Here is a 72,089-nt window from a genome sequence, read left to right as displayed (position 1 = left end):
GGGATAGAGTCCAGAATAAAGGGCTTAGAATCATTACCCCTGCGTACAGGACGACGTCATGCACAGCCTGCGAAATAATCGCGAACGTCGTACCCCTCGTTATTATTAGGATTTTCTGTAAAAGTTAAGGTTATTGGTGTTTTTATTTTCAGGTTGAATTTCCGACTTAAGTTCCGTTTCCAGATAAATTTCGTACTTATTACGGTTCCGAATTCATTTAAACTTCAGGTTGCGGTTAAATTTCCGTTTGAGACAATTAACCGTATCCGGATAAGGCTGCGTTTTAGGTTTAATTTCGTACCTGTTAAAATGTTCAACTTCGAACACAATTAATTTTTGATGATATTTCGTTCCCGCCCTTAATTTCGGTTTCAGCCTAAATTTCCGTAACCGGTTATACTAACGAATCCGGTGAAAATAGCGATTTCGATATCGCTTTCAATAACATTTTGTTGTATGTTTAATGTTTAGTTTTGCTTTTCCGACTAAATTACTTGATCCGGTAAAATTGTCGATTTCCGATAAAAATAACTTGTTAATGAAATAATGTTTCTATAAACCTTAGTTTATTGTCGTAAATGCCAACGTTAGAGGTAACTAATAAATATTACTTTAATTTGGCCATATTTACGTCATATTTTAATACGGTTACGGATAATTAAATAGCAGATCACAATCATTGACCAAACCAATCAAGGATATTTTGGAATAAACTTTAAACTACCTAGTTCGAGAAAACAATGAGTAAATACAAAGAGCGGCCATCCTTTTAAAAATATTAGAGTTGTTTCCATTGAAAACGTTTCTATTAGCATAGCTGTTTTGTTGATTTTGTAATAAATTTAGTACTTTAAAAAAAATATAGCTGAAATAAATGACTAATGGATCTAGTCATTTTTAACAGTGTGAACACAAGATCACAAAAATTGTTGCGAGATCGAACACTTAAACACCTATTATGCAGAAATTAAATTCATTCTTGGGCAGTGTTTCTTCTACACTTTTTCTCCGGAGGGGGGGGGGGGGTGGGGGTGGGGGAGGTAGAAGGGGTGGGTAGGGAGGGGGGAAGTAGGGGAGGGAGTAAAATTTCCGGAGGGGACATTAAAAGTATATTATATTTATATAAATTCCATTTCGTTCGGGGGGGGGGGGGGATGAGCGGAAGTTTTTTGTTTTTAAATCGATTTATTTATATATTTTTTGAGCCCGAATCTCATGTGAATAATCTATAAATACGAAATAAATTGCCCCGTTGAGGAGAGTATCCAACAGGCGCTAGATTGATCATGTTTCTTTTCTCTTAACTTACACCAATACCAAAATCACCACTATAACTTCAAATTAAAGCAGAAACGAAAAATGACAGTGAAAACAGTTGTTTCTCCATAATCGGCATTTTAATCGGATGCTTGATCTACACTTATTTTCTGCACATTGATACTAAACACAGCCGTAGTTTTACCCCTTAACCTCGCACTTCATCTCAATCATGATATTTAGAGTTTCTTTCCGGTAATTTTACTTTGGAGAAAGGGGTGGGGGCTCCGTCTCACCACCCACCCTACTCACCCCTTTCATCGAAATAGAACAGATGGATAAAAGAAACTCTGCAAACAAACCAATTTTAAGATTAGACACATGTATTAGGCGGTAATGTCAGTATTTTTATTATAGAGTATCGATAACGTCATTTATTTTCAGGGGAGTGGGTGTGGCTTAGACGTTCTTCCGTAGGGTGGGGCTTCGCCCCTACAGAATACTTGCATGAAAGAAACACTTTAAGCAAACCACTTTTAAAATTTCACATGACATGACATGACATGACATGACATGACATGACATGACATGACATGACATGACATGACATGACATGACATGACATGACATGACATGACATGACATGACATGACATGACATGACATGACATGACATGACGTGACATGACGTGACGTGACATGACATGACATGACATGACATGACATGACATGACATGACATGACATGACATGACATGACATGACATGACATGACATGACATGACATGACGTGACATGACGTGACATGACATGACGTGACATGACATGACATGACATGACATGACATGACATGACATGACGTGACGTGACGTGACGTGACGTGACGTGACGTGACGTGACGTGACGTGATGTGACGTGGCGTGGCGTGACGTGACATTGCAGTGCAGTGCAGCATCTCGACACGACGCTACGTTACCGTATTATGTTACACTACTACTTATACTATAAAACTACGCTGCCAAAAAATGCGATACTTTACAAAACAATAATAAAAAAGACAATCATAGTGCAATTAAAATAAACAAAACAAATTACTTGATTAATGCAGTTTTTATGTTGCATTGTCTAATGTTCTTAATAATTTGATTCTATTTTATTCAGCTGTTGGGCTTCAGTTTTTAAGAAACTGAAAAACACATGACGATAAATCAATGTTTTATTTAGTATTATTATTCTTGATCGCCATTGTATTTAATACAAAAAATCAATCAAATATATTTCAAGTAGTTTGTACTGGCTGGAGATCGGTCTACAGGCAATATATACTACAGCAACGACAGAAAAATCAATGCAGCTAAAGGCAAAAATATTTGCAGTTAACCTTAATCAAAGAGCAAGAGACTAAACCACAGACGCACACTACGCAATCAGTGGCGTTGTTAGGGTAGGGCATTTGGGGTGGTCTCCCCGGGTGCAGAGCTTGAGGGGGCACAAATGTGTTAGAAAATTAATTAAAAAGCTCATTTTAAGCTCAAAAATTTAATTATACATGGTGAAAGTTAAAAAAATATATACGGCTACAAAGCTTTACAAGTTGATTTACATTTTTTCTACGTCAATTGCGTAACACTAACATAAAAACTGTTTAGGGATAATGACTGTTAAAAGCGCAACCAATCTGTTCAACTTTTGGGGTGTATATTTTCGATATGGCATATAATATATGTGCATTAGAGTAGAGCGTAAAATTGATAGTTCGCCCCGGGCACTAGAAATGGTCGCTACCTATGCACGCTATAAAGATAACGTATTTTAAGGCTTATTAAACATGCTTATTTATCGTTCTGGCTAAAATCAGTTGAAATGTAACCATCCTTCATTGCATTTTTCAACTGCCGATACCACTACTACTATTACTATTATAACAACATAGATAATTTTGCAAGTATAATAAATTACCTTTACCTTTATGGGAATTACGTTTGTAACAGTGCCATGAATTATTATATTTTAAAATTTCATTTAGCATTTCAAATTCGTTTTTAAATTTTTTAGCGTACTTTATAACTAACAATATAGAAGCTATGTCTAAAGTTAGTCTAAACACAAAAAATTCACTAACAATATTTCAATCGATATATCCTGTATTTTGCTCTTTGGGTGAAACATGAAGACATCCACCCGAGAACACACGATCGGATTTTAGTGAGATCAACATATTGATTTACATCAGGTGGCAACTATTATCTTCTCACACGCACAACAGAAGATATAATTTGCCAATCTATTTAACGCCGATATGAAAACGAAGATTGATTAAATGAATCTTTTTATTTATTTATTTCAAAGTGCATGTGGGCGTCTACAGTGCTGTTTGTGACTAGATATATTTATTATTATATACGAGCCGACCCGCGGCGTATCATACGCCGCTATTTAGTTGTTTTAATTTCTACTTTTCAGTAATTCATAATTTGTGAATTCAACAGTACCAATGCTGCCACTGAAAATATTTGCTATCAAATACTATGAAATACTATCAGTTGGTCGTTAAGGACGATAACACCCCGCCCACCCTCATTTCCCCCAACCCCTACCATACCCCCCCTCCCCCGTGAAAGCAGCCTCCTCTTAATTACCTCCCCTAAGTTTAAAATAGTTTCAAACTAAATTATCTGCCCCTAATAGGAGTCACTAAACCCGACTCTATGTTTATAAACATTTAGCGTGAACCACAGCTCACCAGACCATGTGGGGGTGGGGGAGGTTGATTTATGCCATGTGAAGAAGAGAGGGGACTGCAAGGCGCGCTTACAGCTTGTTTTCTAGCGTCTCCTAGAAGAGAATTATATATATAGATTAATAAGAGCAGATTAGAAGAATGGCTAGAGCATAATTGAAAGAACGATCGCCCATGTTTAATCTGCTTATCTCCCCTTTACTATTGAATTTAGTAAGCGTTTATTTTAAAAAAAAAGGCTAAGAGTCGGCGTTCGACTGCCTAACCGGAAGTCAATAGTTGGGGTCCCATGCAGGAGACGCAGAACGTCCCAGAGTCTAATTAAACTCTTTCCAGAGTTTAAACTATTTCCAGAGTCTAATTAAATTCTCAAGTAAAATTTATTTTACTTTTATTTACGTATCTAAATTTTAATGACTAATCTCTCGTTGCCATCGGAGACAAATGTATAGGAAAATGTGAATCAAAATTCATTTGAAAGATTTTCCAAAAAACAAACTACAAACAAAGAAATAAACAATAACAAACACATTCAAACATATATTGTAAACGAAATATGTATATAAAAAACTCACAATCCAGGAAATGTCTCTTGGCACAACCGCACCCATTGCTCACCCCTCCCTTGCGCACGTCTCTTGTCTGCAGTAATAAATGTTCATTTTTTGCTGGAGCTAAGTGCGGGTCCTGCATTGTGTCTTGCTCATAAACGGAGGAGTGTAAATCCGGCTGTTGTACGTGGATTGTATTTTTTAAAATGACTATCGGCATAACGTTATCGGCTAGAAAGCATGCGTCGTTTAGTTCGTTTTGAGAATTAAAACAATATATTAGTACTTGTTTTGTGTTCTGATTATATGAATCAAAATTTTAAATTATATCCGTTTGCTTCAAGCCATATTTTTGCTAATGGAGGCGAGCGAGTTGACGAGATTCCTTCCATAATGTTGTTGACATGGAATAAAAACGTGCTTTTTAGATTTAGACTGTAAAAAAAAAATAATAATAAAAACTTAAGCCTAAAATTAATTTAGAAATTTTATATTTTTAGAATAAATGCTATAAAAGTTGCAAATCCAGAGAACTTGAAAATAACTTGTTGAGTTTAAGGCTACATTTCTATTTATTTTCATCAAGCCTAAGTTAAGACCGGATGTTTCACTTTCGTAAGACAAATATTGATTGGCTGTACAGTAACTTAGTGATCGATAACTATTTGTTTACAAAACTTTGCAGATCAAGTTTTTAAAAAACAATGCAAATTTAAAACCCCATGACCTAGTTTTCTATTTTTAGCTTACAATGTGTACAATAAAATCAATGGCGGCCTATCCAATAGCAGGATGCCATTGTTTATGTCGCCATTACACGTGAAAACCAAATTGTTTTTGCTTTTTTTTTTTTTTATTTAGTTACCGAAAATATTAAAAACATCAAATACGTCCAATCTTTAGTAAAGTCCGAAAAAACCAGACAGACAGGATTTTATAACCATATTAATTGTAACTACGCTGTGCATGATTTTTAAATGAATTTATACACCTCTCAAATACCTTTGAGACTTTTCTCGCTGGTGTCCATTGTGAATTTTGCACTTCGGTATTATTATGGTGCGCTATTGGTCAGGTAAATTAAACTCAATAACCAACTTAAAAAAGTCTCAATTGCATTAAATGCTGTCGGAGAGGCATGTTCAGCGAGGGGGGGAGAGGGGGGGGGGGTGTCGTCTCATGTGGATAAGGAGTTTTCAATATTTTTTGTCCATCATAAACATAAACATAATATCTATGTATATATTTATTATTTTATTTTTTTGTTTATTTTTTATTTATTTTTTTATTATAAAAACTTTTTTTTTGTTATTGCTTTTAGATTTTTTATAGGCTCACATTTTAAATATTTCTATAATTCACAGTGAATCAAAACATTTGAAAAAACTATATGTTAAAAAAACTTTCATTTTATAATAGTAGGTAAAAGTATGTTTTTTATATAAATTCCATCTCGTTCGAGGGGCTGGGGGCGGTAGACTTTCTTCGGTTCGCCCCCACCCGACACCCCGAAGAGATACCTGGAAGACATTCTGAGTTGAACATTTATTTTTATTTGCGCCGAGTGGTGCGTCGCCAGCTTTGTATACACCCACTAGACTGTCGTGTTTGTTCGTGTAATTATTGATCTCGCGACGACTATAAGTTCAGGTACATAACAGAACCTTTACTCACATCAGAGCGCTGTATTATGAAGAGCAGCAAACAGGTAGGCCTATACAATCTTTGTAGCTATCAAAAAGTTCAGTCTTTTAAATTAAATTAAGAAATTTGTAATATATAGACTATAATAAATAAAGAAACACATGTCGAAAAGTATCTTATTGGCAGTTTAAAAATATGACGTATTTTAATCGACGATTTAATAACTCCAACGTAAGAAGGCAGTAGACGTTTACACATGCATAAAATAAAAGTTTACTAGAAATCAATTGCTTACAATTCAACAATGATGGAGTTCAAATTATAAATTTAGTAACTATTAACGAAATAAAACATAGCCTATATTTTTAATTCATATGCAGTCTTATTGACAAAAAGTATTCATTATATAATATTTTGATCAATTATGATAGATTATCGATTTTGAAATATAAATTAAGTAGAGTTTACAATGTTCAACTACCTTGGCTTATGAATTAATAAACTTAAAAGAAATCCTCTAACTCATCCGAACGAGTGAGATACTGTTCATTAATTAGCTATTTTATATCTAAATTACCAGCAAATATGAGCCATCATATTTATCTAACAAAATATTATATTATTATTATTATTGCATTTAACTAACTATAATTACTTCTGATATTTTACTAAAATATGTAACTAAAATTTTAATTTTTTTTAAATTTTAGAATTTATTACAAGAACAAAGATCTTCATTTTTATTAACCTTATTTGAATACGTTAACAGTTCGCCATATTTTTTCTTAAATATGTGGATCATTGTCATATTACTGGCAATAGGTTTAGCCGCTCAAGGTTAGTTATATATATATATATATATATATATATATATATATATATATATATATATATATATATATATATATATATATATATATATATATATATATATATATATATATATATATATATATATATATATATATATATAGATATATATATATATATATATATATATATATATATATATATATATATATATATATATATATATATAGATATATATATATATATGTGTGTGTGTGTTTTTGTGTGTGTGTGTTGTGTATGTTTATGTGTAAATATATATATATATATATATATATATATATATATATATATATATATATATATATATATATATATATATATATATATATATATATATATATATATATATATATATATATATATATATATATATATATACTAGCGTAGACGTCCCCCGCGCGTTGCCGCGAGGATGGAAGAAAGTCTGACAAAATATATTAGAAGGATATCACCAATGCATTACCAATCATATGTTCTTAGACGCGTGACCTTGTTTTCTAAAACTGTGTTATTTAAATTTAAACAATGCCTGTGCTTGGATCATAAATATATTGACACGGGTTTACCTACACTACCAACACTAGCGCATGAAAACCTTACGTTAATCACTCACCAAAATAATAAGGTAGAACACACTTCGGTGACCGCCCATGTGTAGAGGGACGCTCTCGGGAGCCGCTGATTACACTAACGCAGAGGCGTCGGGTACGGCCCATGGCTACAATTAACATAGGCGCCATAGTGTTCACAGAATAACCCAGAGTGCCAAATAGCATCCGGAAACAATGATGAAGATTGCGGCGATCGCTTAAGTGACACAAATCAACAGGATTTTAAACACGTAGAAAAAAAAGATAACTTGACGTGTTATAAACATCAGTGTGGGTGATGCAATTTGTTAGCGATACTAATGGTGTATTATTAGAAGCTCGATCTCAATTTATGATTGGATCGTTTTAAAATAAATGCTAATTGCATCATTCGCAAAGTGACGAAACTGTACAGAAGGATTTCCTCGCTTAACAAAGTTACGCCATAATGCTCACAGAATAACCCAGAGCGTCAAATAGCAGATTGTGTCGATCGCTTCATCTTTCCTTTGTGGCCCCTGTGGAGCTAAGGGCTGCAACCACACATTTCCAGCGGATTCGGATTTGGGCTGCTCCCTTAATCTGTGCCCATGTGAGCCCAGCTGTTTTCGACTCTTCTTCAACCGTTCTTCTCCATGTCTTCTTTGGCCCACCCACCCTCTTTTTTCCCTGGGGATTCCAGTCCATAGCATGTTTTGCAATGTTTTCTTTTTCTCTTCTTAATGTGGATCCGATCTATCCCCATTTACGGGCCTTGATATCTGCCTCTATTGGCTGTTGCTTTAGAAATTGCCACAGGTGTTTGTTTGATATTTTGTCTGGCCATCTTATTTTAAGTATATTTCGTAAGCATTTGTTTACGAATGCCTGTAGCCTATCGCTTAAGTGACACAAATCAACAGGATTTTTAACACGTAGAAAAAAAAATTGACGTGTTATAAACATCAGTGTGGGTGATGCAATTTGTTAGCGATACTAATGGTGTATTATTAGAAGCTTGATCTCAATTTATGATTGGATCGTTTAAAAATAGATTTTAAATGCATTATTCGCAAAGTGACGAAACTGTACAGAAGGATTTCCTCGCTTAACAAAGTTATTTTTAGAAGTATGACTTTTATTTTTTATTTGATTTGTCCTTCTAAACGTATCTTTTTACGGAAAGAGTTTTATTATTTTGAGAACTGTAGGCTTTGGAATTGTTTAATTTTTTTACGGACAAAACTAAACAACCTAGTGTTTATAATGTAAACTTGGTTAATTTTCCTGATTATTAAAAAAACCTATTACAGGACCCTCAGCCGCCAGCATAATCCTTTGGGGTCCGAAAGTAATTTTTTTGTTTACAGCCGGATCGCACCCTACCAGGGCGCCGGCTGACACGTCTGATTCAATTTATTGAGCGACTCTAACGGCCCATCTTATTAATTGTCTACCGCACTGTTTAGAACAAACGTAGGTGCAATTGCGCTCACAGGAGAGCCCAGGGCGCCAAATTGATCCCTACAGTGGCGCCAGCGGAAGCGCCTGGTTCGATATAGTCAATGATTATTCTTGCCCATCGTGTCTTTAGCGTATAGCCTTTTTTTAATTAACGTAGGCGCCATAGTGTTCGCAGGGGAGCCCGGGGTGCTTCGGGTCGTGCAATATATGGCGCGCCAAATTTTGTATTGACGAAAATCGCACCCTCGCAGGCGCCACCGATATCATATTTTCATTATTTTGTTCACAGAAAACTTCTTGGGAGTATTCTCATCAACTCCCCAAAGTTTTATGATACTCGGATGATAGCTGTCGAACCAAATCTGACTTTTCTTTAAATATACCGTACATAGAGAAAAATCGCACCCTCCCGTGGCGCCGCCCTTGCGAAATTAAAAATGATTTTATTTACAGAATCCCTTCCCCAGAGTGTTCTAGTGAATTCAAAAGTTTGATGTCGATCGGATGAATGATGTCAAACCAAAATCGACTTTTATTTTTATTTACCGTACATAGAGAAAAATCGCACCCTTTCGTGGCGCCGCCCTTGCGAAATTAAAAATGATTTTTTACAAAACCCTTCCCTAGAGTTTTATAATGCACTTCTCACGGTTTCTTGCCTATCGGATGAACGGTGTCACTGGAATTCACTTTTATTATTTTTATATACCGTACATAGAGAAAAAGCGCAACCTACCGAGGCGCCGCCCTTGTGAAATTAAAAATGATTTTTTATAGAACCATTCCCCAGAGTGTTCTAATGAACGCACCAAAGTTTGATGGCGATCGGGTGAACGCTGTCAAACCAAAATTGACTTTTTTTTATATACCGTATATAGAGAAAAAACAAATTGCGCCCCTGCTGGGGCGCCACCCCTGCGAATTTGAAATTTTTTTTCGAAGAAACCTCCCCAGGAATATTCTCAACAACCTCCCAAAGTTTAATGGCGATGTGATAAGAGGTGTAGTAATGCATAAAAGACACACACAGACACACATACATACATTGCTTTATATATATATATAGATAGATAGATAGATAGATAGAAGATATATATATATATATATATATATATATATATATCTATATATATATATCTATATATATATATATATATTTATATATATATATATATATATATATATATATATATCATATATATATATATATAGATATATATATATATATATATATAATATAAGCGGGCAAGTAGTGTGTCAGTCCTTCTTTCCGTCATCGCTATAGATTTTGGAACTATAAAAGTAAACAGCGCACCATGCTGTGCTTTTCAGTGCACCGCAATGTCTTATTGTAAGTAATATAGTAGGGTTTGTTTATATAACGGCATAAGGTTATTTTATAAATGCCACTGCTTTTTCTCTTTTGCATAACGTCGAGAAAATTTTAAATACACGCACACTGCTAAAACAAATTAGAAAGATTAATGTCAAATATCATTTTCGTTTATATACTTAGAAAAAATGGATACATTTTAATAACATAATAACAGTAGGGTAGAAAAATCTAATTAAACTGTTTAGTAATTCTGCCTAGGGAGGTAATTTAAAAATAAATTGAACTCACGCTAAAAATGCGAATGCAAAATCTGCAAGACGGAATAATTGTTGGAATAATATAATTTGCAAAATGTGAATGCAAATTATGCAGATGTGTAAGAGTACATTATTGTTGGAATATTATTATTAGTATTGATTGATAAAAGGCTATCGTTTATTTATTTCATTCACTGAATTTACTGTTTACTACTTACAATTTTTAATTAACTATTCCGCAATATTATAGGCGCGTCATCACGTTCATTGGGTGGATGGTGCGCAATGGTTTTAGTTATGAAACTCTATTGTAAATTTTAAAAATTTAAAGTACTGGGGAAAAAAATGCGTGAATTGGTAAAGTGATATATGGTAGGTAAAACACGGATATTTTAAATATTGCCTATTATTTATTGTATATTATTTATTATTATTCTATCTTTCGGTTTGCGGACAAGCGGGGGGTTTTATAGGAGAGACGTAGCGAAGGGGGGGGGGCATATGTCCCCGGGTGCCGACCTTAGGGGGCGCCAAAGTCGGTTGGAAAAATTTTTCGAGGGGGGGTGGAAATCGAAAGTTTTAGGGCGGGGGGAATTTCAAAACAATAGTGGTGCAAATCGAAAGTCTGGGGGGGGGGGGGGGGCAAATCGAAAGTTTAAGGGGGTGGGGTGGAAATTGAAATTTTGAAGGGAGGGGGTGCAAATCGTAAGTTTGAGGGGGGGTCAAATCGAAAGTTTGCCCCGGGCGCCGGAAAGGGTCGCTACGCCTCTGTTTTATAGTCATTCACTGTGTCAGACACGTACGCTCGGAAAGGGCGCGATTTGGCGCTACGGGCTAGACTGTGAGCAATATGCCTTTATGATTGCATTTCTTCTTCTTCTTCTTCTTCGTTCTTAATTATTAGTGTTGAAGGGGTATCGAGATTTATCTGCCAGTGGGTTTGAACTCGAGACTTTGTTCGAATTATCAACCATGAGCTTTTTTTTGCCGACTCGACCACGCCTCCAACACAATTAAGCGTTACGTGTCAACTGGTTATGCGCCATTGAGGCCGTTGACTCCGATTTCAGCCTGCTTTTCTTTTTGGATTTGCTTCCATAGCCTTTGTCCAACCAAGAACAAACTACAAGGCAGCAGTTGTTTAATTTTGGAGTTGTTTCTCCTAGAAGAGTGGCTGTCCCCAGCTAACGAGCCTCATCTGCCCGAGGGTTCGAACTCGAGACTTTTCGGTTTAGCAACCATGAGCTTTACCGACTCGACCAGGCCGACCCCTTGATTGCATTTAAATTGTGTTTATGTTATGAGTGTTGTGTTTGTTTTTTCGTTTGTGTTTTTTTTTTTGCGTTCGTTTATTTGTGTTTAGTTTTGTTCTGTTCCCAAGTTGGCACATTTAAAAAAGATTTACTGTGGCGGAGCACGGGATGCAGCTAGTATATATATACACATTATTTTCAGAAATAATTTTTATAAAATTATAATTTCAGCCCAGATTAGGGAAACACAGTATAAGTCTGTTGATGACGAAAACCTGACCCCACTACTACTAAATGTAGAGTTTGACACAGCTAGCCTTTTGTCCTGCGCTCATCATTGTGCGAACTCTAACAAGGCATGCTACAGTTTCATCTACAATAAGATTATAAAACACTGTTCCTTGGGTAAGCTTTTATATCGTCTTTACACAACTACAAAATAATGTGGTACATCTACATACGAGATTATTTAGATACGAGCCGTCAAGTGTGCTAAACTTTGATCAGACATATAAGCAAAATTTGAGAATCGAGTAACAGGACTAGCATCTATAATAATAGTTACGCTATTGGTGTGTCACTCTGCCTTTCTGTCACTCTGTCTGTGTCCTTTAAAAACAATAGAGATAAAACCCAAGCAAAGTAATAACTTCCACACTCAAACGGAAAAGGAAACGTGACGTCACATGGAACATAAAGGAAATATTCTAAAGACGGAAAAGCACACACAATATAACGACGTCACTGATTCTAGAGTAAACATACAATTAAAAAGCCACTGTCCAAAAATACACAATATTAACGATGACATTGATACTTGGTAATAAAAACACTAACATTACCACCTAACTTATTTAAGTGTCTGTGTGCAGGCATCTCTTTTGGTAGCACCACCCCCCCCCCCCCTTTCCTCACCCCTGCCGAAGAACACCTACTGCCCTGCCCCTCCCCCACTCCCACGAACGAAATACAATTTATATAGAAAATGTTTACTTTTATCAGTGTCAGCCCCCATTTACCGCCCGTCCAACCCTTCCCCCCTCCCCTAAATGTAAAGTTCCCTCCCTTTCCACGGAAAAATAAGTCTGAAAGAAACACTATCTGCATGATTGAGATTTAGCGGCTAAAAGTAGGAAACGGGTCTAGATTATAGAAGTAGGGTCTACTTTTAGTATGTATAATCTACAAATGCGACCAGTGTTTAATTCAGACTTTTGCCTTCGCGGTGTGGGAGGTAATTTAAATTTTAGGGGTGGGGCTGACTACATTTTCTGGTCAATAGACCAACACAGGTAAAAGTATGTTTTCTATATAACTTCTATTTCGTTGAAGGGAACGGTAGACGTGAGTCGCCTAAAAGAATCTCTAACAGCTACTTTTGTCATGTTAAGCTAAGTTGCTAGGTTTAAGAGTATGACTACGACTATATGTAGTATCAGTGTGCAGTAACTACGTGGTGATCAAGCTTAAAAATCCGTTTTCAATAACTTTTTTTCTCTCCGGTTAAATTTGAAGTTGAGGTGGTGATTTCGGTTTTGGTTTTGAGAAAACGACAACACTATCAACCTAGCGCCCGTTGCATTTCTCTCTCAAACGGGCATGTATCTCGTATTTAACAGTTAATGGAAAAGAAAAAATTCCGAAAAAGTTTCAACTTATCGTGCATTGATGAAATTAAATGACATTTTCTTAACTAATTTTCGAAACATTCCTTGGACAAGCTCATTTTAACGCCAATGAGAAAAATTGACGTGGAAGGCGTGTCCAAAAATAGCAAAATTAAGCTAAAGTAACAAAACATATGGTAGCTTTTAGGTTAAATTATGTTCAGTGAAGTTTAATTTCCGTTAAATTTAGGGATAAACTGTAGTGTTAAGATTGTAAGGAGTGACTGAGTTAAAAATGATTGAAAGAGGATAGCATTAAATAGTGAGTAAGTGAACAAAGTGAGGCTGATCAGAATATCCTGTTCAAACCTCTATTGGGCCGTCACCACCGCTAGCATCTTCCGTAAGCTCAAAGCAGCTAATTTTTAAAAGTAAATACACTTCAAAAAAGAAATTTATTTCATTTTATTCATGAATTAATACACTATTCTTCATTCAAAATAACGTAACAAAAAAGCTGGGGTGACCTATTGGGAGCAGGAACGGAACACATTAATAGCAATTTCATTAATTTTAATGGAGAAAATAACATAAGGATCGGGGAATGTGACATAGAAGTAATATCACGGAACAAATTAAACTCGTATCTCGATGTACCACTGTACAGTTAGTCGGGTAAGTAGTGAACTTTCGATTAGCGCAAGAAAGATACTGCATGCTCATTCTACCGACCAGCCGGCTTAACGATCGACTGACCAACCGACCGAAGGACCGACCGACCAGACAGAAAATACAATAGTTTAGCACCGCCAGAAGAACTCAATTGATATTTATAGATAAGATAAAGCAAGTTCATTATAAAGGCATTTTTTGAGATCTACTGTCTTTCAAGACTACATGGTGGATACATAAGCAATAGGAAAATTACTCTTAAGAATTTTAGTAAAAGATTAAATATTTCAGATGTTAAATTTTATAGATATTTAATAGGTTCCTGGCTGGTTGGACGGACTCATGGTTCCCAAAGAGTTGAGGGAGAGATTTTCTCCAGAGGCGAAATCTGTAACACAACCAAAAGTATCACTCTGCTGTCAAATGGCTCTCTCTCTCTCTGAATCTGACTTGTTGACTTGTGCAGGTGATGTTAATTTGCATTTATCTGACACGTCGCTTATATCTAAAGCTGGTTATCGTACAATCACTTCTGTGTCAATTTTCTCGTGCATATAACTGTATATATCATCTCTGTTTTTCTTAATGTTAAAATCTAACATATGTTTATATTTATTAATACTGTTTTGCTTAATGCACAACTACAATAGGTAACTCAAACGAAACTGCTGAAGCAATAACAACACAACAATTACAAATGCTAATTGATTGCAATATATACAAAACTACGGACAGAACAAAATACAAAGCATGCATACAGTAAGTAGATTTTGTTTTGCTTCCAATATAAATGGTACCAAACACTACTAAATGGAAATAATCTCATATTAATATCTGGAAATAAGATTTTTAATTAAACTGATTTTTGTTTTGCACAAAATCATTTACCACATGGCAAAAAAAGTTATTTAAGAAATAGTCTCAGCAGTTTTATTTCTGTAAATTCATAACATGCTAACTGGTTCGACAACAACCACGACCACAGCAAGACCTTAAAATTTAAGATTTTTACTTTTCAGCATACTAATGGTCATTACTAGTTAATTTGTGCAATACATACATTATTTTAAGCCCGAAAGACATGAGGTTTAGTTGGGCGCGTTACCGTATGCAATCTCTAAATCTACATGCAACTGGTGCCTAAAAACATATGGATAGTAAATGCGACGGATATATACATAAACACATTGTATTCCTTGATGGCGAGGACAGAGAAAAAAAAATGAAATCTACTTTATTAGCATTTTCTGCCATCAGTGGACACGCAGTTTTATTTACTTTTACCCTAGAAAATACAAATGTCAGGCTAAATATATGCATGATTTTATTGCACTCTTTTGTTACAGTCTCTCTTGATTCACGGCAACCAAATAATAAGGCACTGTCGACTTCTATTAAAAACATCAAATATGTCCGCAAGCCAGTGATGTTAACTAGTGATTTAACAAAAAACGTCATTATATAGTCAACAATTAATACTTTTTTTGTTAAAAGCACACGATAGTGAGTGCCTGTTGGCTATAGGCTAACTTTAAAATAATGGATTGTTTAAGTATTAACAGTGTTTATTGCTCTGACGTCTACGTCTGACACAGAAGAAGGAAAGAAATTGAACATATAACACAAAATTTGTTTAAATAAATACACATGCAAGCAAATGCTCTTATGTGTTCAGTTTTTCTTTTTAAATAAGCTTTAACACATACCATAGTTACCATTCAGGGGGAATAACTTATAACTTTTTAGGTTGCGGCCCTTGTGGGACCACAATTATTGAAGTATTTTTTTCATTCTTTTCTGTGAGCGATTTTCCCCGAGTTCCCATGTCATTAAACCGCTGGGACTCTGGGTAGTGAAACCTGTGTCCGCGGCATACAAACCTCAGGCTGTTAATGACACGGACCGTGCAGTTGCTTTGGTTACTAATTGGACCTAATGAAGGGCTATATGCCGTGTATGGCTTCGACGTTAATGATTTAGCGGTATACGGATTTGCACCATATGCAATAAAGCCAGGATCTCTCAACAAGTGTCACTGATCGATTTTGTGTTGTCTCTCAGGGTCAGCCCTTGTAAACAGTACACCTCAGTGGGTGATATCCCACCACATCCCCACTGAGGCAGTGCAGCTTTTCTTTAGTTTACTGTGTCTGTTTTACAAGATTAACAGAAAAAGTTTTAACAATAAGCTTTTATGTAATAATGCTCTAAAAAGTAGAAAATGAATTATACACTAGTATTTAAATAACTATAAAGAAAAGCGTAGTTCTCTTCATAAATATTAGTAAAGGTATCCAATAGATACTTAAGTGACTTATACTTTTCTTTATAGTTATTTTAATAGTAGTATATAATTTATTTTCTAATTTTTATTGCATTATTACATAAACAATTGTTATTAAAACGTTTTTTTTATTAATTTTGTATAAGCTTTTCTTTCTTTAACTTGCTTTCTCTAAAATGAATTAGCACCGAATTAAGAAATAAAAATTTTGATGAGCAAAATTTCCCGTTTTTCCAAAACTTTACCTTGTCCCCCTTAAATATATAGTAATACACTACTATTCAAATAACTATAAGGAAAAGCGTGGGTTTCTTAAATATTACTAAAGGTATCCAATATATAATAAAGTGATCCACGCTTTTCTTTAAAGTTATTAAAATAGTAGCGTATTTCTAAATATTCAAAAAAAATTATTTATTATATTTCTTTTTAGTGCACTAGTGCATAAAAGCTTGCTATTAAAACGTTTCTACAAGATTTTATTTTCCTTAATGTCTCAGTCTTTCAGTCGTCAGTCTGTCTGTCTATATCGAAACAGTCGAGAAAAATTACGGGCACTTCTAACTGACTGATTCTATTCTAAGTTGCTTCTATTCTAGGTTGTCTAAGTAAGACATAAAAACAATGCAAACTGACATTAAATTTGACTTAATTGGATGACTAATTAATTTTGCATTAATTAATTTTAAATTGTGTCCAAATTATTTAACAGTCTCATCCAACTATTCCGCACTATTATAAGCGCATTACCACGTTTATTAGGTGCGAAATGGTTTTTAGTCATGCAACTCTATTTTAAATTTAAAAAGAAAAAAAAAAATACTGAAAACAAATCATATAAAACTTCTCATTAACAAGCTTTTATGTAATAATGTACTAGAATATAAAAACAAAATTATACACTAATATTCAAATAACTATAATTAGGAGTTACCTATTTACGTAGGCCTACGCGTGACATACAAAATAAGGTAATTATTATATTTAAAAAAAAATGAAATTAACAAGAGGAAATAAGGAAACGATTGTTTTTTTTAAGAAGAACCGAAAACAACACCAATCAAAAACATCGAATGTAATTAACGTTTATAGATTGCAGTAAACCTTTTTAGCAATCAAAACCTCAACGTTACAAACTTAAATTGAAACAGTGGCGTCGCTAGGTCGGGTATAACCCTCCCCCCCCCACCCTTTTGGGATCGTAAAATCAAAACTTTAGAAAACTTTAAAACTCTATGTAATTATAGATAAACTGACAAAAAGCATTTTCATTCTATATATGTAATAATTTATGGTCTTGGTTTTGACCGCCAATTTGTGTCTTCGGATACGGTACGCAGTCCCCCCCCCCACCCCACAACGCCTTTGCCTGTCGACGACTCCGCGTGGAAAAAGTTTCTATTTAAAATACATTTTCAAACCAAATTTAAACAAAGCTAAAGAATATAATATACCATCAACTAAAATAAATAAAGCTGTGTTGCATTGTTTTTCTAGAAGATTTTATACATCAATAAATAATACAATAATAATAATTTTGCCTTTCTTTTAATTCAAATGCATTATGATTAAGTTGGCCTTAATCTTTAATGATTTTCATAAAGCTTAGGACATCGAACACAACTTTTAGCAAAAAATAAGTAAAGTTGTAGTTTCTTCCGCGTTCGAGGTAGTCTCAGGTCCAGATATGATATCATAAAAACATTGTTTGGCTTTAGCGTCATATATATATCCAAAACATTTAGGATGCAATGCGCAATCAGTAAAACAATCCTGTAATAGAGTTTAAAGGAAGTGTCAATATACATATTTATCAAATGTTTCACAAACGAATATATCTAATGATTTCCAACTTATTCTAAATCAGTTACGGTGTTTTACTTAATGGCATTTAAACATCGACTGTGATTAAACATTTTTTTTAATTATTAGAAAATTATATTAAAAGTTAACACTTATAGAAAATCATTTTTTGTGTGTGTTTTTATACCTATTATTTTGTTTCTAACTAAATTAAGTTTTGGTTTGGCTATTGATAGATATAGATCTAGTTACAGTTATTGATTTTTGTATGCTAAAATTAATTTATATATATATATATATATATATATATATATATATATATATATATATATATATATATATATATATATATATATTATACGTATATAAATAAATAAATATATATATATATATATATATATATATATATATATATATATATATATATATATATATATATTTATACGTATATAAATAAATATATATATATATATTTATATATATATATATATATATATATATATATATATATATATATATATATATATATATATATATATATATATATATATATATGTGTGTGGTATTGTGGTATGTGTGCCTTTATAACTTTACATAAAGATGTTAGAATATAGTTAATATATAGATGTATGTTAGTTTATGTGTATGTTTTAATTTAAATTTATGATACAAATGTACATATATTTCTTAATTTTTTTATTGCATGCGTACATTTTTCATGCATTTATACCTTATGATTGGAAGCAGTTGAAGTTCCCAGCTCAAATTCGACAATGTATCTTTTACATTGAGCTAGAAATATGCAAAAGAAAGTAAACATCGCAGCATATAACACAAGTACATATATTTGATATCATTTTACGGTTTTAGCCATTAAAAATAGAAAAAACATTTAGGATACAAAATATGCTTTTTCCGCCCTGGTTGCTTATAAGCTATTATAATAATCTTCCTTATTTTAAAAATTAAAATTGAGAAATTTAATGTTAAAGATTACATTGTACATTTTGCTGCAAGAAACCGTATTAGAGGGAAAGTCTTATGTGAAATTATATTTCAAAAATATTTTGTCTGTCTGTCTGTCTGTCTGTCTGTCTGTCTGTCTGTCTGTCTGTCTGTCTGTCTGTCTGTCTGTCTGTCTGTCTGTCTGTCTGTCTGTCTGTCTGTCTGTCTGTCTGTCTGTCTGTCTGTCTGTCTGTCTGTCTGTCTGTCTGTCTGTCTGTCTGTCTGTCTGTCTGTCTGTCTGTCTGTCTGTCTGTCTGTCTGTCTGTTTGTCTGTCTGTCTGTCTGTCTGTCTGTCTGTCTGTCTGTCTGTCTGTCTGTCTGTCTGTCTGTCTGTCTGTCTGTCTGTCTGTCTGTCTGTCTGTCTGTCTGTCTGTCTGTCTGTCTGTCTGTCTGTCTGTCTGTCTGTCTGTCTGTCTGTCTGTCTGTCTGTCTGTCTGTCTGTCTGTCTGTCTGTCTGTCTGTCTGTCTGTCTGTCTGTCTGTCTGTCTGTCTGCCTGCCTGCCTGTCTGTCTGTCTGTCTGTCTGTCTGTCTGTCTGCATGCCTGCCTGTCTGTCTGTCTGTCTGTCTGTCTGTCTGTCTGTCTGTCTGTCTGTTTGTCTGTCTGTCTGTCTGTCTGTCTGTCTGTCTGTCTGTCTGTCTGTCTGTCTGTCTGTCTGTCTGTCTGTCTGTCTGTCTGTCTGTCTGTCTGTCTGTCTGTCTGTCTGTCTGTCTGTCTGTCTGTCTGTCTGTCTGTCTGTCTGTCTGTCTGTCTGTCTGTCTGTCTGTCTGTCTGTCTGTCTGTCTGTCTGTCTGTCTGTCTGTCTGTCTGTCTGTCTGTCGATTAAAATACCTGATGTCTTATTGGAGAAAATATTTAACTAAATACAATAGTACATGTTTAATTGAAGACCCACATTTTTTGGTGATAGCGTCTTCTCACACTCGTTACGCAACAGTTTTAGATACATCTAATACTACTAAAACTCAACTTTGTTTACATGTTTGAATATTTATTTGTTTGTCTGATTTACTATATCTAATGGTTCCACTCATCGTAGAGAGCTGTAAAATAGTATGTTGGTAGCGAACAATTTTTGTTTTAAGACAGACTGTTAATCACAAATTTATTTAAAGACGTTAATTAATTTATTGATTTATTCATAGGTATATTAACAATTTTTTTTTTGAAAGATTAGGAAAACCACGAAAGTCGACGAAACAGTGACGTCACATTTTTGTTTACTTTTTATAACAATAAAATGGCGGCCTATCGAAGAAGATTGTGTTCCCATTCCAATGTTTAACGCGTTCTAAAGCTAATTTTCTGTCGGCTTTAACTTTAACAATACGTCCGTTTGCTGTATTTATTACGTTCCAACACTTATATCAATTTTCAACTGTCTTTTTCAAGTTTTACGATAAATTTCTCTAGATCTACAATCTGTCCAAGAAAATCAAGTTGCATAAGGAGACTCAAAGTATAGTATAAAAATTCACTTGTGACGTCACCAGTAAATAGCTAAGTTGGTAGTGTAATCGGCTCTCATGCGGGTGGCACAGGCTCTAGACCAATACGTCAATGATATTTTTTTTTTCAATTTTTTTTTTTTTAGATGTGAATGATAAAGTTGCCTATCTGAAATGGCGGGATACAGGGCAGGTGAAGTAGAGTTCATCTGTTTCTTTGTCCTAAGCATATGAAAGGATAGTGTGGTCAGAGACATGCTCGGCTGGAATCGTTTTTTAAACAATAAAAACATGTTGCCTGAGACTTGGCGGGACACTGGGCAGGTGAAGTAGAGTTGAGTATGTCACCTGTGACGTCAGTATATGAAGGGAGAGTCCAAAATCGGTGTTTTTGGTGTTTTTAAAAGATAAAAAACATATTTTTGAATGTGGGGTCTGTTTTTTTGTGACGATAAGTGACACTGCAGTAGCGTAGCGAGGGGGGGGGGGGACATATGTCCCCGGGCGCCGACCTTAGGGGGCGCCAAAATGGGTTGGAAAAATAAATTGAAAGGTTGATGGGGGTGCAAATCGAAAGTTTGAGGGGGTGGGTGCAAATCGAAATCTTAAGGGGGGAGGGGTTGCACATCAAAAGTTTGAGGGGGAGGGGTGGGTGCAATTCGAAATCTTGCAGGGGGGGGGGGGGTTCAAATCGAAAAGTTTGTCCCCGGGCGCCGGGAAGGGTCGCTACGCCTCTGAGTGACAGACGTGATGTTTTTTGATGGATGACCCCCGAAACCCATAGTTATCCAACGGATGATGGGTAGTCTAGTAGATACTAATCCGCATATGAACTTTAAAACAACCCACTCAATTCGATTAATTTAAAACACTAAAAACGAACCTGTAACATTCCTGCAGAACATATACGGCGCTGCATCTGATTCTTTGCTGATATCAATCCCATTTCCAGAAAACGTATTAAGTCTACAGACCTTGCCAACTACATAATCGTATCCATAACACGACGTATTTGACACACATTTCTCGAAACAATCCTGGATTTTTTTTACGAAAATGTAGTAAATCTAAACACAGCATATACAAAAAATAATTGTTTAGATTATAAACTGTGACAATAATGCAATTAAGTTTATTTCTAAAAACAACAGATACATTTTAACACATCATTTATAGATTAAAATAAAAGCATATATGATTAGGGGTAATCCATTTCTTATGTCTACACGGACGGTTACAGGGCGATTAGGCTAAAATGTTTGTTTATATACATCTTTATTTACGCTCTTTTATGGACGTCACATGTTAAATTTCCGTGATCGAAGAAACATTTTTCAAAAGTTTCATGGTATTTCAATTTAATTCTTAAACATGTCAAACATATGCAGCATACTTTGAAAAAACTAATTAGGCATCCAATTAAGTCAAATTTAATTTCAGATTGCATTGTTTTCATGTCTTGACCCACTTTCCAATTACGAACCGTATCTGTCAGTTAGAAATTATATTCCAAAAATATTTTGTCTGTCCGTCCGTCCGTCCGTCTGTCTGTCTGTCTGTCTGTCTGTCTGTCTGTCTGTCTGTCTGTCTGTCTGTCTGTCTGTCTGTCTGTCAGTCTGTCTGTCTGTCTGTCTGTCTGTCTGTCTGTCTGTCTGTCTGTCTGTCTGTCTGTCTGTCTGTCTGTCTGTCTGTCTGTCTGTCTGTCTGTCTGTCTGTCTGTCTGTCTGTCTGTCTGTCTGTCTGTCTGTCTGTCTGTCTGTCTGTCTGTCTGTCTGTCTGTCTGTCTGTCTGTCTGTCTGTCTGTCTGTCTGTCTGTCTGTCTGTCTGTCTGTCTGTCTGTCTGTCTGTCTGTCTGTCTGTCTGTCTGTCTGTCTGTCTGTCTGTCTGTCTGTCTGTCTGTCTGTCTGTCTGTCTGTCTGTCTGTCTGTCTGTCTGTCTGTCTGTCTGTCTGTCTGTCTGTCTGTCTGTCTGTCTGTCTGTCTGTATGTTTGAATTTTTGCTCCGGCGTTTCGATCTAGACTGACGACAGACCGACAGAGGAAGTGAGTTAAATAAAAGCTTTTAAAAAACAGTTAGTCTAGGCTCTGATAGATTGTGTAACTAGATTATAAACTGATTATATTAGGTCTACATTAGGTCAAAACCTAAGCTGATAGAATTTGTTTCGTTTTTACAAGCTTTTATTTAACTTGCTTTCTCTCGATGTCATGCTTTTGTCTGTCGTGCTTTAGTATTTCGTGCTTTTGTTTTTCGTGCTTTTGTTTGTCGTGCAATTGTATGTCGTGCTACTGTCTGTAGTGCTATTCTATGTTGTGCTTTTATCTCTTGCCGTGGATCGAATTGGCAAGGGAAAAAGTCGACTTATCATAAGTGGGTAGAAGAGGGGTGGGGGGGGGGGGGGGGGGGTAAATTTATTTTTAAACATTTTACACACATAAAACAACGTGAAATTCAGACCAACTAAATCTAGGACCTAATAGATATTTTTACGAAATTTTTAATTTTTTTAATCAAAGCCAAGGAAGACTTAGATGCAGTCTTTTTTACAAGCTTTTATTTAACTTACTTTATCTGTCTGTCTGTTGATGTCAACAGTCTGTCTGTCTAGATGGAAACGCTCGAGCAAAATTTCGGGCACATCAAACTGGCAGATTCGGTTCAAAGTTGGCACGTGGGTCAAAATATGAAAACAATGCAATCTAACATTAAATTTGACTTAATTGAATAATGCCTGATTATTTTTTATAAATTAATTAAATGTGTATCCAAATTAGTAGGCAGTCTTCTAAACTATTTCGCACTATTATACGCGTGTTATCATGTTCAATAGGTCCGCAATGGTTTTTAGTCAGGCAACAAAATTTTATTTGAAGAGGGGACGTTTCACAGACTGTATTATTGGGTATGGTTATTATATTGTGTTTTACATGAAGTTGCATGAACGTAGAGTACCTGGCTAACGGAAGGACTGTCTGAGCGACTCGTCATGTATTTTTCCATCCTTTTGTGAGATCGCTCATGGATGTAAGGGGAGAAAATGGACCGGATAAAAGGGGAACGCAAGGTGAACGATGGGTGCTTGCATGTGACTGGATAGTAAAATGTAAGATGTCACCACGTCAGTTTGTTCTAGACTATAATGTTATAGTCATTTTTCTACTGTGGAATATTATTATTATTTCTTGGATCTATGTAAATAAAGTTTGAAGTTACAAAGCACTGTTGCTCGTATTCTTGGATGAAGGAACCCACAATAACAACAGTATCATCCTATCAACAATGTTCCTGTTGTTACAGCATACGAAACCCCCAATTTAACTGCTAATCTGCTAATCTACTTCTGAGGTAACAACAACTACTGATCTCAGCCAATCTGGGTAGCATGTTATGTAATTTATGGCCCTCGTTGTCCAGCGGACACATATCGATGCTTTATCCTCAACAATTTCTTACCTACATGACACCCAGCCCCCACTTGTTGCTAGCTCACCATAAAATTTCATCTTTTTGTAGGTGACATGGATTACTGTTCTTAGATCTCATGATGTTTGATGCCCAGCCCCAACATTTTTCTAACAAATCATAAAACACTTAATCTTTTTAGGTAACATAAATTGCTGCTCTTAGATCTCAGCCAACCAGAGATGGCATCTTTTATGTAATTTATTACCCTAAGGGTCCATCAGGAAAAAAAAGTGAAATCTGTACCATGTATTTGCTTCTAAATTTAACTAAACTTAGTCAATTATCAAATACATATTACTGTAATTAGGCACATAGCAGGTTGTCCTACGTAATTTATTAAAGTCTTCTACACCAAAAATATCAACTACTGTTAAACTTTAGTTTAAGTAGCAGATTCTAGATATAAGTAGTATAGTTATACAATCTATTTTAATTTCAGAACATTTCGTTGCCTAAATAAAATTACTAAAATCTAGAGCTAGCTTGTCGATTAAATTTTTTTATTATTAGGCCTATTTTTTTAAATTTATCATTGGTGTATTTTGAATCGAATAAAGGTCTAAATTTTGTAATTAAATTTAATGAATTTTGTAATAAAATCTAATTAAGTATGTTGATTCTAGATTATATGTCTATCAACCTGAGCCAGTCACTCTAAATCTACATCTATTTTCGTTTACAACATGATTAGAATTAGGGCATGATTTTTTATCTAAATAAATTAGCTGACATTGTGTTGGTGTCTTCTTAACCTCTCACTGCAGCCATCAACGACATCGAAGCATGTACCAACAATACTGATGACTTTATAACAGGGTGGGGTGGGACGAGGTAATTTGTATTAAGGAAGCACGTGTTTAATTAAAAAAAAACAATATACATTACGTATCTGCTAGAAATAACCTTAGACCAACAGGCCATATAGATATATTGTATCATACAGCTTAGCGGTCTTTAATAAATGACGTCACGTTAATTAGCAGAATGTTGCCCTCAACCTAAATCACTGTGTAATACATATTAACCGGCAACAACCTTACTAGCATGTGTGCACACACCGGGTACTCAAAAATGATATTTAACAATTTTTGGTTTTCAGCCCAACTACTCCATGTTCAATAAAAATTTTAATAATTTTTATGTCGGATTGCAAGCTGTGTGAAAACTAGTGGGTACAATCGAGACGTACACGGGATCCCTGTGCGATCACTTTTTGATAAAGATCACAATAATTTTAGCACATTCACACGGTCACAGAATAAAAAAATATAATTTTCCAACTTTTAAAAGTCTAAAATATATTTCTCTAGAGATATTCTAGACATTTAAAATATTTTTTGTATATTGACATACAATTTTAAAATTAAACAAATGAAAACGGCTTTTAGTATTTTGTCTCTAGTTTCATTGACGTAAATATCATTGTATATCCTTTTCGGTTCTTTGATTTTTAATTATGTTTGTTACTCTAAAATAAATTAATGACGTCATTCTTTTACGTGTAGCTGGAAAAGTTAACACTTGATAAGTTTCGTTTCATTGGACTCGATTTCGTAAATTCCTTTTTGTTTAATGTGACGTCATTTAAATTACATGTGGTAGTTTTAATTTTCATTATGATGTCTTTAGAGTGATCTAGACAGAGAGACAAACAGAGTGACAGAATAGTGAAACTATTATAAAGAAGAAATGAGCGCCAAAGCAACAGATGCTTTAATTTTTTTTCCAGAATAGGATTGGAAACCATTTTTGAACAGTCTGGAAAAAATAAATTTGAATCTTTAATTTCAACATGAAATATGTTCTACTGTACGGACCCGAGACCCGACGAAATAACAAAAAGAACTCAGACTTGTATAAATAGAGGCCTTATGTGTTTACTAAAATGACAAGGCAATTTAGTAAAAAAAAATATGAGAAATGTGTGGAAACAAAAAAAAGGCAAATCATGAATAGGAAATGGCCATAGGTTGAATACATGCTGTGGAAGGACGGATGGAACAAAAACGCAAACGATGAGGATGATGTTGACTAGAAAACATGCAAAACAACCCTAATTCAACTACCGCTCATTCAGAGGCAAAAAAAAATTTAACTGAGATTATTTTTTTTACACACCGGATAATAAATAGAGCTGGGGAAAATACTGACTCATATTTAGTTGCCTCTAATTTTCCTCATCACAAATAATTATTGATATTTGTGTAAAAAAAATAAACTTAGACTTAACGTGTTTCTTACATACGGATAAACTAGCTAAGCTTTAAGGCTGAAAGTGTCCGTCTTAAAGCGAAACGATTGATGGAAATCATAACGATATTGTTTCAGATATACTAACATAGCATCGAATAGTTTGATTATGCTTAATTAAACTATTAAAAATATTAAAATTGTACATAACTATCAGCTTTCAATGCAGTTGAAATATAAAAGCATTGGTCGCTAAAGTGAGTAAAAGATTTTACAGTGACCAATACATTTATTAATTGATAACAAGTGTTGTGTTTCTTCAGTGCATTTAAAAGCTTATTACTATAACGTTTTTTATAGTTCGTTTTTGTTTTTTCCTTTTAAGAAATACGTTTTTAATGAAATTCAAAACACGTTCTACTAAAAATGTTTGCTTAAAAATCCTATAAATAGCTCGTAACCTCTTAAAAACAGGTTTTCACCTCTCTTGTACCCCGAGGAAACGATCAGCTCACGGTTGTAACAGTAGCGTAGCGAAGGGGGGGGGCGGGGGGGGGGACATATGTCCCCGGGCGCCGACCTTAGGGGGCGCCAAACTAGGTTGGAAAAATAAATTGAAAGGTTGAGGGGGGTGCAAATCGAAAGTTTGAGGACGGGTGCAAATCGAAAGTTTGAGGGGGGGGGGGGGGTGCCGGGAAGGGTCTCTACGCCTCTGGGTTGTAAACAGGCTAATTGAGTAATCACTTTATATTGTATTATTTATATTTTGTATTTGTTATTTAATATCCGTTTTGTCAAGGTCCAAGTTGTCTGTATTGCTTTCTGTGTGCGTCTCTGTAGCGAGTTATTTTTTACTAGCTTTTATTTAACTTGCTTCCTTTGTCGTCAGTCGTCAGTCTGTCTGTCTAGATCGAAACGCCCCAGCGATATTGCAGGCACTTCTAACTTCTAACTGACAGATACGGTTCTTAGTTTATACGTGGGTCTAGACATGAAGACAATGTATCATGACATTCAATTTGACATAATTGGTCGACTGATTAATTTTTTTATGAATAATTTAAAATTTTTACAAAATAAGTGGGCAGTTATATCCAACTACTTCACACGCGTCATCACGTTCAATAGCGCGTCATCACTTTCAATAGGCGCGCAATGGTTTTTAGTCATGTAACTCTATTGTAAATAAAAACATGTAAAGTACTAAAAAAATAACTATAAATAAAAGCGTGGGTATCTTCTTAAATTTTAGTAAAGTTAAATAGATACTAAACTGACCCACGCTTTTCTTTAAAGTTATTTAAATAGAAATGTATAATTTATTTTCTCCTTTTTAGTGCATTATTACATAAAAGCTTATTATTAAAACGCTTTTTTATGAATTTTGTTTTTACGATATACGGTTGCTGACCGTATGTTCAACCCCCAACCTGACAAAATACTCATGCCTCAGATAGATCCTTCGAATACGCTGGACTGAAACCACCAGCAATGAATTACTGTGACAACGGACAAATCAACTGCAAGCTGAAGAAGAGATCCTCCAGACAAAATGGAGATATATTCATCATACATTTACGAAGCCTATACCCAGCATAACAAGACAGGCCCTCACCTGGAATCCACAGGGCAAAATGAAAAGAGGCAGACCAAGGAAGACATATATACGTGACCTTGAAGAACACACAAAGGTGTTTGGATACACGAAGTGACGTCTCTGAAGCTCTTGTCAGGGGCCTATGTCCCAGGAGGGGAGACAGTGTAACCTATTCTAGCCTAATTTACCCTAATTAAATTAAAAAATAGATATTTTTGTATTGTCAACAAAAACGAACATGTCTTTACAGTTAAAACTAAATGTCTGGCGTTGTATGTGGGCAAAATTGAATTACAAGATTAAATGCAACTCATAAACGGACGCTGTGAACTAAATAAAAGCTTCTAGACAGTGTTTGACATTCTACGTACGTGGTATTTGGTATAGGAGATAGACAGTAGTTTGGGTTTAAGAAGGGGGTTAGTTGACAGCAGAATCACCTTTAGTTAGTACAGTATGCTGCAAGTACATTACTGTTCTTGTTTGCTAATGTAAAAATGTTTACTACCTTGTGTGTTGTAGGCGCGTAGTCTAGGTTCCTTCCTTGTGGATAAGCAGTACACGGTCCTTTAATAAGATACAAATCTTACAAACTAAATATATGAAATTTAGACATAATTAAGATAAGCAATTAGACATTGAAAATATAGCTATAACTGAACAACTATAAATTAAAGTTACTAAGCATTATGTCATTTCTAAAATAATTGTGTTGTAGTCTGTGCATTACTATACTACAGTTGTATCACACCATATTTAGAATTGTATTCGTAAAAGGAGGGTTGAGAATACGTCTACAAGTTAATGCTAGGACAGGTACATCTAAGTAAAAATTCAGATATTTATTGATTTGATCTCTAAGGTTAGCTTTTGAAGCCATAAGATAAAAAAGTGTTCAAAATAATTTTAAAAAATAACTCATGTCCACAAGTAACTTACTGTCGCATACGTTTGCGTGGGTTTTGTTTATGTTATAACCAGGATAGCAAGAACATGAGTAGCTTCCGTTCGTGTTAGTACAGATCTGCTCACATGGAGGTGTGCTTGTATTTGTGCAGTCGTCGATGTCTGAGAAAAATGTGTGGATAAACGTATTAGATAAAAAATAACTTCAATAGGCATTACGAATAACTCTGGTATATTTGCTGTTGACGACAACATTGGGAACATCTACTCGTAACGTAGTTCGAAATATGAAACAAACTATATCAGACAAAATATCTAAAATTAAAACAAAGTTAAAAAGAAAAGTATTGTTTATCGTAGTTGGCGGATAAGCACTTGTCTGATTAAACAAGTCTATATTTAACATCTGTCACGACTTAAGAATCAAACGTCCCTGAGTCAATTTAGCTCCCACAGGTACCTGACTCAAGTTATGCAAAGTAAAGGGAGCTGGGCAAAGTGCTGACTACATTGTCCACTAATATGCAGTAGTAAAAAACATGAACATATCACTCGATTGCCTTATGGCTCGTTAGGTCTTAGAAGGGAATTGAACTGTGTGTTGTAAAAAATGCGATTGTATGCTTTATTATATGCAATAAATGAATTACCTTCACACTTTTTAGGGTCTCTGCTACTTGTTTTGTATCCTGATTTGCAGGAACACTCGTAGCTTCCAATTGTGTTGGTACATGTATGCTCACATATTGTTTGATTAGAATCTTTGCACTCATCAACGTCTGAAATAATGATGTTTCTCAAAATATTAAAAAATAAAAGTTTGAACCCAACATAAAAGGACGTATACTTATACATTTGTTTCATTGTAATGTGAAATGCAAAAGATAAAATATTTTTGGATTTTATTTATCTGATTTGAAAAAAAATTAATTTAATTATGTAATATTTCATGAGCTCTAACCTTATTAAAATAATAATTACAGAAACAATTAATACTAGTGTAAACTAATTTTAATAATTTTAGAACCAATTGCGTGTATTGTGATTTTCCAATGTGCATTTTCTATGAGGAAAAAGATAATAATGATACAACGTGTATCGAACATTACATTTTTATTAGTTTCAAATGTCGTTACTTTCAGTTTCTAGAAAATTTCTTTAATTTTGTAAAAATGAAGTATTTGTTCTAATTTTTAATTTAAAAAATGTGTTACTATAAAAAATATATCAGTAAATAAATGATCGTCTTTGAGTAACGGTGTGTATAACATTTAAATAAAAGCTTAAACCTAAATCAACAAGTAATTGTATAATTAGAACATTGTATTTTGCTTTGAATTGCTACAGATATATTATTTTACATTCTATTGAGCTTATTTAAAAAAATCAGATTCATTCTGTAATATTTTATTAATTTGAACCTCTTTAAAAAAATGAAAGAAATTATTAAAGCTAGTTGTCATAGCGTAAATCGATAAATTAAGACTAGACGGGTAGAGACTATTAAGAACGGTGTAAACTTAAAGGTAGACAATTTGGTTCGAGAGTATGTGCGCGTGCTTAATAAAATATTTTTGGCGTGAGTGTGACGTGAGCGTTACGTGACTATGTTACCGATGACGCAGTGGCGTAGCTAGGATCTTTGGGCAGAAGATATCAGTTGGCCCCTTTGTCAGCCGTTAGACTACAACGGAGTAAAACGAAGAAATCAACTGCTACTTCCGATGTAGGGTTTTAAATAATGTAAACATTCTGTACATTTTATACATTCTAACACAGGGGTAGTAGTGCGGCTAACAACATTTTGGCGTAACGCCATGATGAAACATTGTAAAATGTACTGAAAAACTTATGTTGTAACCAGCTAAAATCATAAAGGATAAGTCAGAGAGGGGGGACACCCCACCGAAAATTTAAAGTTGTTGGGGACGATAGTGTGACATCTTTAGTAAACGCGTTAGGAATTACCCGAATTTGTGACGCCACTATCACATTTTTTGAAAACTGCTCATAATTTATTTAGATCTGTCTTTTTCCTCATGCTATAATTTTCAATAATGATTAATAATAAGTTCCTTGAGATCTATTTTAGCGCCTTCTGTATGTTAGATACTTAGGATGGCTACTGGCTCAATGGGCATATCTACAATTTGTTTCATAACAAATTAACAGCATCATAATGAACAAATGATGAAATTAAAAAATTCTATCATAGACACCAAAATCTCCTTTCTGATCACAGTAGAATGTTAAAGTATGTTTTTCTGTAGCAAGCATCCTCATCCGCGTTGCTGCGATCTAGTCTCTCATACCAGTGTAATGAAAGAATTTGTAAGGGTTTCATCAACGCGTTACCAATTGTGAATTTGTAGTCATCTGATCTTGTTTTCTAAAACTGAGATAGTTCAAAGGTAAACAATGACACTGTTATTTTTTTCGGATCTTTGTTGCGGGGGCGCGGGTTGGTCCACACTACCGGTCAGACGCCCTTGCGCGTGCTGTATGAAAGCATTTAGTGTATGTTAATCATTATCCGAAATGTTGAGGTTGAACTCCTTTCAGTGACCGTCTAAGGGTGTCGCTGGAGTGACGTGTTACACTACCATAGGTAGCCGGATGCTACTCCTGGTCGGTTTAATCATCGAACGTAGAGGCCCACCGTGGGGTGTTCCTGTGCTTGGTGTCATCCGTAAGCAGGGGGCGCCGAAGGCCGCCCCGCCCCTGTTGCTGTTTGGTCGTTGAATTAGTAGTACCCCTGCATGATGCGTAATCAACGAATCCCTTGCACTCAGGTAGCCGCTGGCTTTCTCGCGGACGTCCAGGCTTACTTCTGCTGGTGCGCTGGAGGACACCTCTTATTCGATTTATTTACCTATTTTAGTAGCCCTTCGTATACTTAGTGAATGGCGCTCATTAATCGAATATGGGCGCTGTAGAGCTCACGGGGGATCCCAGGGTGATCCGGGTTACGCACTCGCCGAGGCGCCGGCTGATGCACCTGTGCAAATTTGACCGCTGCGCCGGACATTCAAATAAACGGACCCCAGGTGCTAAGATAGCCGCTGGGAAACTGAGTGGCAAACAGCACCACCTTACTGTCGGGGCGCCGCCATAAAAAAAATGTAATGCTAGAAACCTTCCCCAGAGTTTCTTTCAGCACGTTTTCATAAAAAATGTCTGGGAAAAAAAACACTGATTGGAGTATTTTCAACGACTTCCCAAATTTTCTTGGCGATTGGATGAACAGCAACAACTTATAGGGTTAGTAGCGCCATATGGGCCTGTTCGACCTCCACACGCACACACATACACACACTGAATGCCAATGCCTGTACAGTAAGAAAGGACTTAGGGCCTTTTTGGAAATTTGAATTATTTTTACAGTAAAAAAGAAACAGAATTTCCTTTTCTTTTTAAAATTATTTACATAAAACAAATATTAAAATTCCAATATAAAAGTATTAGTTTTTATAAGAGGTAAAAGGGCCCCCGTGTGCCTTACGGTAGCTACGCCACTGCGATGACGTAGGATGCAGGAAAGAAGACAGTTGGGGGTTAGCCATTGTAGGAAAAAGACGTGTTTTGATGTTGTATAGTATTAGTGTTTAATAATAAAGTTAATTCTATTTCATAATAGAAGTTGTTAATATTGTTAATTAATGTCGTTGGAAAATAAGAGTGTTCCTGTCCTCATCACTTGTGTATAGTTAAAGAGTTAGCTATAGGGGTAAGTCATCATTTGGTTTTATAGAGCAGAACATGTCTGTATATATTTTCCGCCTATCACACTAGTGTATACTAATAATACTAAATTTGAAACAATCGCGTGTAATATGATTTTCCACTGTTCATTATCTATAAGGGGAAAAATAATATTAAAACCGTGTTTCGAACCCTAAATATCTATTTGTTTCAAGTGACATTACTTACAGTTCCTGTAAAAGTTTTTAAATTTTGTGAAAGAAAAAAATTGTTCTGAACATTTTATAAAAACTTGTTTTTCTACAAACGAATATCGCATAAAGTAAATGATCATCTTAGAAAGAATGTGTGTATAAGATGTAATAAATTATAAAAAAAAATTATATTTTTTACATAAATACGTATTTAACATGGGTTATACATAGTGCAGATACTACATTTTAAGAAAAAAGGGGTAAAAATTTAAACCAATCGTTACTTTTTTGAAATATAAATAATAAAAGTAATATATACATTTTTATAGATGTTTATTATAAAAGTTTATTATATTTGTTTAAACAATAAATCCAATACCTTGACATATGTTAGGATTTATGAGGTTTACTTTGTATCCTGATTTGCAAGAACACTCGTAGCTTCCAATTGAGTTGGTACAGGTATGCTCACATACTGTTTGATTGGAATCTTTGCACTCATCAATGTCTGAAATAAAGATGTTTCTTAAAATATTGAAATAAAAGCTTGGAACCAACACCAAAAGAACTTATGCAATTACATTCGTTACATTGTGTTTTAAATGCAAAAGATTAAATATTTTTTAATTTTATTTAGTCTCTTTTATTTATTTTTTTTAAATATTAATTTAATTATGAAACTTTTTATGAGCTGTAACCTCATTAAAATAATAAATACAGAAATTTTTAAAGAAAATGTTCACTAATTATAATAATTTTAGAACCATTCGCGTGTATTGTAATTTTCCACTGTGCATTTTCTATGAGGAAAAAAACAAACAAATTTTAATGATACAATTCGAATGGAACCTTACATTTCTATATGTTTCAAATGACGTCGCTTTTAGTTCTTAGAAAAATTCTTAAATTTGGTAAAATTAAGTATTTGTTCCATTTTTTTTTAAATAACAAAAAGTGTTTCTATTAAAATTATATAAGCAAGTCAATTGTCGTCTACGAGTAACGGTGTTTATAACATTTAAATAAAAGCTTAAACCAAAACCCAAAAGTACTTGTATAATAACATTATACTTTTCGTTGAAAAGCTATAGATAACATATTTTACGTTCTATTGAGCTCAATTTTTTTTTAAAATTATATTAATTCTGTAATATTTTACAATTTTGAACTTCTTTAGAAAAAAGAAAAAAAATATTAACGCTATTGTAAACTAATAAAGTTTATTTTGAAACAATCACGTGCAATTTGATTTTCCACTGTTCATTTTCTATATGGAAAAAAATTATATTAAAACTATGTGTTTCGAACCCTAGACACTTATTTATTTCAAGTGACATTATTTACAGTTTCTGTAAAAGTTCTAACATTTTGTGAAAGAAAAATGTGCTCTGCATCTTTAAAAAAACTATATTTCTACAAACGAATATACCATAAAGAAATGATCGTCTTTGACTGAATGAGTGTATACGATTTTTTAAAAAGATCATTTTTTACATAAATAAGTATTTTAAAGGGTTACACATATTGCAGATGCTACAATTAAAAAAAAATAGTGCTAAACATTTAAACCAATTGTTACATTTTTAAAATATCAATAATTAAGGTAATATAAAATTTTGAATGTAGATGTTTATTATAAAAGTTTATTATACTGGTTTATACAATAAATCCATTACCCTGACACATGTTAGGATTTATGCTGTTTGCTTTGTATCCTGATTTGCAAGAACACTCATAGCTTCCAATTGTGTTGGTACATGTATGCTCACATATTGTTTGATTAGAAACGTTGCACTCATCAATGTCTGAAATAAAGATGTTTCTCGGAATATTAAAATAAAAGCTTGAACCAAAGACAAAAAAAAAACTATGCAATCTCAACGTTATATTTTGCTGTCAAATGCTATAAATAACATATTTTATGTTTTATTTAGCTGATTAGAAAACCAAAAAAAAAACAAATTTTATTCTGTAAAATTTTATTATTTCGAACCAGAATAAAGCTAATGAAAAAATAATAATAATAATTTAATAACCAAACGCGTGTGTTGTGAATTTCCAAAAGCATTTTCTATGAGATAAAAAAATATATTAAAATGGGAACGTTGTGTTTTGAATCCTTTCTTACTATTTGTTTCAAGTGACGTGATGTTTAGTTCATGTAAAAGTGCTTACATTGTGTGAAAAAAAGCATTTTCTCTAAACGTTTGTAAATAAAAATGTCTTTCTACCAATGAATATATTACTAAATTAATAATTATCTTTAAATAAATGTGTGTATTACATAAATGGAAAAAAGATGTTTTACATAAATACGTAATTTATTGTAATATTTATAGTTAAAGTTTCATTAAAAAAAAATAAGTCTTTACATTTTGAACAAATTAATGCTTTTTATATATTACTAAAAAAGGAAATATAGAAATTTTAATAATTTGTTTTGTAAAAGTGCGAAAAACGCATTTAAACAAAAAAAAAACATTACCTTGGCACATATTAGGATTTGTGCTGTTTACTTTGTACCCAGAATTGCAGGAACACTCGTAACTTCCATAAGTGTTAATACATGTATGATCACAAACTGTTTGATTGCCATCTTTGCACTCATCAATGTCTGAAATAAAGATGTTTCTTAAAATATTGAAATAAAAGCTTGGAACCAACACCAAAAGGACTTATGCAATTACATTCGTTACATTGTGTTGTGAAATGCAAAAAATTAAATGTTTTTTTTTTGTTTTATTTAGTCTATTTGTTTTTTTTTAAATATTAATTTAATTATGAAATATTTTATGAGCTGTAACCTCATTAAAATAATAAAAACAGAAATTATTAATGACAATGTTAACTTATATTAATAATTTTAGAACCGTTCGGGTGTATTGTATTTTCCACTGTGCATTTTCTATGAGTAACAAAAATTATAATCATACGATACGTATGGAACCTTACATTGCTATATGTTTCAAATGACGTCACTTTTAGTTCTTAAAAAAATTCTTTAATTTTGTGAAAATAAAGTATTTGTTCTAGTTTTTTATAAATAAAAAGTGTTTCTAGTAAAATCATACCAGCAAGTTAATTGTCGTCTACGAGTAGCGGTGTCTAAAACATTTAAAAAAAGCTTTTACCAAAACCAAAAAGTACTTGTATAATAACAACATTTTACTTTGCTTTGAAGTGTTATAGATAAAATATATTACGTTCTATTAAGCTCATTTTTTAAAAAAATCTGATTAATTCTTAAACATTTTACAATTTTGAACCTCTTTAGAAAAAAAAAATTATTAAAGCTATTGTAAACTAATAATTTTTTTTTTGAATCAATCAAGTGCAATGTGATTTCCCACTGTTCGTTTTCTATATGGGAAAAAATTATATTAAAACGATGTGTTTAGCACCCTAGACACTTATTTGTTTCAAGTGACGTTACTTTTAGTTCCTGTAAAAATTCTAACATTTTGTGAAAGAAAAATTTGTTCTGAATCTTTAAAACAAAATTCTTTACAAACGAATATATCATAAAGAAATGAACGTCTTTGACTAAATGTGTGTATACGATTTTCTCAAAAAGATTATATTTTACATAAATACGTATTTTAAAGGGTTAAACATAGTGAAGGTGCTACAATTTTAAAAAATACTGCTAAAAATTTAAAATAATCTTTACATTTTAAAATATCTATAATCAAGGTAATATAAAATTGTAATGTAGATGTTTATTATAAAAGTTTATTAATCTTGTTTATACAATAAATCCATTACCTTGACATATGTTAGGATTTATTCTGTTTGCTTTGTATCCTGAATTGCAGGAACACTCGTAGCTTCCAATTGTGTTGGTACATGTATGCTCACATATTGTTTGATTAGAATCTTTGCACTCATCTTTGTCTGAAATAGTTATGTTTCTCGAAATGTTAAAATAAACGCTTGATCCAAAAAAAATCAAAAGTTCTTTTGCAATTACAACGTTATGTTTTGTTTTGACATGTCAGAGATTAAATATTTTAAATGTTTATAAATTAAGATAAATTTTCAAAAATTACGATTGCATATCAGTGTTAAACAGGTAGTTTGTATGTTTACATTTAAAAGAGAGAAAAAATAAAACACATTAAGATCGATTATGATGGATTCATATATAGCAGATAACAACCTAAGTGTGAGTTAGGGGGTAGGATGTACAAAAAGTTTAAATATAGAAAAAACAGCAAAACGTCCTATTCCCGGGAATTTTACATGGCAAAGTGAGAAGTAATAATCTTCTTTTTGTCGCTCGTTAAAATTTGATGATCAGCTAAAATTACCTAACTATTGACAATACTAGACTACCCAGTTATTCTTGAGTAACACTGTTTTAAGGGTCATCCATAGAATACGTCATGTTTACTTGATATTTTTTAACTTTTCCCTCCCCTCAGTACTATCACTTATTATCACAAAAAACCAGACTCACATTCAAAGAGACGTCACACCTCAGACATGTTTTTGTCTTTTAAACACAGATTTCGGATGAGCATTGGTCTAACCACACTATCCCTTCATATGTTGACGTCACAGGTTGATTTTACACCTGCCTAACTCTAATTCACCTGCCCAGTTTCCCGCCAAATCGCAGGCATCATGATTTTTTCATTTAAAAACACATATTTCGGCTTAGCATGGGTCTGAACACAGAAACAGGAGAACTCTACTTCACCTACCCTGTACCCCCTTTCAAGTGCCAATAGGTAACTTTAGCATTCACATGTAAAAACAATTGAAATTTTTTTTTGACAATTTGTGTCTTGAACAATTACCTCCCGCATTGTAACTATTACAATATCATCTTAGCTATAGGGGAAGTTCTGATTATAAGCAAAATAAGTGGTATAGTTACTTAGAGAGCCCGTGTAAGATAGTTAAGTTACTCGAATGGGCACTAGTATTATTTCAAATTAAATTTAAATACCAAATTAGCCAATTCCATAGCTAAAAAAACAAAAATAAAATAAAATAATTAAAGTCTGAAATTGTTTAGTATAAAAACTCATTATTGGCATAGATTTTAGACCTAAATAGAGCGAGAGATCGAGATCTACATCTAGATTTAGAATCTACGACTGGCTTAAGTCTAGTTTTTCAGTAGCTCTAGATCTAGAATCTAGATACATAAATCCCTTGTATTCTTGAACTAGATGATCATTGAAGCTAAAAAGCAAGAATGTATATCAAATATTTAAGGACTAAATTAGTTTAATAAAAAAATTCAATAGTTTTTCGTGTTTTTATACTGACGTGTTTTTATGCTAATTGTTTTTATTTTAAAATAATTAAATTTGGTTTGACCTAAACTCTAGATACATAACTTTTTCTTCCTGCAACAGTTTATCTGTAGATCTAGAACAAATTATTGTATACTCAAATTTGAAGAACTGTTGAAAATTGATAATAGTGTTTGGGCCTAAAAAAAAACGTTACATCTATAGCCGATAGAAAATTTAGATTTGTAATGCGTTAAACTTTTGATTGGGCAACATGGAAGCCGCCACGATTGTGGTAAAAAATAAATGAATCATTTGACGTCGCTATAACAAAAGTCATTATTCTGAACTTTTATAATTAAAGTGGTGTTTCTACCAATAAATATATTAATAAACTATTTAACGTCTTTATATGAATTTTTAATTAACAGTTTGGTAAAAATGAACAATATTCTATACCTAATTACGTAATTTACCTCTCTACACATAGTGCAGATTCTCTCTTGTAACCAAACAGACAAACAAATAAAAAATAGATACATAAATAAACAAATATACAAACTTGTAAACAAACTTCCGTTTTATTAGTATATACTTTGTACCTGTGCAACAACTGAAATCTGGAAGATTTTATGTGTTTTATATAATTTATTTGCGACTATTGAAAACTTACAAAACCCAAATAATTGTCAACGCTATTAACATTGATCGTACATGAAACTTGACAAAGTGGCATACTAATATATTAAAGATTGAAGGTAGGATCACACGGAAAACAAGCCTTTACTTAAAAAAAAAAAGAAAATATAAAACAATGGCGTATTGGCAGCCGATAATATGATACAAAAAATATTACACGCGTCCAATACAGTGGCGGAACTACAGTGCCGCCAGACCCCGCAAGTCGGGTTGGGGGGCAGGCCATTTAGGGAGCCACAGCTGACCATTATTAATATTTTTTTTTTAAATTTGGATGTAATATTCGGGCATTTTTGCTTTGACTTTTGGTTTGTAAAAAAATACTGTAGCTGCGGTACGATTATTTTTTAATTTTACAGTCACTATACCACGCAATTCTACAAACATTTAAATCCATTACACAAACTGTATTGTAAAATATGGGCACAACTTCAAATTTTAATTGCTTTTGTGACTAGTTGCTCGCCTTTGATAGCCACACAGACTCGTAGCTGTTCGAACGAAGTAGTATATCAGGTCACATTTGATTAGTATTTTTGGCGGAGCAGGAGCAGGCACAGGTACAATATATAGTAAAATACACCAGGTGGTGGAGGGTGAGGCGCAGGCGCAGGTACATAGACATAACGTAAAATACTCTTCGCCCAGCCTGGGTGAGGGAGTGCTGGGGGAGGGTGAGGGTTAGACGTTTTATATAGTAAAATACTCCAATGGGGTGGTGTTGTGATGATGGTGGCCTTTTAGTAAGATTTTATTTATTTTGCTCTCGTTCACGCTTGGTGATTTTACTCCAAAGTTTTTTTTTATTCTAAGTTTTTCGGTCAGAGCTATCCATCTGTCAGCCAAATATCGTAAAGTTCAAGGTAGACCGATAAACAAAACGCAACAACGTGTAATATAATTGGACTTATTGAGCATACGTCGTATCAATTTTAACGTTAGCAACTGCCTCGGAGAGTTTAACAAACTGCACTTAGGGGCTAAAAACAACCACAATGTCAATTACATACACACTAAATTAGTACACTAAAGGAAACTAGAAGGAAGAGGAATATATATCTTAGTCTTACGGCAGATTACCTTGCCATGTTTGCTTTAGTATTAGAGTTTTCATCATCGACTTATTAGGACTAAGACAGATTAATAACAGTGATACTTCTTTTTTTTTTACTTGAACTTCTTTAATTTTAGAAGGCTTACTTATACATAATACAATACGTCTAATTACGATTTTATTTTTACAACTCAATTTATTTTGGTTTTTCTATATCTAGCATTGTCATCTTAATTTTTGACCAGCTTAGTAAAATTTGCTTTAGATTATAAACTACAAGATTAAAAAAACGTTATAGTAGTTCGTGTCAAATGAGACAGTGTTTAAAATGTCTACATTTAAATACACAAAGAAAACTTATTTATTGTACACTATTGTCAGAAAATACTGTAGATAAGGTTTTTTTTTATTAAAAATCTAAAATAGTACTACCCTATTTTTAAAATTAAACAACAAATTAAAAACAAACAACTAAACAAACAAATTAAAGCAAACAAATTAAATTAAAAAATAAAATGTTAAATTTTTAAAAATTAAAATAAATAATTTAAATTTAAAAATTAAAAATTAAAAATTTAAACTTAAAAATTTAATAAAATTTAAAATAAATAAACATTTAAAATTAAAAAACTTAAAAAAAAATAATTTAAACATTAAATTTTGGAATTTAAAGAAATTAAATTTTAAAAATTTAAAATTTAATTAAAAAAAAATTAAAATTAAAAAGTAAAAATAAAAATATAAAAATTATGATGTCAGTCTTTTTAAAATTAAACAAACTAATTAAAAACAAACTTATTAAAATTAAACTAATTAAAAACAACAAACAAAGAAAAAACTAATTAAAAACCAAAGAAAAAAATTAAATCGATAGACTTGTAATGAGATTCAAGCAACAGATGGCCTGGCGTATTTTACTATATAACATGTCTCCACCACCACCATCACCACCGCCTGCGCCTGCCCCGCCAAAAATACTAATTAAATGTGACCTGATATACTACTGACCGATCCTTCAATGTGTTCTCTGGCGGATGAGACAAAGGGTGGGGACCAAATAAAGGGCTCAAAAATTGTCGTCAAATGAATTTATATATTTTAAAATAGCTATTTATTATAGTATTTTTTTATCCATCGACATGGCCGAGTTCTATTTCACCAACAACTAAACACACCCTGTCGCCCACGAAATCTAGTACACAAATCAGCTGGCCCCATACAGTTTTTTAATTGAGAAGCGCGGACAATCTAAATCTAGCCCATCACACCAAACTGATGCCGATTTTTTTATGAGACCTTCATTAAAACGTCGTCAATCGTGTATTTTATTGTAATGGTTTAATGATTTTTTTTCATGAAAGCCTAATGCAATCGAACGCCTAATTTATAAAGGAAAAGTAAACAACTCAAGGAGTTAAAAAGCTGCAAAAAAACAACAACAATTGCTTGATTAATGTCTTTAGCTTAAAATTTGAAAGAATTTTATTGATATGAGGGCTTGAAATAATTAAAATATTAAATTATTAAATAATTAAATAATTAAATAATTAAATAAGTAAACAAAGACCTTTATTAGTGACACTTTCTTTTTTCTAGAGTTATATATGCAAGAGCCTTTTTTCTGTAAGTCGAATCGGCGGCAGGTAATACGATCTATATAACGCACCATATTTAAGCTAGACATATTATATAGCAAAGTAGAAATTTTCGAAGGCCCTTTGATTAGAACTTGGAATAGTTGCATACAAGCTGTTATTCTTGAAGCACCGAGACATTTTACTTACATTCTCTCTCTCCTCTTAAACGTCTTCCCTCAAAGTAATATTTATAAGGTAAACTCTCTATAATCATTGTAGAAAAAAACCGTGAACTAAATAATTGATTTGGTTATATTTTAAAATAACTTAAGTTTAGCAATATTTTCTGGCATAGTGTTAATAAAAACTCAAACTGAATACATGAAGTCCGTATAACTTTATGATATAAACAATCTTTGTTTTCTATTTGCTGATGACATTCATATTGTTTAATTGTAATCTTTGCTTTCATCAATGTCTGAAACTGTGATGTTTCTCAAAGTTTAAAACTTAGTTTTTAAATCTAAAAGACTTACTCGGTTATAATTTTTTTCTCACGTAGCATGTAGGAGATAAGCAGTTCTTTTATTAAAAGGCTGTTACTTTATTGCCTATTAAAGAAACTATCATCGACAAAAACAAACAAAAATAATTATCATTAAAAAAGTTTTAAAAAACCCACGTTTTCTGATTGAACTAAAAAGTATAAAATAAATGCTATACATCACAATAATGCAAGCGATCAGTCTACTATAAGCGATGAAAAACGTGGGGCGCCGAAGTAAAAGTTATATTACTATTGATTAGATAATACTATTGACTTTTATTAGGGAGCTTGTAGAGAGTCAACAGTATTAGAAACTGTAAGAAAATCACAGCGCCCCACGTTTTTTCATCGCTTATAGTAGAGTGATCGCTTGCATTATTGTGATGTATAGCATTTATTTTCTACTTTTTAGTTCAATCAGAAAACGTGGGTTTTTTAAAACTTTTTTAATGATAATTATTTTCTACTTTTTAGTCTTTGTCTGTTTGTTTGCATTAAAATCTTGCTATCGATTTTATCTTTTCGCATTCACTTTTTTTTGGGTAAACGAAGACAACTCGTAAAAAACACGTGCCTTGAACCCGTGTCGAGTGGGTTAGCAATCGTGTGCCCAACCACTCGACCATATCGTCTCCCCCATACTGGCCACCAGTTGTTACGTTCTGGTTGTTTGTACAAAAACACCGCGTGACAACTACTCAGTAAGCATAAAGAGGGAGAGTACCGAACCTTGTTTTCATCAAATTACCATTACTGGGTTATGTCCCTTTTCCCCCACGTTTTTTGTACAATTATATAGCGGTCTAAAATGATCAATAAAATGTTTCCATGGATCAATTTAGTAATAATAACAATTGAATACTCTATTGTCGTTGGAAACAAAGCTTCCCTGAAAATTTCAGCGCACTAGCTAACTGGGAAGTGCCCGAAATTTTGATCGGAAGATTTGATTGGAAAGACGCGAAAGCAAGTTAAAGAAAACGTGGGAAAAACTCCACGAGAAAGCCTTTAACACAGCCATATCAAAGTCTATTGACAGCCTTGAAGTCAAAGATTATGTACACTATACTATAGAATAGAACTAAAAAACAACATTACCTTGACACTTGTTTGGGTTTTTGCTGCTGACAACATATCCAGGTTTACAAGAGCAAACACGACGTCCATTGCTATAAGTTGTTATTTGCTCACAGCGACAGCTGGCTAAAGAACACAATAGTGACGTCAATGTTGTATTGGGTAAAATATTTGTTGTCTACGACTGTTAATCTAAAGTCATTTGTTTAGTGCACTTTGCCTCAAGTGCTTTTACACTAAGTCATTTTATTTAGAAACACGGATGGTCGGATAAATGTAAAATGGTAGTGTCAGTGTGGCTCATATATTACAGGCAAGGTAGAAAAGGATATGTATGGATGAATTGCATAACCTTAATTTTGTTATTCTTATCGTTGTTTTGCTTCATATCAAATATGCGCATTTCCTTTTTATTAAATTTGTTTATTTGAAACATAATTGCTTTGTTCTATTACATTTAGTATCAACCATGAATTGAAATGACACAACTGACAAAATAACATTAACACAAAGCCCAATAAATGTTTCTAAATTCTCTGAATAGAAATCGATTGTCTTAAATATATCTTTTTACAACTGGTTGTATTATTTTTTGTTTATCTAATAATATGAAAATTAAAATACTGTAAACAGAAAACATACCCTGAGAATATAGTGGGCACAAGAGCAGTAACTCTGCAAGGATTATTATGAAATATTGGACCTTCATTTTGGCACAAAATTATTGGCGATTTTATTCTGTCAACAAAAAAAAATATGAATTTTTTTAACAAAAGTTAAAAGTTAATTAAAAGCATAAACACGTCTTAATAACAAGCTTTATATGTAATAATGCAATAAAAAGGAGAAAAAAAAGTTGATTTTCTTTATAAAACAACTAAAAACAAGTGCACTAAAAATATTTACAGTAACAAGCTTTGAAATGCACTGGAAAAAAAGAAAAGAAATCTAAATTGCTTTCTTTCATAAAAGCTATGGTCGCCAATATAAATGAAAGCTTTGAAATTTTAAATACAATATAAATGCATGACCATATCAATGGTCTTGTAGCAAACTAGAAACAATTCATTTTTCTGTTCAACAGCCAGTACGATTCTGCGTATTGCATGAATATATTGTAGAAATCCGGATAATGATTATTGGTATATAATCATTTGAACATACCGGCTTTCATTTCTAGCGCTAAAAATCTAATATCTAATATTATGTAGTACCCCGTAGCGTAAAATACCTTTGATTTTGTATCACTTTTATGAAAAAACAAACTTACAAATTATGCCTGTAACAATTAAGTAACCTAACACAGTAGCTTCACGAAGCGGGGGCCTCACAATTTAGGCGTGACACCATTACGAAAACTCGTAAAATTTACTGTCAAGATTGTTTTATCCAATTAAAATAATACAATATTGAGTAGACGGGGTAACACTCCACTGGAAATGCAAAATTATCAGACGGTGTGGGAGTGACACTCACTAAACACACCGGATGATATCGAACCTTGTGACGCCACTAACAAAATACACATGTTTAAATGCTGCTCATGATTTATTTTGGTTTGCTGTTTTCTTTCTTATAAGTTTGCAAAGTGATTAATATGTTCCTTGAAGTCCATTATACTTAGGATGGCCAAGTTACTGACCCAAAGGGCAAATCTACAACTTGTTTCCTAGCATTAAAATAATGGAGAGACTTGGGGCGACGCGGCAGGAGGACACCCCTTATTTTCTTTAGCCATTGATTATAGTAGCCCTCCGTATTCCTAGGGCATGGCATCTTTAAAACAAGTGTATGTGCCGTAGTGCTCACGGGGTGGGGGGAGCCCGGGACGCCGGCTGATGCATCTGTGCAGTTTGATTAATAAATTAAGCAGTAACCCTGACCCTTTGTGCAGGACACCCAATTCACTCACCCCAGGTGCTAAGAAAACCACTGGGAAACACTTGGTGGCAAACCGAACCGCATTACTGTCAAGGGGCCGCTCTCCGAACGAATTTTTAAAAAAAATATTTATTGGCAGAAAGCGTTGCAAGCGTCAGAGTTTCTGTCTGGCTTCTCTTCGAGAGGGAGGCACTGCTTCTCATTTGTGTGGTTGTGGTAGGAAATTTCACGGTCAGTAGAGATTTGTCTGAATTATTCTGAACGACTTCCCAATGTTTCTTGGCGATTATATCATTTTTGTATTAATGCATAAAGGACAAGGAGACAGACAAACGAAAATCTTTAGGTAGCGGCATATTAATTAGAGATAAATTAGATCAACAAACAAATTGTAATGAAGGCTAAAAATAGAAAAAAAAAGTTTTCTACTTAGCTTGTTGTGAAAACACTGTCCTCGGCTGTTATTTTTTTTAAAACAATGGCTTAATTGTAATCATGGATGGATGGGATTTTGGTGAGGACAGAGAATTGAGAGGGGCCTTGTGGCGGTGGGGTAGAGAGTTTTTAGCGATGCGTATACATTTGCGGGTGCCTGATGCCAAGCTCACAAAAGCGTCAATGTTCAAGTTTATTTATAGGTTAATTCTCTCAACGGCGAGCCCCAAATTGCAGCAATGCCTATAGTGTTATTAATACCGATAGGCCTTGTACAAGCCCCCCCCCCCCTCTTCCCACCAAGTAAGAAAGGTTTGGTGGCCTTTTTGGTTTTTTTGTATTACTTCTACGGTACAAAAGAAATTGGCTTTCCGTTTTCTTTGCAAAATTATTTTTAAAATTCAAATATTAAAAAATTAAAGAGGGAAAAGGGCCCCTGTTTGCCTTGGGCCACTATGCCTTGCTTACGCTAGCTTTACTTTAGCTACGCCACTGGTTGGTTTTCGTGTTAAGAAATAATTCTTTATTTGGTATGGTAGGTTACAAAATGTTTGGCCTAAATATTAAACGACAAACTTAGACTACTTTGAATATAAATTAAAATGTAAAACGGTAGCCTATCTAATATTGAGATGACTATTCGGTTTAAAAAATATAGCAAGCCTGCTGCAATGGATTAAAATGCACAAGCGATTAGTATTACATGTTTCGATTTTAGATCAAACGTGAAATTATTGAATCACATGATCTGAAATTATATTTACAGATGCTACTATACAGTAGATGGAGAAGGTTACTTAAACTAAGTTAAAATGCAAAAAAAAATTAAGTAATCAGCCAAAAATACGTTAAAGAAAACTAAATTAAAAAAAAAACAATGTTATTACAAATTGAAGTAATCGTAATAAAATATTCTTCATTAAAAAAATAAAACGGTGAACAATGAAACTAGGCAGAGGCCATTATCTGATATTAGTGTCTGCATAAAAAAATGTACGAACGTTAAAATTCAAAAAGCCTGGCACGGAGAATGCTGTAGAATCTTAAACATACATAATTACTAAAACTATGGATGGATGTAGTTAATAAAAAGTATAAAATTACACACAGAACCAACACATTTAAACAAATACAGACTCACATGAGACAATAGGTTGAACTGTTCAAAACATTCAAGCAGATCTTGGAGCTCCGCGTGTGGCATTTTTTATAAGGTCGGTGATAAATCTGTAGCCAATCAGAAGACAAAAATGCAACAAGAAAAACATAGGCGACGCCACAGTTTTTAGCAACTTAAAATATATTTTCTAAGATGCATATAATTTTTTTCCAAAATAGTGAACAGCAATACATTAATCGAGTTTTTGCTAACGAAAAAACAAACACTTTAATGAATAACTAAAAAAAAAAGACTCCATTGCATAAATGAAAAACAAAGACTCCATGCACTAACTAAAGAATAGACACTCCACCCAATAACTAAAAAAGCGCTAGTGATCTCATCTAAACATACAAGAACATTTTTAGAAAACACTAATGGGGAAGACAATTTCAGTGCAGTCGGGATATTCACATTTCAAGAAATGGTGCGCAGCAAATAATCTATGTATAATAATTCGGAACATAAGAATATTATTATAAAGAAAGACAGAGAAATAAAGGTAAAAATAAATTCATGTACATGTTATTGAGAAATAAAAAATTGGGTAAAGTAATACAGAAAATTAGATGTTCTTAATATATGTTAAATATCTTATATCTAAGTTAAATACTACGTAAATTATAGGCTTTTGATAAATCGAAAGTAGAGTAAGTCCAACTTCCGGTTACCAAAAATCGCTTAAAAGCTGCTACAGAACTACAAATTTGATATGATACGTATATAATAAATTTCGTCAACCAAAGTTTTTACGTTATTCAAGCTATCGTATTCACAGGCAGAGAGATACAAAGACAAACAAAAAAAACACACAGACATAAGGCAAAATGGCAAAATTAAGTTTTTTCGACTCAGGGAACTGAATTATTTTTAAAAATTTGTTTGGAAGATTGCAATACGTCATCTATACTCCGTATATGTGATAGTAAAAATATAAACTACGTTGAAAAACTAAAAAAAATAAAACGCCTATGTTAGCTGGGACAGTTAATGACACGGATTATCGACAGGTGTCCGCCTCTCTCTTTCTGTCTAGTGACGTCTTATCCTTTCTGATTGATCTCCTAACGGAAAGGTTTTCTTTGTTAATTCAACTGCCGCTGCAAGAAAAATATATTTAGTGCAATGGTTCCCAAAGTGGGCATAACGCCCCACCAGGGTCGATAAGACGGTCGTGGAGTCGATTGAATCATTTGATGCAGTAAACGGTCGTTTGTAAAAATATTCGTTCGATGAAAAAAAAATGTATAAGTGTATAAAATAGGTGGTAAGTTTTCAGCTCTCAGCAAAGTCTGAAAGAATAATCCGCATTTTTCACATATTGTCAAATATGACATGCAAAAATAATTAACATACCATAAGAAATTAATAATAATTAGTAATTCGCGACTAGGGTTCAGGGTGGCTGATAATAAGAGCAACACTAACCTATATTGTTCAGGCTTGCTGTTAATAAGAGCCACAATCTGGACAAAAACGACCGGGCTTGCGGGTCGGCTTATATATATAAAATTTTGTGGAAATAAGTGGAACAGGGCTCAATGTATGGTCTTCACGTGAAAATTAAATAAAATACAACTTCCGTTCAGGCAGAATTCGATAGGGAAAATGTAATAAATATATGTGAATTTTCGTCCACATAGCTTTAAAGGTACTTAAGGTAATGGATTTTCAGAAATCGGAAGTAGAGTCTTTACCACGTCAGGTTACCGGAAATTTCTTCAAAAGTTAATGAAAATGTTAAATAATACCTAAATATAAAATTTCGTCGTACTCAAATTATCGACATAAAAACAGCCATATCGACAGGCTTGCAAAACTAAAATTTTCCGACCTAGGATTTTTCAAAATCTCTATTTCGATTATTTGTCCATTACTTTACTACCTCTATACTTTGTAAAATAGATAGTTAAAGTTATAGTCAGTGAGCCTATACATTTTTTTCCTTTTTTTGAGAATACTTGCGGAAGGGGGGGGGGGAGGTTGTTGAGGTTGTTTTGTTATTACTACTACATATGTTACAAAATGTGCCCACAGTATTGACTAGCCTCTGTCTGCATTCTGTATTTTATTATACATTAACGAGTTAGCATTGTTCTAAAGTCATGGCTGTTTATGATGTTTAAAGTGGTAGTAACAGATAAGTGAGCGGTGTGTCGTGTCGAACGTGCAGCGGTGCATGCAATGCAACTCAACTTGATTGCAATGCAATGCAATGCAGTACTGTGCAGTGTAATGCAATGCAATGCAGTGCAATGCAATGCAATGTAATGCAATGCAATACAGTGCAATGAAATACAATGCAATGCAATGCAATGCAATGCAATACACTGCAATGCAATACACTGCAATGCAATACACTGCAATGCAATACACTGCAATGCAACGCAATGCATTAAATCCAATTAAATTCAATTAAATCCTATTCAATCCAATCGAATGCAATCTAATGCAATCTAAATTAATCTAATCTAATACAATTAAATCCAAAACAAACTAATCCAATCAAATCCAATCAAATCCAATCAAATCCAATCAAATCCAATCCAATCCAATCCAATCCAATCCCATCCCATACCATCCAATCCAATCCCATCCCAACCCATGTCATGTCATGTCATGTCATGTCATGTCATGTCATGTCATGTCATGTCATGTCATGTCATGTCATGTCATGTCATGTCATGTCATGTCATGTCATGTCATATCATATCATGTCATGTCATGTCATGTCATGTCATGTCATGTCATGTCATGTCATGTCATGTCATGTCATGTCATGTCATGTCATGTCATGTCATGTCAAGTCATGTCATGTCATGTCATGTCATGTCATGTCATGTCGTGTCGTGTCGTGTCGTGTCGTGTCGTGGCGTGGCGTGGCGTGGCGTGTCGTGTCAAATCATGTCGTGTCAAATCATGTCGTGTCGTGTCGTGTCATGTCATGTCATGTCATGTCTTGTCTTGTCATGTCATGTCATGTCATGTCATGTCATGTCATGTCATGTCATGTCATGTCATGTCATGTCATGTCATCGTATGTCAAGGAAATAGCACTTTACAATATGTACGATTATACAAACAAGTCAAAAATGTTTTAATACAAAAATACGTGTCATCCACTTACATTGTTATAATAATATACAAACAAGCTTATGAACGATCTCTACCGCTCTTTTTTTTATATTGAGATAAAAGACATGTCACCATGACATTGCTATGATTTACAATACTTTGTGTAAAGCAGATTGGGGCTTGAATGCCTTTCAGCAACAATCTAGAACAATCTAGATAATCCAGACGTACGTGTTTGACGTACACGTACACGTACACGTACACATACACGTACACGTACACGTACACGTACACGTACACGTACACGTACACGTACACGTACACGTACACGTACACGTACACGTACACGTACACGTACACGTACACGTACACGTACACGTACACGTACACGTACACGTACACGTACACGTACACGTACACGTACACGTACACGTACACGTACACGTACACGTACACTTACACTTACACGTACACGTACACGTACACGCACACGCACACGCACACGCACACGCACACGCACACGCACACGCACACGTACACAATCATGTACATATCAGTCTGCCTCTCGCTGTCTGTGCTGTATAACATAGCAGAATATCAATACCATCTGTCTCTTGGTTTTTTACCTAATGGTGAATAAGACTCCAATTATTGATTAGCTAAACAGACGGAACAAGAAAAAGATTTCTCTTAAAATATTTTAAACTTGTTCAACAATGATGCTGTACCACAAATGGATAAACACAGTTTTTAAGTTCATACAATTTTTTTTTTACAAAAGGGGGAAACGGTGTTGCAAGTGTGTTGATACGTATGTAACCAAAACACAAATGTTAAAAAGCATGTCAGTTGAGGTGATATATTTTGTATGTTGCTGTGTGCGAGTGTGTGTGTTATGATTGTGTTTTCTACTTGAATGCAGGTGTTTACCTCTGTTTAGTTAAGTTGTTTACCTCCATGTTCTGCGGTGTGGTTACGTTGAAACAGAAAATACCACCCTTTACATTGCAATAAAAGTTTACGACATTTTTATGTTAAAAATAATTAAACAGTTATTTAGCTAAAATAAAAATGTTTTTGAAAATTGAAAAATTGTGACATTCTTTACAATTTATTGCGAATAAATGCTTCTTTTGAAAAATATTGTTTTATATCTTTTAAATAGATTATGCCATTTAAATAACATATTATTTTGATATAAATCTAGCCATCATGCATTCAGGTATCTATTCGTTAATACATCACATGAAATGCAACATGTTACAATTATTTTATTGATAAATTATCTTAAATTTTATAAAGAATAGAACAAATTAACCCAAGTCTATTTTAAAATAGAATAAAAATAACCGAATTAATTATGGCTGAATGGGGCGCACCGGGTTATACAACCGCCGAGTAGCTGGCTGCAGTTTACCACTGAATTAAGAAGTAACGCTTACCTGTTGCGCAAGACAACCAATAAACAGACCACATGTGCAAAGATAGCTGTTGGGAAACTCTGGGTGGCAAACTGCGCCGCTTTACTGCCGGAGTGCCACCCTCAGTAATAAAAATTTCACGGCAGAAACCTTCCCAAATGTCGGAGTTTCTTTCATGCACCCTTTCAGGAAAAATGTCTTGCAAAAACACTTCCTTTGGAATATTCTCAACGACAACGACTTCCCAAAATTTCTTGTCGATTGGATAAAAATCAAAAACGTAGTGTTGGTAGTGCCATATTAATTAATGATTAATCGGATCAACAAATGAAATGTCATTAATGATTAAGGTAAAGAAAAACATTGACACATGTTGGACTCAGCCGGTTGTGTGAACACTGTCCATTGTTTTGTTTTTTTAAAATATCTCATTGGTTATGATGGATATTTAGTAAGATGTAATTTCGCGGAGGGCAGACAGTTGGGAGAGAGTTGCAAGTCTGTGGGTTAGGGTATGGAATTTCCCAGTGAGTTGCAGTTTGTAGCAATGCATGTAGATTTACGGGTGCTGGATGCCAATGTTACAAAATAGTCGAAGTTCAAGTTTATTTATAGTCTAACTCTCTAAATGGCTTGTACGAAAATGCGACAACGCCTGTAGTTATATCACGGATGGGCCCTGTTCGACCCCCACCCCCACTGAATCCCACTAAAGTAAGAAAAGACTTTGGGCCTTTTTGGAACTTTTAATTATTTCTACATTAGAAAAGAAACTGAATTTTCCTTTTCCTTCAATTAGAATTGCATCGCATGGCGTTGCATGGCTTTGCATGGCATTGCATGGCATTGCACAGCATTGCATGGCATTGCATGGAATTGCATAAAATTGCATGGCATTGCATGGCATTGCACGGCATTGCACGGCATTGCATGGCATTGCATGGAATTGCATAAAATTGCATGGCATTGCATGGCATTGCATGGCATTGCATGGCATTGCATGGCATTGCATGGCATTGCATGGCATTGCATGGCATTGCATAGCAAAGCATGGCATTGCACGGCATTGCACGGCATAGCACGGCATAGCACGGCAATGCACGGCACGGCGCGGCAGGGCACGGCACGGCACGACATGACATGACATGACATGACATAACATGACATGACATGACATGACATGACATGACATGGGATGGGATGGGAGGGAATGGGATGGGATAGGATGGGATTGGATGGGATTGGATGGGATTGGATGGGATTGGATGGGATTGGATGGGATAGGATTGGATTGGATTGGATTGGATTAGATTAGATTAGATTGCATTAAATTGCATTAGATTGGATTTAATTGGATATAATTGAATTTAATTGGATTTAATGCATTGCGTTGCATTGCGTTGCATTGCATTGCATTGCATTGCAGTGTATTGCATTGCATTGCATTGCATTGCATTGCGTTGCATTGCGTTGCATTGCATTGCTTTGCATTGCATTGCATTGCATTGCATTGCATTGCATTGCATTGCGTTGCGTTGCATTGGATTGCATTACATTGCATTGCATTGCATTGCATTGCATTGCATTGCATTGCATTGCATTGCATTGCATTGCATTGCATTGCATTGCATTGCATTGCATTGCATTGCATTGCATTGCATTGCAATCAAGTTGAGTTGCATTGCATGCACCGCAGCACGTTCGACACGACACACCGCTCACTTATCTGTTACTACCACTTTAAACATCATAAACAGCCATGACATTAGAACAATGCTAACTCGTTAATGTATAATAAAATACAGAATGCAGACAGAGGCTAGTCAATACTGTGGGCACATTTTGTAACATATGTAGTAGTAATAACAAAACAACCTCAACAACCTCCCCCCCCCCCCTTCCGCAAGTATTCTCAAAAAGAGGAAAAAAGTATAGGCTTACTGACTATAATTTTAACTATCTATTTAACAAAGTATAGAGGTAGTAAAGTAATGGACGAATAATCGAAATAGAGATTTTGAAAAATCCTAGGTCTGAAAATTTTAGTTTTGCAAGTCTTTCGATATGGCTGTTTTCTGTCGATAATTTGAGTACGACGAAATTTTATATTTAGGTATTATTTAATATTTGTATCAACTTTTGAAGACATTTCCGGTAACCTGACGTGGTAAAGACTCTACTTCCGATTTCTGAAAATCCATTACCTTAAGTACCTTTTAAGTTATGTGGACGAAAATTCACATATATTTTTTACATTTCCTATCGAATTCTGCCTGAACGGAAGTTGTATTTTATTTAATTTTCACTTGAAGACCATACAATGAGCCCTGTTCCACTTCTTTCCACAAAATTTTATATATAAGCCGACCCGCAAGCCGGGTCGATTTGGTCCAGATTGTGGCTTTTATTAACAGCAAGCCTGAACAATATAGGTTAGAGTGTTGCTCTTATCATCAGCCACCCTGAATCCTAGTCGCGAATTACTAATTATTATTAATTTCTTATGGTATGTTAATTATTTTTGCGTGTCATATTTGACAATATGTGAAAAATGCGGATTATTCTTTCAGACTTTGCTGAGAGCTGAAAACTTACCACCTATTTTATACACTTATACATTTTTTTTTATCGATCGAATATGTTTACAAACGACCGTTTACTGCATCAAATGATTCAATCGACTCCACGACCGTCTTATCGACCCTGGTGGGGCGTTATGCCCACTTTGGGAACCATTGCACTAAATATATTTTTCTTGCAGCGGCAGTTGAATTAACAAAGAAAACCTTTCCGTTAGGAGATCAATCAGAAAGGATAAGACGTCACTAGACAGAAAGAGAGAGGCGGACACCTGTCGATAATCCGTGTCATTAACTGTCCCAGCTAACATAGGCGTTTTATTTTTTTTAGTTTTTCAACGTAGTTTATATTTTTACTATCACATATACGGAGTATAGATGACGTATTGCAATCTTCCAAGCAAATTTAAAACGAAATTTTCAGCTCCCTGAGTCGAAAAACCTTAATTTTACAATTTTTCCTTAAGTCTGTGTGTTTATTTGTGTGTCTTTATATCTCTCTGACTGTGAAAACGATAGTTGAATAACGTAAAACATTTGGTTGACGAAATTTCATATATACGAATTATATCAAATGTTTAGTTCTGAAGCAGCTTTTAAGCGATTTCCGGTAACCGGAAGTGGGACTTACTCTACTTTCTGTTTATCAAAAGCCTATATCTCGACTGCACTGCAATTGTCTTCCCCATTAGTGTTTTCTAAAAATGTTTTTGTATGCTTAGGTGAGATTACTAGCGCTTTTTAAAGTTAGTGGGTGGAGTGTCTATTCTTTAGTTTCATGTCATGTCATGTCATGTCATGTCATGTCATGTCATATCATGTCATGTCATGTCATGTCATGTCATGTCATGTCATGTCATGTCATGTCATGTCATGTCATGTCATGTCGTGACGTGTCATGTCATGTCGTGTCGTGTTATGTCGTGTCATGTCATGTCATGTCTTCTTCTTCTTCTTCGTTCTTAATTTTTGAATATGGTGGAGGATTCAGACAACAAGTCCAACTTCGTGGACAAACCGGACTGTGGTCTCCAGTTTGTCAGGTGTCCCATATAATTTTTCCCTGAGTTGGGTGGGCTGGGGCCAGTGTCTGACTCTTGCCTGGCTATACAGAGTACATTCCTGGAGTACGTGCTCCGTGTTTTCCGGGGCCTTGCCACAAGGGCACATTTCGCCACACCCAATATATATATATATATATAGACATTGGTAAGTTAGGGCGTACGACGTTGTAATATGTTGAAGTGAGGCAGATAAGTTCTCTAAAGGAACATTCGAGGGGAAGTATACAAGCTATATAATGAAATAATTTGATATAGATATTCGGCACTTTTATACTTCGTTACATATACGCAATTTAGAAAACCTTCCTAACTTTCGCGATCCTGATATTATATAGCTTTTTATAGCTTTACCACATCAGAAAAAAATTTAAAAGAAAGAAGTAAAAATAAATTGTAAATATTACACTCAGTGTTGATTAAAGAATGTATGTACTTAAAATGGTGATGTTGTGGTTAGGGGTGATTAGTGCGCGTAATGCGATAAATATTCGAGTGGGTGCGGAAAGTCACGTAGTTGTGAATTTTTATTATAAAATTAACTCTATTAAATTTCCGTATGTCTAATATATAAAGTAAAAATAAAATTGTAAAAAAGTTGTAAACATTGCATTTAGAGTTGACGAAAGAATATGTGTACTTAAGATGTAGGTGATAGTGTGGGTAGGGGTGATGTGTGCACGTAATGCGATAAATATGCGTGGGGATGCGGGAAAGTCACGAAAGTTGTGTGTATTTATTATAAACTTAACTAAATTAAATTATTTCCGTAGGCCCTTATCTATAACATCAAAGTTTTATTAAATATATTTTAAATGAGTTTAAAGAACCCACATAATTTGAAGATTTACGCTTAAAATGTAGATCAATATGGTAATGACTAATGAGAGTATGTTTGATAATATGTGCACTAATGATACTTTTTTCCATACAATTTGTTTGTATACATGGTAATGCCTACTTATCCATCAAAAGTTATTTAGTTTTATATAGAGGTTTTCTAAATTATGTCATATCCATGCATGGTTAAAGGGGGTGGGATGAAGAACGATGATAGTTTGGATGTTTATCGCAATATATGCAAAATTGGAGTTGTATGACTTCGAATGGTTAACATCATAGGGCGATATTTTAAAATGAAGAATTTTAATATTATCTACATAAGGGACCGCTATGCGACTATATTTTTTTCATAAATTATTTAAAGCTTTACTTAACAAAACAAGACGGCTGCGAGTAATACTGACCACACTATCCCCTTGTATGCCGAGGTAATTGAAACAGATGCATTACTAAGTATAACGCATATGTCTTGAACACACACGGAAAAGAAGAAGATGAGTCCGAATACTTTTGATTTAAGTCCTTAGAACACTAACACTGATCACAATAATAAAAGAAATGACCACGAAAAATTTCCGGAAAATAGGGCTCAACAATTTAAACCACGTGTTTTAATTAAGCTTCATTATTGGTTACCATAACATAACCATTCTTTAAAATGAAAGCACCATTGGATATATTTAAAACGAATGAATAGTTCGTTTTTTTCTCGATATGGGAGGAGCTTTAAAATTGTGACTGGCCGACATGGTAGAATTAGTTTCCCCGATTGCTAAAAAGCCAACACATTACATGTAAGACACGTGGCATTCATTCGGTCGCCCGAACGGAATGAAATTTATATAATTTATATAGAAAATATATACTTTTAACAGTGTCCGCCCCCCCCCCGAAGAAAGTTTACCGCCCCCCCGAAAATTTCAAGTGCCCCCCCGGAGAAAAAAGTCTGGAAGAAACACTGTTCGCACCTTTTACATTATCCTCCCTCCCCTTTTCGCACATTGTTGGGTCGACGTACCAAGGAGGCATCCTTTCAGGAATCTCGCTAGACTTCTGCCTCCGACACTACATAACATTCGTTTGACACGCTTTACCAGGTTACCTGCTTGCTTATTGAATCTTGAGTTCAAGGACAGATTAATAATAAAATGTTTTGTCCAGAAGACCTGGCTAAGCACGTATCGGATTATAAAAATTCTACGCAAAGCTGATGGCATGACTAGAAACACACTGGCCTACGTATTTAGCAGTGAAATCAATTATTTCTGTCTGCAGGCCAATAGGCTTTCAAAAATACCATACGACTTATTAAGAAAATATTTATTAAAAAAACTTAGCAAAAACATAGGGCCTAACGTAATTAAAAACAATCCCGCTTAATATAAACATCTTCCTACAGAATATTATGTTTGCATTAACTCAAATAAAAATAATAATTTTGTATTGTGTTAAAAGACCAATCCTACCAGATTTTTTACTACTTTCGTGTAATACGCTCTAAAATGAATAATTGGTAAAAATGTACGCACATTAACAGTATTTACTCTGCCAGTGTATACAAACCAAATACATGTGGGGGTGGGGGGGTGGTGGTGTTGCGAAGCATTTTATATCAGCTTACAGCGGTTTTAAATTTTAATTAATTCCACTTGACCATAACTCACCCCCCCCCCCCCCCCCACCCCCACATCACCAAACCACATGGTTTTTCTAAACGAGAATAGGCCAATGTGTTGAATTTTAATCTAACTAGGCTGGCGGTCTACCTTTGGTGAAAAATGAGGTGTAGGCAAAGGACGCTGACCGCACTATTCCCCGGTATGCTGTGGTCTTTTAAACAGTTAAAATCAGCTGTATCAGTCGCACGTTTCTTATGCACGAATAAGGAAAATATATAATTTTTTGTAGTATTTCTAAACAATGTTTAAATAACTTTTAATTCGCGCAAAATAAGAAGACGTAGTTAAGAAGATTTGCCAACACGAGTGCATGGTAACAACAGTTTAACCACGTTTACTGCCCACATTTAACACGATCCTTACAAAATAGGATCTCGACAAAAGCCGACACGACACAAAGGCAGTCATTGACGCAAAACGTCAACAATACCTTACCCCCTCCTTGGCACAATGCGGAGAGCTTGTTATTTAAGTTAGCGACACCCCCTCCCCCCTGTCCATAATTCCTCCTTTATGAATATATCGGGAGTAGGGTGTGGATTGTAGGGAAAAAAATCACTGGGAAAAAAACAGCCTTTGTACCGTGTCGGGTTTCTGTTTTGATCTTTTGCTTTGTTTCATATTTATTGAAATAACTGGTAGAAAAGTTAATTACAAAGAAATGTGACACACAGTTGTGTTGGGTGTGTTTGTTTTTTGGACCTTTTCTCTGTTTGCTTTGACCGTCCGCATTACCAATTATTGACGTCATGCTTCAACGGCAGCCTTTGTATGCATCGGGAAGGGCATAGAAGGGGTCGAAAGCCTTCTATCAAACTTTTTAACAGTACGTTAAAAATTTACCACTCCCCCTCCTCACCCCCCGCTCCCATCACAAACCACGATCTGAGTATTTCAGATAATTGTTACTTAATCGGAGGGTCGAAGCAGTAGTTAGATAAAACTTAGAACCTTGCTGCTGGAGGGGGGGGGGGATAAGGGTAAGATGGCGTGTAGGCTATGGGGGTTCCATGACAAATGATCTCAGGACAAATGATCTCAGACAAAATATCTCAGACAAAATATTTCACGGACAAATGATCTCACGGACAAATGATCTCAGGACAAATGATCTCAGGACAAATGATATCATGCACAAATGATCTCAGACAAAATATCTCAGACAAAATATCTCACAGCAAAGTTTTGATGGTATTTACAATGATTTTAGTTAATTTGAACTTTTTTAAAAAATTGACTGTCAATATGGTTTTGTTTACTTTTTTTACACATCATAATCTCTCTATATATAAAGCAATATATGTGTGTCTGTCTGTGTGTGTGTGTGTGTGTCTTTTATGCATTACCACACCACTTATAACATCGCCGTGAAACTTTGGGAAGTTGTTGAGAATATTCCTGGGGAGGTTTCTGCGAAAAAAAAAATCAAATTCGCAGGGGTGGCGCCCCAGCAGGGCGCGATTTGTTTTTCTCTTTATACGGTATTTACAAAGAAAAGTCGATTTTGGTTTGACACTCTTCATCTAATCGCTATCAAAATTTGGCGAGTTCATTAGAACACTTTAAGGAAGGATTCTGTAAAAAAATCATTTTTAATTTCACAAGGGCGGCGCCACGGGAGGGTGAGATTTTTCTCTATATACCGTATATAAAAATAATAATAGTGAATTGCCGTGACGCCGTTTACACGATCGCCATGAAACTTTGGGAAAATGTTGAGAATATTTATGGGGAGGTTTCTGTGCTAAAATATTTTCAAATTCGCAGGGTTGGCGCCCCGGTAGGGCGCGATTTGTTTTTTCTCTATATACAGTTTATAAAAATTAAAGTCTATTTCTGTTTCACATTGTCATCCGTGTACCATGAAACTTTGGGGAGATGATTAGATCACTCAATGGTAGGGTTCTGCAAAAAAAAAATATTTAATATTGCAAGAGCGGTATATAAAAAATAAAACTCGGATGCGGTTTATCCGAGTGCCATGAAACTTTAAGGAGCAGATGAGAATACTCTTGAGAATATTTCTGCGAAAAAGAAAACTAAAGTTTGTTATGGGCGGCGCCATATAGGGTACAACTTTCTTCAATACACGGTTTGGAGCCCAGAGTTTTAGAGCGACGATGTTGGCACTTGGCATCCGTTAATCGAACGTCCTGCATAGCGAGTAAGGGATACTACTATATTCAGCAGTAAAACTAAAACAGGCTTCTAAAAATAACTTTGTAACGCGAGGAAATCCTGAACAGTTTCGTCACCTTGCGAAAGATGAAAAAATAACTTTTTGAATATGAGGAGCCTACTGTAGAGTTTCGTCACTTTGCGAATGATGCAATAAGCATCTATTATTAGACGATCCAGTCCGAAATTGAGATCGAGCATCTAATAATAGACCATTAGTAACGCTTGCATATTGCATCAGTCAAACTGATGTTTAAAACACGTCAAATAATTATTTTACGTGTTAAAGAAAAAAATCCTGTTCATTTGTGCCACTTTAGCGAATGACGAAATCTGCATCAGTGTTTATAGGATGCTATTTGGCACGCTGGGTTATCCTATGAGCATGATGGCGCCTGTTAGTTTAAGAGAGCCAGGGGCCGTACGCTGCGCCTATGCGGTAGTGTAATCGGGGGGGGGGGGGTGGGGCCCTGAGAGCGTCCCTCTACTTCCCTGGGAGGTCACCAAAGTGTATTCTTCCTCATTATTTCGGTGAGTGATTAATGTAAACTCAATGTTTTCATGCGGTAGTGTAGGAAAACCCGTGTCCCGATAATTATTATCTAAGCGCAGGCATTGTTAACATTTAAATAACACAGTTTTAGAAAACAAGGTCACGCGTCTAAGAACATATGATTGGTAATGCATTGGTAATGCATAATATATTTCGTCAGACTTTATTCTATCCCCGCGGTAACGCGCGGGGGACGGGTACGCTATTGTGTATAAAATGAATTTGTTAAACTTAACAAGCCATCAAAATATTTATTTAACTTAATCTTTGTAATGGCATTTGATTTGAAAAAGTAAAATTTAAAACAAACTTACTCCTTTAGCCTAAAAGGTATGATAAATTATAATGTATAAAACAAAGTAACAGTAGCTATACAACAATAATGTTTAAGACACGCGAAATATTTTTCATAAATGTTAATTGGTCTTCAGGTTCATAACGTAAAATTATTGTTTTTATTGCATGATCAACACAAACATATCGTTTACGTTTCTTTGCTGACAGTACATCGTTATATCACACCTCTCCAATACTATATGATCATGTATTGTGTGAACTCTTGCTCGACGTGTTTTAACTCCGCGATGACCGCTGTTTGTCTTAATAAGCATTTGTGACCTGATCACTAAGGTGTGATAAGGCGCATAACTATTGACTTTAGATGTTGATTGTTCATGGAGGGTGGATGTCATTCCCTTAAGGCATGTCTCTGCTATCAAAGCGGACTCCCACCTTGATACGAAGGTGTGTCTTTATTGTTATTTCATTCCCTTTTGTTCTATTTTCGTCCAACTGACATGGTTGGATTGTCTCATGTTTGTCAAGCTCACCTACGCTGTCTGTCGAAAAGATTTCTTCAATCTTTGCATACTATATTAGTAATCCTAATTTTAAAATGTTTAGTGCAATATGACAAATGTATACGGCAAACATTTTTTACAATGATCATATAGGCCTATAAACAATATTACATATATTAAACAAAACAATACGACAGTTAAAAAAAAATAATGTTCAGCTCAACTAAAATCACCCAATACATTATTAAAATTTATTTGTGAGATATTTTGTCTGAGATATTTTGTCTGAGATTAATTGTCCATGGTATCATTTGTCCTGATATATTTTGTCCAGGTATCTTTTGTCCGTGAGATCATTTGTCCTTGAGATCATTTGTCCTGGGATCATTTGTCCTGAGATCATTTGTCCGTGAGATATTTTGTCCTGTCACTGCCATGGGTGTTGCATTGGAGAAAAACAAATGTAACGCATCTTACAGCTACTGCACTAGTTTTATTTATCAGTCAAGTAGGATTTTCATGTTATAGTTTATCGGGGTAAAGTTAGTACCACTTACAAACAGACCTCTATAATGCAATTTTAACTCTATTATCTGTATTGTCTTTCATCGACTGGATTTTTAACCAATATATTACTTTTATAACTAACAGATACAACGCTAACTATAGTAATGTAATTAAAGACAACCCGCCTTGTATGATGATATTCTATTTAATTAAATATACCTGTTTATCCCTCATCGCTACTTGCCCCCGCTCCCACCACTCAGTGCTGGAAGATTTCTACACAATATGAGCCGAAGCATGGTAGATAGCTTGGGAAGGGGAGAGAATGGGTGTAGATCCTCCTTTCACCACTCCCTCACCCAACGTTAACACACCGCTGGTTGAGTTTTACAAACTAGAACTCTATTCTCCCCCCCCCTGACTGCAACCTAGACAAAATATTAATCTTAAAAACGTGATGTACCACCTTATGTCCTAATGTTTCGATCTAACACACCGCTAAGTCCTATCCAACACTTGCTCTCCGCATCTTTCGTATAGCTTTGATACATATATTTTCATGTTTTATATACATCTAATACAAAAATAAAGTCACAAAAAAGTCACACAAATCTTTTAATAAATATTTTGATTTTAATTGTTGAGAATCGTAAAATTTTGGGTGTGTATTGATGTATGTTGTTGCTTTTAGTAGAATATTTATAAACGATGAATGCATTACGGTTTATAACACTTATAAAAAAATACTGTAACCTTATTTAGAAAGAAACCACAACTTTTGTAATAAATTTAGATTAATAACATGCTCTAAAATGTTAATTATAAACGAAATTTAGGCACATCATTGTGTTTTGCATGTTTTTTTGTGTTTTGTTTGTTTTTTGCGGTTTTTTGGTCGGCTTCTCTTCTGTCGACCATGTCCGACCGTATTGTGTGTTGTTGACGTTTTGCGTCAATGACAGCCTTTGTACCGTGTCGGGTATCTGTTTTGATATTTTGCGTTGTTAAGTAATGTGCGTGATAAATGTGGACAGTAGAGGTAATTGACCTATTGTTGCAGCAAGTCACACTACGTCCTTATACCATTTTGCGCTAATTTAAAGTTAGTATTTAACAAACACTAAGAAAAAAGCGAAGGTTAGAACAGTTTTATTCAATTCTATTAAATATTATATGTATAAAAAATTAAAACGTAAAAGCTTCACACTAAATATTTACGTGTGTTATAAATATCACTATACGTCTACTACCTAATATATTTATAAAAGAATTAAAACGTAAAAACTTCACACTAAATATTTACGTGTGTAATAAATATCACTATACGTTTACAACCTACGCACATTTCATAAAATTTAATTAATGTATTTTGATTTGCACTTTCTGAATATGTAATACATATAAGTATTAACACATTCCATGCAAAATATATATTTGTGACTTCTTTTTCTGTGACTTTTTTACCTGTGTTTTTTTTTTTTTTTTGTTAATTTGTTTCTTTGTTTTTTTTCCTGTGTTTTTTTCTGTAACATTTTTTTACATTCCACTAAACCACTTCTACACCCCCACGTCCCAGTTGACCATTATGTTACCGACCGAGAGATAAGAGCTTTGGCAGAGTACGAGTAGTGGGCTAGAATGTAAATTCTAGCAATACCTTGACCAAAATATCCGAACCTCTATAAAAATTGCTTAATGTACAATTGACACACTGACGTAGGGGGAGGGGATGAGAGCGGTATGGAGTAGGCTGGTCAGGTGATTAACCCACAATAAATGGCAATGCCGTCGAAGCGTGATGTATCTGGGTTCTGTAGCGATTGATGCACTAATCCTACAAAAGAAAATGTCGGTGAGTATGTCGCCTGTCTACACGTAGGCTAGACACCTTTCACAGGCATTTCTTCGACAGGCGAAATATGGCACGCTTTGGGCGAAGGACGATTATAAAGTTTTATTACTCTAACTCTTAAGATGTTGTAATTTGTATTTCATTATTTTATTTGGCTATAGTTAATTTAAATGATGCACGAAAATTATTTAAGTTCTTCTAGAGACTTTAAAACACAGATGATTGTATGCGTGTATGCTTGTAAACATTAAATCTATATCTATATATATAATTCTTTTCTGGGAGACGTTAGATAACAAACTGCAAGCGCGCCTTACAATCCCCTCTCTTCCTCTCTATCGCTACCACCCCCCCCCCAACCTACCCCCACCCACCCCCCCCCCCTCACATGGTTTGGTGAGCTGTGGTTCACGCTGTTTACATTTTAAAACGTTTTTATTAACTCAGCTTCTCGTTTGTTTGTTGTTAAAATTGACAACGAAAATTAGCCCACTTCTGATTGCTCTAGAGATCTGAAATTCGGCATGCAGGCTATTTTCGCCTAACAATTTCAGATGCAATCGTAAAAACTAGCAATCAGAGACCTAAATTAGCTTAATTAAATTACGCCCCAAGGACCCTACAATTGAGGACATGATTTCTAGTGCAAAAATTATCAATCCAGATTTATCAAAAATTTTAAGAGGTTTTATCAATGGCGGAGTGGTCTAGCGGTAGAGAGTTGGACTGCTAACCCGTTAGTCTCGAGTTCGAATCCGGGTTTAAGTCATTAGACCGTCCCTGAGTCCACCCAACTCTGATGGGTACCTAACTCACGTTAGGGAAAGTAAAGGTGGTTGGGCATAGTGACAGTTCACAAAATGCAAGGATGTACCGTGGACAAAGCTGTGGTGAACCTAGGAAGCAAGCTCTTTGCGGATGGACAGGCTTACGTCGCATTAAGCAGAGTTCGCTCGTTGGAAGGATTGCGTATCGAAGAATTGGATCTCGCGAAATTAGCAGGAAGAAAACCTTGCAATGAAGATGCTATCCATGAAATGGAGAGAATGCGGAACCATCAGCCCCAGAATCGAGCAAAGCAAAATTAATCATTTTAGTTTCATTTCAGCCTCTTTTTTTTTTGAATGTTTTACAGTGTAATGCTTAAGGTGGGTGGAGAATCGACAGTTAATCTGTTCGAGGAGGGATGGACGCTGGGCCAACTACCTAAAAGCATTCAAAAACCTTTTCATCCTTTTTATTTTGATAAAAAATCCTCTAAATTTTTATGTATTTAAAAACACTTAGTCAAGTCATACTTAATCAAGTCATTAGATAAAGTAGAAAATAAACTATATAAAAACTTTTTAAAAATCACGTTTTTCATGTGTAGCAACGGACTAAAAAGGATAAAATAAAATACTTAAAAAAACTTTTAAAAAAACCCCGTTTTTCTTGTGGACTAAAAAGTAGAAAATAAATTTTTCTTCCGACCCTAGGGGATCTACCAATGACTGCTCGTAGATTTTGTGCTTCCTCAAGCTGTGCAGGTTCTTGTGATGACTGTTCAACATTTGATGACAAAAAACGTAGGTCGGGCAGATTTATGATTAAAGCGAAAAGCACACAACACACGAATTTTGGAAATTTGATGGTGAACGTACCCAAGTTTTTTGTCATCAAATTAAACCAAGGGAAACAATCGATAAATCAACGTGTCGACTGTAAGGAGCTTTAGTTTTTTTTTAGGTTTATTGTCCGTATACATTTTGTCATACGTTAAAAATAATAACGAAAGATAAAGGACTTAATTACGCTCATTTTGATGTACGTTAAACACGTGAAACTTAAACGATAGCATTTTTATGATGGCAAAAATAAATTTTTCTATGGCTGTTATAGTTGCAGTAATATCGGCCGGTAGATGCAAGGGGACAATGTATTTACAGTTCAACTGTAACCAGCAAGATCGACCGTGTGTGTGTTGGTTCTATTTGTGTACATGTGTGTGCGTATGTGTGTGTTTTGTATGTATATGGATGGATGGATCGATGGACGGATGAACGGACGGACGGATGGACGGATGGATGGATGGATGGATGGACGGATGGACGGATGGACGGATGGACGGATGGACGGATAGACGGATGGACGGATGGACGGATGGACGGATGGACGGATGGATTAATGGACGGATGGACGGATGGACGGATGGACGGATGGACGGATGGACGGATGGACGGATGGACGGATGTACGGATGGAAGGATGGACGGATGGACAGATGGATTAATGGACGGATGGACGGATGGACGGATGGACGGATGGACGGATGGACGGATGGACGGATGGACGGATGGACGGATGGACGGATGGACGGATGGACGGATGGACGGATGGACGGATGGACGGATGGACGGATGGACGGATGGATGGATGGATGGATGGATGGATGGATGGATGGATGTGTGGATGGATGGATGGATGGATGGATGGATGGATGGATGGATGGATGGATGGATGGATGGATCGATGGATGGATGGATGGATGGATGGATGGATGGATGGATGGATGGATGGATGGATGGATGGATGGATGGATGGATGGATGGATGGATGGATGGATGGATGGATGGATGGATGGATGGATGGATGGATGGATGGATGGATGGATGGATGGATGGATGGATGGATGGATGGATGGATGGATGGATGGATGGATGGATGGATGGATGGATGGATGGATGGATGGATGGATGGATGGATGGATGGATGGATGGATGGATGGATCCCAAAAAAAGTTCTACCGGTTCGTGGGTCAAGCTTAGACCGCCACTTTTAAAAGAAAAAGAAGATATAAATAGCCCTGCATGTGGATTAAGCTTTGGGCTGTTATCAAACTGGGCCTAACAAATTTAACACAATGTCGGCTGACAAATATACCAAACTTAACCCTTTGGCTGCTATTTGCACTGCTAATTACTGGCGCTGCGCACCATAATGAGCAGGTGATGGAAACCAAATGTGGAGATAAGTAGGTTCATTGGTTAATGAGACTAGGACGACTACGTAAGTACACATCTACGCTTATAATAAAAAATACACTTTTTTAACTAATTCAGCGATCTCAAAACTCAATTAAATTACTGTATTGTACTGTTTCAGGCCATAATTATTTTAAATAAATCCATGTTCGTTTAGCAATGGAGTTTGACTAACTTAGGATATAATTAAATATTAAATAATATTTGCGTAACTTAACTTTATTAATATTATACGATGATAAGTAAATTACCCCAAAAAATTCGCACTCTATTGTATGTGCTCAAGTTGCCTAGATAATATTGTATGACACTTACCATGCGTGTTGTACGGGTTCGAGTCACACCATGTCAATGCTAATTTTTAAAATTCTTTTTTAGATGTGAATGATAAAGTTGCGTTTTGGGATTTGGCGGGACACGGTGAAGTAGAGTTCACTTGCTTCTGTGACCTCAGCATTTGAAGAGTTAGTGTGTTAAGAACCTTGCTCAGTCAAAATCGATGTTTTTAAAAGACAAAAACATGTTTTCTGACATGTGACGTCTTTTTAATGTGGGTCTGGCATTCTGTGAAGATGTGTGTTAGTGGGAAGGGAAGGGGGAAAGATAAAAAATTTCAAACAAACGTGACGTCATTCATGAATGGCCCCGTCCCCGAAACACATGGTTATTCAAGAATAACGGCTAGTCTAGTTACAATTTGTGAAAAAAAAAACCAAAGTAAATATTTTTCAAATTCTAAAAGATAACCCTTTTAATTTTACAAACAGGCTTACCTTTTAACCAATCACTTTAAAGAACATAAATACAACATGCGATTAAAGGGCAATAACTGTAATTTTACAACATTTTTAGTAGTCTGCTGTGTAAATAATCTCCCTTTTTCTTTTACTTTATTTTACAAACCATTTCGCAAGCCCGGTTGTACTAGAAGTGCCGTCCCTTTACGGTTGTATAATATACAAGAAAGTTAGAGGAAATTACCCCCGCTTTATTTCTAGTCTATTCTATTTAGAAATATTCAAGTATTAAGACATTAACAAAATACAGTCATAGAGCCCGAATGTGTCAGAACTGTCTTCCGCCTTGCCTTTGCAGTTATATAATATAAGAACTTACGAGAAAGATTAGGGGAAATCACTCATGCATCGGTCGCTTACTAAATAGTTTACACGTATTAAAGAGAGAGAGAGATATATATATATAGAGAGAGAGAGATTAAGAGAGGGAGAAAACCATTATTATCAAGGACCTAAGCCCCTTGCAGTTCTTCCCTATCCTCCCCCATGTGATTGCATGAGCAGTAATTTAAATAATTATTAACTCACCTAGCGTCTTGCATAAAATATGAGTAGACTTTCTTGACTATAATAGAGGATTATTTTTAGTCAAACACTTGGTAACGGACACCACAATGACTAATTTTTAGGAGTTCATAGGATATCAAAATACAATATTATAGAAATGTGCACTTTTTGTATGGAGCTCTTAAAACAAAACTTCTCAATAACTAAGTCGCATATTGTTCATTTTTCATGAATAGATTTTGAGAGTAGGATACTTACTATGTGATTGGAAGGAGATTTGTTTTATTTATTGTATTCCAAATTTTATTTTAGCAGGAATTCATGACAGGGATAATAGTAAAGGGCAGTGACAGGGGTGATTTGACAAATGTTTTTGTTTTGTTTTTTAATCTACAGATTTCAAGATGTTGCTTCAAATAGCAGTGGCTGTTGCCACAATTCTTGTGGTAAATGGTTACCTAGTGTCGTGGGAGGGTAAGTTTTATTATGACTATGCATATGCGGGTATTATCTGTTTCAATGACCTCAGTGACCCGGATTCGAACTCGAGACTTTCGGGTTAGCAGTCTTAATCAATAACGCTAGGCTACGCTCAGGATACATTGCAGTTTATATAGGGGAAGGTGGGGCTAAAAGTCACAAGGGCAAGTTGACCCAATTGCCCTAACGAAATATTTTTAAACTTTATTAAAATTCAAAACCATTGGGCCTGGATGTAAAACACGTTATAGATTCAGTAAATCTCATAAACGTAATCAGACTTATGTTCAAAATACTAACATCAAAAAACATAAACCAACAGAAAGAAAACATGTATAAAAACACATAACTAGATCTACATTCATGTCTCTTCTTCCCTCGTTTCAAGTAAAAAATTAGTCTAGTGGTCTCAAATAGGCTTTTAACCGAAGGAAATCGACACACCACTTGCTTACAAAAAAGTCTCATTGCTGGTATCTGCATACAAATTAGTACAAACGATCGTAACATTATTTAACACACATACATTGTTCATCCGCTTATATAATTGTTGCATTTGTTTTAGTCTTACTGATATAAATTTACTCTAAAGGGGAAAATATAACAAATAGACCGAATTGTAACTTTTACCCCACCTTTCCTTTTACACATGTCAATGTATTCCTAGTTCTAATCTAACTCCCCTGTCCTATACACTACTATCTCAAACTATATTCTAAATTATCTCCTAGTCCAACTTTACTATCTTCTAAGAATATTTATCTCCAACTTCTTCTAATAATCGAACGTCCGCTCCGCATTCCATTAACCAACTCCTAATTTTAACTAATTCCTTACACCTGGTGGCTCAGCTGATGGTCACACATGTGCAGTCATCTTGTATCTCATTGGTTCCTATTTATTCTCCACTGCTTGAACAATGGCTATTTTCTAAGTTCTACATTATCTGCCTTCTGTTTGACCAAATGCTAATCTTGCTATCTTTGATTCCTCACATGCAGCAAAAATGGAAGTGCTTGTTGAATGTGAGAGAAAAAACAATCTATACATGTCTGGTATAGAGATGGGATGGATACACGACTCAGGTTTGACTCGGTTTAAAAGTGGCGTTTGCCGACCTGGCTCAGCAAGGTGGAGTCCCTCTCATCAACAAGTGGTTGTACAAAACTGGTGGGATAGTTTCAACAACATGGGCTGGGCGTTGTGCCCCGAGGGTCATTTTCTAACAGGCATACGTAGAACGTCTAAAATAGCCGAAACAAAAAGGGAATACTCCGGCTATATGTATACTGGACATTGGTTTGATTTCATTGATAATACTTTCTATAAACAAGAAGAGGAGTCTTTGTACCACATTGAAGAAGGTTTCTGCGCAAAGCCGTCTGACCACCCACACCGCTACAAACATTGCGAGGAGCTTGATATCACTAATTGTTATCAGAAGAAAGGACCTTGCGAATGTAAAGCAGGCTATCATCTTGCTGGTGTATACAGAAAGGCGTTCCATGAAGCAGAATGTCTGACTGAGTTTTGATGTTGCTCCATGATGGATAAGATAGATACATTGGATGGCATAGACAGTGTCATAACATTGATTATGGATAAAACTCTTTTCCCGTTGTCTTATCTGGCCCACTACCTAGGGTATGATTTGTGCCACGGGTGTCGAAGTACTTATGTCGGTGAGGATTTTGTAAGAAAAGGTCACAGGTGGGAAACTGTTCTATTTGAAGGTTGTGAAGGTAATAAGCACGACAAAAGACTTACAATCGATTACATTGACTGGTCATTCGAAAAAATGAACGAGAAATTTGGTGAAATGAATAGAGAAATTATTGACGTTGAAACAGTTAGAGAGAAAAAAATTACCAACGCCAACACTGAACCTCTAACTTCGACAATAACGGCCAGTCATACAGCATCACAAACGGTGACCCACACAACAACGAATTCATGGAAAAATGCTCATGAGTTTAGAGTAGAAATATCATCGCCTTTCAAACATTTTGTTCCTCAGTTAAACTACAAATTTATTTATGAAAATACGCAAATAGAAGTTCAGGGTACAAACAACAGTTCATCATCCACTTTCACATCTAGTTCAACAGTTACCGTACCTGCTAGAAGCGAATTACAATGGAAATTACTTTTCTATAGAACACGCATCTCGATACCGTACAACGTAACTGTGCGGGCTAAATTTTCGACGCAGTTTGGAGGACACCTTAGATGGGGCGACGGTATAAATAGCCCAACTACAAATTATCATTTTGAACATCGTGGAAGTGCAAAAAAAAACGACTTTCGATTACAAATTAGGTGATTGGCAAAATGCCTTTTATAAGGCACTAAAACAGCAGGTGGCGCAAAACTCTAAACCGTGGCTTTGGGCCGACTTGAAAAAAGCATACCCACAATCTGAAATGATCATAAGCGAGCTCACAGATGAAACAAATTACGAATTCCAACTTACCGGGTTGTTTACCTATGTTTACGGCACTAAGGTCGATATTGAAGTTTCAGCGCCGAAAAACATTTCGAGAACTCGAAGATCTTTGAATGCATTGAAATCCAAGGCAGCAACTGACGTGTCGAAAATGTACATGGTGGAAACTGATATAGTGCAAACTAACATGACAAAAACTGTCATAGTGCTGACTAATGTAGTGAAGAAAGACATAGTGAAGACTGACATCACAGAGGCTGACCCAGTAAGGACTGAGGTAGAGAAGACTGTCATGATAGATGCTGAGATAATGAATACTGAAATGACATAAACTGACATGACAGAGACTAACATGTTAGAGGCTGATATAGGGAAAACTGACATGACAAAGGCCGACATAGAGAAGAATGACATGACAAAGGCTGACATAGTGAAGAATGACATGATAGAGGATGACATAGGGAAGATTGACATGACAAAGGCTGACATAGTGAAAAATGACATGACAGAGGATGACATAGGGAAGACTGACATTGCAGGGACTGAAAAAGTAAAGGCTGCCGAATCAAAAACTGACAATGAACTTTCTGAACACTGCAATAAGAATTCATGCTAGTAAACTGCCCCACTTGAGGTTTATTACCGTTTATTCATCTTATCAGGACTTTGGATCCAGAAAGCCAAACTTTTTAAAAGTGTTTTAGTTTAGATTTATACTGTAACTTACAGAGTATGTTCTTTATGATGTGTTAGTAGGTAAAAATTGTTTTAGATAGATAGTTTTAATTAAAATTAAATAAACTAAAGTTCTTCATCTTTAGAACAAGCTTTATTTTAACTCTATTAATTAACAGCTTGACAATATACCTCGTATGTGCAAACTGGACAATACAATTTCACCCAAACGGTTTTGAAATTAAAGCAGATGATAAACTTGGATGAGAATGCAACATACCATAACATTTGACATAAATATAAAATTGCTTATAAAGTACAATTGGAGTCTCGCTTTATTTCACATAACTGATTCATTCATTAGAGCCTCTTTTTTAAGCAGTAGACAACACCTGCTTCAAGTGTGGATAGTAGGTTATAGTTCGGGACTCCTGAAAATATTAAATGATTATGGGAAAGTCGCTTAACATGTTAAAATAGGACAATGGTCGTAATTTTTCAATAAAATAAGTGCGGCACTTAATGGTGTCACCCCCCACCCCCAGAGGTGTAGCGACCCTTCCCGGGGACAAACTTTCAATTTTCGATTTGCACCCCTCCTTCATTCAAACTTTCGATTTGCACCCCCCCCCCCCCTCCTCATACTTTCGATTTGCACACACCCTCAAACGTTCGATTTGCACCTCTTAAAAGACTATTTAACACTAGAATTAATCACTTAATTAAGTGTAATTATCATTTTTCTCTATATATGTTGCTAATTTTTGCCTGGGTGTCACCCCCCTAAATGGTGTCACACGGTGCGGTCCGCACCCCCCCCCCCCCCCCCCCTGGCTACGCCACTGATTTTTCCATATCTGTATAAGCTACCCATGAGAGCTGGGTGGACTCATTGACGTCTAACAGACTAGACTGGTGGATTTTCGGGTAATCATTTGTGTGCTACACCATCCGACAACGCCATCTGTTTATCGAAAGTTTAAATGAAGGAGGGGTGCAAATCGAAAATTGAAAGTTTGTCCCCGGGAAGGGTCGCTACGCCTCTGGGGGGGGGGTGACACCATTAAGTGCCGCACCGGGTGACACCCGACCTCGCTACGCCACTGGGGGAAATATAAACACTATGACATGGTGCTAACCACACTT

The 72,089-nt window shown here is 34.8% G+C and overlaps 1 protein-coding gene across 3 annotated transcripts; it reads right to left on the bottom strand.

The window, feature by feature from the left end:
- Nucleotides 1-17,950: 17,950 nt before the first annotated feature.
- LOC131942583 (fibulin-1) lies at nucleotides 17,951-46,577 on the bottom strand. Of its 3 annotated transcripts, none has more exons than XM_059302476.1 (13): nucleotides 46,451-46,577; nucleotides 43,636-43,731; nucleotides 43,015-43,119; nucleotides 36,559-36,687; nucleotides 35,279-35,407; nucleotides 34,470-34,598; nucleotides 33,173-33,301; nucleotides 29,548-29,676; nucleotides 28,931-29,059; nucleotides 28,500-28,558; nucleotides 21,623-21,806; nucleotides 19,018-19,079; nucleotides 17,951-18,257 (listed from the first exon to the last, which is right to left on the bottom strand). In XM_059302476.1, the coding sequence occupies exons 2-13, from the start codon at nucleotides 43,700-43,702 to the stop codon at nucleotides 18,111-18,113; spliced, it is 1,398 nt and encodes a 465-aa protein (XP_059158459.1). In that variant the 5' UTR covers nucleotides 43,703-43,731; nucleotides 46,451-46,577; the 3' UTR covers nucleotides 17,951-18,110. The 3 variants fall into 3 exon arrangements, with proteins under 3 accessions (XP_059158459.1, XP_059158461.1, XP_059158462.1); XM_059302478.1 differs by having other exon boundaries at nucleotides 21,623-21,776; XM_059302479.1 differs by lacking the exons at nucleotides 34,470-34,598; nucleotides 35,279-35,407.
- Nucleotides 46,578-72,089: the final 25,512 nt, after the last annotated feature.

The sequence above is a fragment of the Physella acuta genome, unplaced genomic scaffold (genome assembly GCF_028476545.2).
Source record: "Physella acuta isolate Inbredline_101_S28 unplaced genomic scaffold, ASM2847654v3 ptg000412l, whole genome shotgun sequence".
Lineage (NCBI taxonomy): Eukaryota > Metazoa > Mollusca > Gastropoda > Physidae > Physella > Physella acuta.
Note: the sequence above shows the minus strand (reverse complement) of the source record. Positions and strands in the feature narration are given on the sequence as shown.

What these genes read in the sequence shown, in the direction of transcription:
- LOC131942583 (XM_059302476.1), bottom strand. Translation starts at nt 43,702, where the DNA reads ATGAAGGTCCAATATTTCATAATAATCCTTGCAGAGTTACTGCTCTTG. An exon ending in AAATCCTAACATATGTCAAG is followed by an intron (nt 35,408 to 36,558) that starts GTAATGGATTTA and finishes TCTTTATTTCAG; the next exon opens with ACATTGATGAGTGCAAAGAT. An exon ending in AGACCCTAAAAAGTGTGAAG is followed by an intron (nt 29,060 to 29,547) that starts GTAATTCATTTA and finishes CATTTTTCTCAG; the next exon opens with ACATCGACGACTGCACAAAT.